Here is a 60,948-nt window from a genome sequence, read left to right as displayed (position 1 = left end):
TCTCTGTTTGTTCGCTCACTCACCCCATATATCACACGACCGTCGCTCCCTGAGCAGCGCGCCGAAGCACCGCCCAAAACCCACCACCAACACCATCACTCAACGGCCTTGTAGTTCAGGCCGTGAACCTAACAGCCGAGACCAGTTCCTCTCTCGGCTACAATCGTTTGACCAAGAAGACAGATCAAACAGGCGCACCATTCACCCATCCAACGCTCACCAAAACATCAACGCACGGTAAACCGTGCTGGCACGCCCGCGCACAACCGCACCGCACCCAAAAGCAGGAAACCCCGTGTTAACGCACGTCCCCTCGGCCCGGAACTCCAGGCCGTGAGATTTGCGTGACAGACAGGATTGCTGTTGAAGATGCACATGCCATGGAAATTTCTATGGCTTTCTGAGCAGAAGCGTTGAGGTAGCTCCCTTGTAATCTTGAATCCACAATGCTTTCAATTTCCATGCTCTTGAATTTAGGACACATCCTCCATTGACATATGTGAATAGGTACATCTTCTTCATCTCTTGCTATTGCTGCTCTACCGGTTATTAGCTCTAGCAACACAATCCCAAAAGCTGTATACATCACTCTTTTTGTTAAGCTGTCCAATGCTACAATATCTGGACGTAACGTCAACACAAAATCTAATTAGATTGAGCATCGAAACTCAAACCTAATTGGCAATGACTGAAGAGACCTTTACCTTGCACATGATTAGTATGCAAAGCTTGCATTCCCTAATTTGGGAACAATAGTACTCTCAATGCGCAAATCTTCTGGATTAAAAAAAGTAATTAAGTAATTAAGACTTACTGAGGATCAAGGTATCCAAATGTTCCCTTGGCAGCTGTTGAGACATGAGTGGCGCTTTCTGTTATAAAAAAAATATACAAAGTACAGTTTTCCTTTTCCGTAAAGCCAAACACAAAAAAATATTATATTATAAATAACATATAAATAAATAGGAAAGCTTTTAAGGTACAATGAAATTTAAGAAAACAAAATAATTGGTAAGTAAAAGCAAAATAAATAATAAGTAAGAAGGTGAGTTTGGTACGGTGAAGCACGTCAAAGACGCTGTCCTAAAGCCTTTGTAGCCTCCCTATGTGCAAGTACTGACGGTCTACAAGACTCCAAGATACGACTCCTTGTACACAAACTCAAGATCCGCTATGAGCACGTTCATAGACGGATATGGGTATCCAAGTCATAGAACCATTGCCAAAATAATAATATAAAGTAGAGAATATATATAAAAGTAGAAAAGGAGAGAATTAGTTTATGGTGGTGATTGTGGTATGTGATATTCTGATGGTGTACTGTGTGTATATAAAATGTGAAGGAGGAGTGGCCTTTTATAGGCATCCAAAAACATGTAACCTTCACCAACCATAAAAGTTCACCAACCAAAAACTTAAGGCATTCACCAACCAGAAATAAAATCTGAATATTAAATATTTATAACCCCCCACAATAAATAAAATAAAACAGCCATAATAATTAAATAAATAAAACGGTTAAATTTTTAAAACCTTTTAAAATTCCAACACTTTCAGTTGAGAGAACTTTAGAAAGACCAAAGTCAGCTATCTTGGTTTGCAACTTTTCATTTAACAAGATATTGGATGTCTTTAAATCTCTATGCACAATGGGTGGCTTGCAATCATTGTGCAGATATTGTAAGATCCCACATCGACCAATGGAGAGGGGGTTGATGTGCCTTATATGTATATGCCCGCATCCATCTAGCACAAGGCCTTTTGGGAGCTCACTGGCTTCGGAGTCATAGGAATTCCGAAGTTAAGCGAGTTGGGGGCTAGAGCAATCCCAAGATGGGTGACCCACTGGGAAGTTGCTCGTGAGCTCCCAAAAACAAAACCGTGAGGGCAGAGAGGGGGGGCCCAAAGCAGACAATATCGTGCTACGGCGGAGCCGATCCCGGGATGTGACAATTTGGTATCAGAGCCACTCTGCTGTGTGGTGCAAGTGTGCCAACGAGGACGTCGGGCCCCTAAGGGGGGTGGATTGTAAGATCCCACATCGACCAATGGAGAGGAGGTTGATGTGCCTTATATGTACATGCCCGCATCCATCTAGCACGAGGCCTTTTGGGAGCTCATTGGCTTCGGAGTCAGAGGAACTCCGAAGTTGAGCGAGTTGGGGGCTAGAGCAATCCCAGGATGGATGACCCACTGGGAAGTTGCTCGTGAGCTCCCAAAAACAAAATCGTGAGGGCAGAGAGGGGGGCCCAAAGCGGACAATATCATGCTACGGCAAAGCCAATCCCGGGATGTGACACATATTCTAGTCCTGCAGAAGTATATATATGTATATGCCAATATATCAGCCAGAATAGTATTATGGACTATATAAATTTTTTTTTATGCAAGCGATATTCTAATTTAATCTAATCTAAACTACGGGGAGGGGGATTCGAAATTGGGTGCATAGTGGAGAGCACACCCACTCTAGCCAATTTGGCTAAGCCCATATCTTCTATGGACTATATACTATTTTTCAAAGAAAACATTTATATTAGTGTTTAATTACCTTGTGCTGCATCTACTGCAATTTCAAGTCTTTCCTTCCAAGTCAAAACGTCTTGAGTTACATCTGCATAGAAAAGTTTTCCATCGTCATATAAAGTTGTTCAGATTTCGTTAAAAATAATGAAGGAGAATTAGGTGTTACTAGCTAATAAATGCTTTTGCAAATTTCCATTCGCCACGTACTCATAAACGAGAGCCATAGTCTCCCCTTCATTACAGTACCCAACCAGAGAAACCAAATTTCTATGATGAGCTCTCATCAACAGTTCAACCTGCCATTTGTTTATGGCTACTATTTTTAGCAAAACTAATACTGATTTCGTTTAGTATCTTTTTAACGTCCGGTACGAAATCTTAATAGAACCCATATACTATTTACTATATTTATTGGCCCCTTATTGACCACTTCTCTAATAGAGGTGGACTCGACTACTATTTATGGAACCCACATGTATTAGAGAAGTGGTCAGCAACGTAATACAAATAGCATTACTTTAAATATATACCTCATTTTTAAATTCTTTTGAGCCTTGCCCTGACGATGAATTGAGCAACTTCACAGCAACTTTAGTCTCATTTTTAAGAGTGCCAAGGTAGACTTTTCCAAATCCGCCTCTTCCAATTATTGATGCAAAATCGTTAGTAATCTTCACGATCTCCGAGTATGCAAAGCGTTGACCCTCGCACTCCAACGGCCTATTTGGTTTGAAATTTGTCATCATCTCTACACACAGAAAGAATCGTCACCATGTCATATGAGACACAGACTATTACACGTTGATGAAGCAAGTTTTTTGTCCTATTTACCAGACCTTCAAGCCTAGAGATTATTTATCTCGACAAATGGATCAAAAAGAAAACCTAACTACTCATAGACTCGGACATAAGAGTTAACGGTTTTAAAAATATATATATATAATCAATGGTTTTGCGGGTGATGTGAGAGCACAGGAGCTACGGGCTCAATATGTGGATAGCTTATTTTGAAGCAGGGGTAAATGCTCTTAACTATTCAAGTGTCTTAATCCAAAATCAATTGACAATGGATAGTGAGCAAAACTATGCGAGGAAATAGTAGCCATAAACATTAGCAAAACTATAATGAGGAGTTTAGAGTGAGGAGCTTATTTGAGGGGTTCAATTTGACCATCAACAAATGTAAGGAAATCAATGGACTTAAACATTTTAATTGGTTTGATGGTGGGATTGAACCCCTCAAATAACCTTCTCACTCTAAACTCCTCATTGTAGAAGCTCCCTTTAAACTATTAGCCAATGCTTTGATTAATTTTCCGGGAGTCACTCTCAATAAGAAATACTTGGCAGTTTCTTACCATGTTGTCGTTTCCTTCTAAAGCCCATCTTGAAGACTCTAAAGCCCATCCCGAAGACGGCTAATACAATTGACGAGAGGGTTAAAAATTGAAGCAAGTATAGTGCTACGCGACTACTGATGTTCCCCTTCTTCTGTAAGTCGCAAGAAATTTGTTGGGAATCAGATAGATTTGGATTTTCTCACAAACTGGTGGATGGCAATTGTAGTAAGATTTTGATAGATATAACTTTATGGGAGCTGATTTTCTCACTCCTCTTTTGTCCACTTATACTCCCTTTTTTGTTATAGTAAAAACTATTAAATAACGAAAGGGAGTGTAAGTGAATAAAAGGGGAGTGAGAAAATCATCACCCTATTTTATTGTTTATTTGCTAATTAAATTAAGAAGCACACCTTAATGATCGCAACCCATCCTTTATTCTTTGAATGAGTCCGACAGGAACAGAACCTGTGAGCAATATGATGAACGGCAAAGGAGATGTCGGGTCTAGTGAAAGTGAGATATTGAAGGGAGCCCCCAAGCTGCCTATACTCAGTTGCATCATAAAGTAACTCACCAGCAAGAAAGGATAGCTGACGAGATGCACAAACTGGAGTACTACAAGGCTTACAATCAGTCATGGAATGCCGTTTGAGAAGATCAATAGTATATTTGGTTTGTGAGAAAATGAGGCCAGAGGTGGTAGAGGTGGCTTCAAGCCCCAAGAAATAAGAGAGTGGACCTATATCAGTAAGTTCAAACTCTTGACCAAGTGTACGAACAAATGAGGAGATGAGAGAGGGATGATTCCCTGTGAGAACAATATCATCAACATACAATAAGAGAAGCATAATGTCAGAAGAGCAGCGAAAGATAAATAAAGAGGGATCAACCCGACTCTGAACAAACCCAAACTGGAGTAAGAAACCACTAAGTCGGTAAAACCAAGCACGAGGAGCCTACTTAAGACCATAAATGGCTTTATGAAGCCAGCATACATGAGTAGGGTGCGCTGGATCAACAAACCCATGAGGCTGAGACATAAAAACAATAGTGTCCAAATAACGATGAAGAAATGCATTCTTCACATCCAGTTGACGAAGAGGCCAACCAAAGGAAACTGCCAGAGCAAGAACGGTCCGAACTGTTGTGGGCTTCACCACAGGACTAAAGGTCTCATCAAAATCAATACCAGGTTGTTGATGGAACCCCTTAGCAACAAGGCGAGCCTTGTACCTCTCAATAGACCCATCTGACTTCCGTTTAAGCTTAAAAACCCACTTACATCCAACCACATGCTGCTGAGAAGAGGAACAAGAACCCATGTCTGATTCTTGAGAAGAGCATTAAATTCCGTAACCATGGCCTCACGCCATTCAGGAAAACGAACAGCCTGTGAGAAACAAGTGGGTTCTTCATGAGTAAGAGAAGCATAGGCCAACAAAGCACGGGGAATAGGATATCGAATGGTGCCGTCAGTGCGAACTCGAGGGCAAAGAGTACCAGCCTGGTGGCAAGTAAGCATAGGATGACGCACAACAACAGGTGAACCAGAATCAGAAGTATACCCATCAACAGTGGGCTCAGGAGTTGTAGGAGAAGATGGTGCAGAATGAGACTGCGGATCAGGAGGTGGACGTGAGCGGCGCTGGTACGTCCGAATAGGGGCCACGCGTGGGGAAGATGTAACTCTATAGCCGGTGGCAAGGTCTGATGTGGCAAAGGAGCAGGAGGGGGCACAACAGGTGAAACGGGGACTGCAATCCATTCACTAGGATGAGGCAAACATTTCTGTGCAGCAAAGGGAAATGAATGCTCATCAAAGCAAACATGGCGAGATATGTAGAGACGACCAATAGTGCGATCAAGGCATTTGTACCCTTTATGCTGCAAGCTGTAACCTAGATAAACACACTCAACAGTTCTTGGTAAAAGTTTGTTAGTCATATATGCGTCTAAATGCGGATAACATGCACAACCAAAAACTTGCAACTCATAATATGAAGGAGTTTTTCCATAAAGACGAGAATAAGGGGGGAAGACCAGTGAAGAACAGGTGAAGGAAGACGATTGATGAGAAAAACAGCAGAGGAGACGACATCAACCCAATGACAAGTAGGAACCTGACTCGAGAAAAGAAGAGTTCGAGACATGTCAGCAATGTGACGGTGCTTGCGTTCAGCAAGGCCATTCTGTTGAGGAGTATGGGGGCAAGAAAAGCGATGATGAATTCCATAAGAGGAGCAGAGTGCTCGAAATGCCTCGTTATCATATTCTTTGCCACCATCACTCTGAAACTGTTTTAAGGAAGCAGAGAATTGAGTCGTAATGTATGACAAAAAATTCTTGAAATGGGAAAGAACCTCAGACTTATGTTTCACAAAATATAGCCAAGTAAACCGAGTAAAATCATCAGTAAACAACACATAATATTTATAGCCTTTAACAGAAGAAATAGGAGATTACCAAATATCATAATGCACAAGAGAAAACGGAGAATCGGTACGTACTTCATTAGAATTGTTGAATTGAAGTTGTGTGGATTTACCCAAAGCACAACCTTTACAAAAGGATTTTTGGAATTTAAATTGGGAACCTAACAAGTGATTTTTGCCTAAAAAGGACATTGTTTTAGTAGAAGGATGACCTAAGCGACTGTGCCATATAGAGGATGACTTAAGAGAAGCAGATAAACACGTAATACGAGACGGAAGAGATGGAAGCTTGTAGAGACCGTTCTTACATAGGCCCTGAAAGAGGAGAGAACCATTAGAGCGATCAAAAATATAGAAGTGTTAAGAATCAAAGGCACACAAAACATTATTATCACGACAGAGTTGTGCAAAAGACAGAAGATTTTTACGCATGGAAGGAATCGCATAAACATTGTTTAATTGGAAATAGTTGGAGCCAATGGAGAGTGACATGTTACCCGTATATGAAATAGGCATCTGATCTCCATTGCCAAGGTGAACTGTATCATGACCATTGTATGGGAGGCGTTGTTGGAGAAGGCTTGGATTCCCAATCATGTGAGTGCTGGCACCTATGTCAGGATACCAAGAAGGGTCATGCAGAGAAGGAGTGGTATAAGTGGGAGCAGGTGAAGGGGTGGTCTGCGGCTGTCCTGCAATCTGTAATCCAGCGAATGCAGTGTGCAAGGAGTTGGGTACATGTGGACGGGCAAACTGAGAGAGCATAGGACATGTCGGAGCAAAATGACTTGAGCCATGGTAGAGCTGACAAGAGGCAGTAGGTGTTGTACCCAAAACACTAGGAGCCGAGGAACGAGAACTAGAGTTGTTTCGACGACCATTATTCCTGTGGTTCCAATTACTGTGCCTGTTATTGTTTCGTGAACCAGAATTTGAGAAGGAAGGCCGGGAGGCACCCTGGGAGGCAAGCAAGGCAACTGGCTGAGAGGAAATGGTAGGTCGACGGCGGGACTCTTGAGTCAGAAGATGAGATCGTAGAGCACTGAAATCAGGAAGAGTACCTAGGCTCTCAAGAGCTGTCACCAACATCTCGTACTCATCACCAAGGCCTCGGAGAACGGCATTAACCAAGTCTGTATTAGAGACTGGTTCTCCTATGGAAGCTAGTTGGTCAGAAATCGATTTGGCCTCCTAAAGATAATCTGAGACAGATCTAGTCCCACGAGAAATCCCATTAAGACGACGCCGAAGATGAGAGGAGTTGGCAGTTGACTTCTGAGTGAAGTATTTGGAGATAAGAGACCACATGGAGGCAGAGGTTTTGCAGCCAACTATAGAAGCAAGAATGGGTTCTGACAAAGTAGCAGATAGTGTACTGACAAGAGTCTTGTCTGTGCGAACCCAATGATTATAATCGGTTGAAGAGGTGGCTGGACATAGATGAGTGCCATCAACATATTTGAATAAATCTTGTCCAATAAGGAAGGCTTCAACCTGATGATACCACAAAAGATAGTTATCATCATTAAGCTTCACCGTCACAAGATGGGTGATATTGGGGAGAGAATATGTGGCCATGGCAGCAACGGTTGAAGAGGCAGTAGCGGAAGAACTCATCTTAGAGACAGAGGAAGGGGGGGTGCTGTGATTGTGGTGGTTGGAATCTGATGCGAAAAATCTGGAATGGTTGGGCAGCAATGGAGCGAGGCCGTTTAGGTGCTGTGCGACAAGCTTGAGAAGAAGAAAGAAGAATGGCGCTGATCCCAGAGAAGAGAAGAGAGAAAATAGAGACCCAAAACCCTAGGTAAGAATTTGTTCTGATACCATGTAAGTTTGTGAAATCTGAATTATTATTCTTCTCACTGTTGGAGGAAAATATATATACATCCAGCTAACATTATAATAGGAAATATATATAAAGGAATTCCTAGTCTATAGGGATTGACAATTAATATAGTTGACTAGAGAGATATAAACAGTATATACATCAATTAGCTATAAATCAGGGATGCTGTCTAACAAGCCCCATTAACAACAACTTACAGGATGCTTAAGTTTGGCAGTGTAGACAAAAAATCTGGAATTGATCCAGTTAGGTTGTTGTTTGATAAATCCCTGTAATCACGAGCAAAATAAGCTCATTGAATTAGTAATAATTAATCGATTTATACTAAAGAATAGTTAAGGCATACTTACAAAGTCTCTATCATGGTGAGATTTGATATGAAATAAGCTATCTCCCCTGTTAATGCACTGGAGGACAAGTTCCTACACGATTGATTGCATGCATATTTTCTCACTTAAATCCACTAAATGAAATTGCCAATGGGGTCTAGCCTAGTAGAAAAATGGCCTTTACTTGCATACCAGAGGTCTCAAGTTCAAACCCTCATGACATCTTAGTTGTGTGTGTGAGAAACCCCTCTCCCTTGTAGTTTAGACTATCACTGTACTATAAAAAAAATTCACTAAATGAAATTAATCAAAAGATACTTACAAGGATATTATTCTATGTTGCTGATTCGTTTTGTGCAGCCTGCAGTTTAGACCTTCCCATGAGTAAAGTTGAGGGCTACATGGATCGCCTTGCCAGTTGCTTTTGATTTTATGAGTCGCCTTGATGTTTGTGATAGCATCCACTAATATTTTGAGAAGCAATCACAAAACACGTTCTTGTAAGTACACTGGAAATTGTGGCACCAAATCAACATTGAAGATCTAAGCAAGGGAGTTACCATCTTCTTGGTTTGTCTCTGCTTCTAAGAAATTTTTAACCATATAAATCTCGAAAGCATTGAGGATGGGTGGGAGGGTAGAGTTCTTAGCCCTGGTGATTGAAATATTATACTGTCCAAAAGTATTCAAACCGCTAGCGCTGAAAATAGTATATGTGTTGTGAAAATTGGCTCGCATAAAGGATACAAGCTTCGGAGACAGAACAGGAAGCGACCGGTTGCCCGTTTCAAGCGACCGATCGCAGGAGACTCTACCTAAAAGCGACCGGTCGCACGAAGCAAGCGACCGGTCATTTTCAAGCAGATTCGAAGTCTGGAGCGAAAACTTCTGGCGACCAGTCGCTTGCGACTCTGCCAGAATGCCACCGGTCGCTTGCTATCAGCGACCGGTCGCCCAGCACGTGCTGTTTCGGATTCCTCGAGTTTTGAACTCTATTTTCAAGGGCTATCGCCTCCCACCTACTTGCAAGCACTCTAGGGGTCACTTCTAAGTCAGAAGAACATTGGCAATCAGTTGGGAGGTTTGAGGTAGCATTGAAGGACATTGGAAGACTTGTTTCAAGGTGTAGCTACCCTATGGTTCTATATAGGGTGGCTGTACAAGTAGCCATCAATACATAGCTTGTGGCTGGCCTAACCTGTGGTCCATGTCAGGTATTCAAGGGCAGAACGTGGGAGACAAAGCAAGGGTCTTCTCTCAAGTCTAGAGGCTTATGTATTAAAGGAAAAAGGGAGCAAGTCTGAAATAATGGGAAGAGAGTTAGAGAGTGTTGGAAGAAAAGTAGCTGGAAACTAGTGAGTCAAGAAGAGGAGAGAATTCTCAAGTGTATCAAGGTGTGAGCAAGGGTGTGAGAGAAACAGATTGTGAGGGTAGTGTTCTAAGGGGGTTTCTGTGTAAACCAAAGTTGTAACCTATCTTCATTAGTGAAATTTCTCAAGGGGATCACCAAAGAGAATGTAGGCAAATTGCTGAACCTCTATAAACACTTGTGTCTTTTGTGCTTGATTATTTTCTGTGTGTTTGTGTAAGATTCATCCATCATTGAGTCTTGTCCAAAGTCCATCAACAACAAGGTCTAAAGGGGAGTGAGTTGGTTCTAATTCACAACAATATGTGTGTGCAAGTACGGAGGAGCAAATGCCCCATAAATGAGTTTTCCGTTCAAGATAATCTGTTGCAGTCTAGATTGGTTGTGATCGGCCCTTTCAAGTTCTGCAAAGTGCAGGTAACTACAATATTCTTCATTTATATTTGGCGGCAAAATAATTCTCAAGGAATGATCACTTGGATTTTTTGGTGTGGCAGCGGTACTCATAACAACCGACGGTAGTTGATAATGGTTGTCAGATTCAGAGCCGATGGTAGATGAGGTATTTAATTGTGTCCAATAATTATCGAAGTCATGATAGGAAGTCCAGAAGCGATCATAAATATCGAATGGATACCTAATTGTAGTAATTCATACAGCCAATTTTCCATCAGAATATAATTCAAGGATAAATTGCAAACACACAACACATAGCTAGCTAGGAGATGACTCACCTGTATGCTCTACTATTAGCTCCTTGGCCCGTGTCGTACCGGGAGACAAGTGCCAATGATGACTCCCTTACCGTTTGATAAGATTCATTACTTAAAGGCCTGAGTTCTAGCGCAGATATAAATGGAACCCCAGAGTCTGTGTTCACCAAACAAACATGTATATAGTTTCGAGGTGGGACATGTATGAGCTCTTTGTGCGTGCCTGCACCAGAGGCACTTCGAAAGCTAACTGTATCCCACAAATCAGGTCCAAGGTGTAGTTCAAATTCTGGTATCTTGTCTTGGCCATCATAATTCCCATAAACAAAACTCGCTGGGATCAAATATTTGTTGCCTCGTGTAACATTTATTTTGTAGCAATTCCTGACTCCTTCGGGGAAGCACCTAACATACCAGTATGGCTGTAGATAGTCGTCTCTGTCACCAAGCGATATGGATTTACTTTCACCGGTGTCTATGAAGGTTGCATCGGAAATGTAGTTAAGGCCAGTTTTCTTTTCAGTATAACTTGAATCTGTCTGGAGGCCACAATCTATGCTAATAAATCCTGAGATATATAAGCACATATATGTATAAGAGAGAGGTCATAGCTTATAGCTATATACCATGTTACCAAAATTAACAAGCTTATAGCTTATAGCTGCAGATATTTATACCTGATTGATCATCTTGGGAATGAACTAGCAGCACCAGATTAAGTGCGAAACCACCAAGCAGTGCAAAGAGGAGTTGCTCGAATGTGCATGACATTACTACAAGGGAGAAGCTAAGACAAATTAAGTAAATTATTTGTGTTTAATGGATAACCTTTTATATTTTATACACATTTAATATATATATTATATGAGGGTAACCGTCCATGTCAGAAGGACCGTATCATCTTCTATATGGTGATGACCAATTTGCTGAGAAAATTGTGTGGAAATTTGGGCTTCGAGAATACTAACTAGGCATGTTTTGGATGGGCGCATGCTTAAAAATAAGACAACGTGTTCTCTTATTATCTTGTGCAAATCGTAATCCAAAGACTTGTTAATTCTTCAAGTACAGCCAACCCAAAAAATAAGTTTAAGTTGTTATCAAAGTCTCTATTAAATTAACTGATGTTTATCAAGAATATTGAATTTAGAGTAGATGCAGCCAAAAGCTTGACTTGGAAAAGTCTTTGATGATCATATGTGTATCTCCCCACTTGTGCAATAGAAATTCCAATTAGAGGTCCACACACCCGCACATAACATATCTTTAACTCTCCCTGATGACTAGTCATCTGATACTGCTAGCTGATGACTAGTCATCTGATACTACTAGCTGATGACTAGTCATCTGATACTGCTAGCTCATGTGAGACTCACGCTTGGCCAGCTGTAGTTTTTTGTCCTAATGATTTTTTGTCTCATTATAGCTTCAATTATTAGCTGCCATGTGGATTGTTTTCTGACCTAGCTTTTTTGGGAAAAAAGAGAGTCCTGGCTCTTGTAGCGGTCACTTTTGACATGGAGAGGTTTTTGAGAGTTTTGTTTTTGCTTTGCGTCTTCTTCTTTGATGAAAGTATCCATTTTTCATTATGAGGTTTTAAAATTAGTTTTTAAAATCTGCTTTGATCTTTAAAATCAACTTTACCCATTGAGAATTTTGCAGAGTATAACTTTTACTTTGCATTCTCTACTTGGTGAGATTTGGATTTTCATTATGAGATTTTGAAATTTGTTTTTTGAAATGTGTTGTGGTTTTGAAATCTGCATCTAAGGTTTAGTTTAAACACTTCATCATCCTAGCTAGATTAGATTCTCTGTTGATTTCTTCAAGAAGATGGTTTCTTGAAGAAATTGACCTTTTCATTCTAGAATCTAGTGTGCAGATATTCTAGTCTTGCAAAAGCATATATATGTATATGCCAATATATTAGCCATAATAGTATTATGGACTATATAATTTTTTTTTTTTTTAAACAAGCGATATTCTAATTTAATCTAATCTAAACGACGGGAGGGGGGTTTCAAATCGGGTGCAGAGTGGATTTAGGGTTTAGGAGTGCCAAGGAGCCTTGCCTTGACGATGAATTGAGCAACTTCACAGCAACTTTAGTCTCATTTTTAAGAGTGCCAAGGTAGACTTTTCCAAATCCGCCTCTTTCAATTATTGATGCAAAATCGTTAGTAATCTTCACGATCTCCGAGTATGCGAAGCGTTGACCCTCGCACTCCAACAGCCTATTTGGTTTGAAATTTGTCATCATCTCTACACACGAAAAGAATCATCACCATGTCATATGAGACACAGACTATTACACGTTTATGAAGCAAGTTTTTTTTTTTAACCAAAAATATTCTATATTTTCATCCTATTTACCAAACCTTCAAGCCTAGAGATCATTTATCTCGACAAATGGATCAAAAAGAAAACCTAATTACTCATAGGCTTGGACATAAGAATGAACGGTTTTTCTGTAATAAAAAAATAAATTAAAATCAATGGTTTTGCGGGTGATGTGGGAGCATAGGAGCTACGGGCTCAATACGTGGATAGCCTACTTTGAGGCAGGGGGAAAGAGAGAGGAGAGTTAAGAGTAGAAGACATTGAGAAAATGGTGGAGGAGTTATTTTGGTTTTAAAAGCCGTATCACTTTGCGCGACGAAATAATATATTGGTCGCGCAAAGTCTCGAAATTTTTTATAAAAAAAATTCCCATTTTTGGTGCGCGCCCAAATTTTTAGGGTTTTGCGCGACGAATTTTTGGTCGCTCAAAGTTTTGTGCGATGACAATATTCCGGCGTCCCATTTTTGGTACCCGCCCAAATTTTTAGAGTATATTTTGTGTGACGAACTACTATATATTGGTCGTGCAAAGTCGTACAAAATTTAAAAAAAAATTTGCATTTTTGGTACCCGCCCAAATTTTTCGGGTATACTTTGCGCGACGAACGACTATATATTGGTCCCGCAAAGTCCTAAATTATTATTATTTTTAAATTCCCATTTTTGGTACCTGCCAAATTTTTAGAGTATACTTTGCGCGACGAACTACTATATATCGGGCGCGCAAAGTCGTAAAAAAAATTAAAAAAAAAATTCGCATTTTTTGTACCTGCCCAAATTTTTAGAGTATACTTCGCACGACGAACTACTATATATTGGTCGCGCAAAGTCGTAAAAAAGATTTTTAAAAAAATTCGCATTTTGGTACCCGCCCAAATTTTTAGAGTATACTTTGCGCGACGAACAACTATATATTGGTCGCGCAAAGTCTTAAAAAAAAATTCCCATTTTTGGTACCCGCCCAAATTTTTAGAGTATACTTTGCGCGATGAATTATTATATTGATCGCGCAAAGTCTTAAAAAAAATTTAAAGCTACTAATAAATATATATACTATTCAATTTCTTAAGTGTTATACGTACAAAATAAAAAAATTTAAAGCTACTAATAAATATATATACTATTCAATTTCTTAAGTGTTATACGTAAAAAATAATCTTCACGATCTCCGAGTATGGGAAGCGTTGACCCTCGCACTCCAACAGCCTATTTGGTTTGAAATTTGTCATCATCTCTACACACGGAAAGAATCATCACCATGTCATATGAGACACAGACTATTACACGTTTATGAAGCAAGTTTTTTGTTTTTTACCAAAAATATTCTATATTTTCATCCTATTTACCAAACCTTCAAGCCTAGAGATCATTTATCTCGACAAATGGATCCAAAAGAAAACCTAATTACTCATAGGCTTGGACATAAGAATGAACGGTTTTTCTGTAATATAAAAATAAATTAAAATTAATGGTTTTGCGGGTGATGTGGGAGCATAGGAGCTACGGGCTCAATATGTGGATAGCCTACTTTGAGGCAGGGGTAAATGCTCTTAACTATTCAAGCATCTTAATCCAAAATTAATTGACAATGGGTGGAGAAAGTCAAGGTCATTTAAACTATCGGAAAGGCTATAATGAGAAGTTTAGAGTGAGGAGCTTATTTGAGGGGTTCAATCCGACCATCAACAAAATGTGAGGAAATCAATGAACTTAAGCATTTTAATAGGTTTGATCGTGGGATTGAACCCCTCAAATAATCTCCTTACTCTAAACTCCTCATTATATCCTTTATGGTGTGTTTGGATGAGGGAAATAAACCTGGGATTTTAACAAAACTCAGGATTTCTAAATTGACATGAACCAATTCCCGTGTTTGGATAAAAAAACATAGAAATTTAGAAATTCCGCGTGGGAAAAAACATGGAATTTGGAGATCATAAATCTCAACTTTAAATTCTATTTAAAAGTCGTCATTTCTAAAATCCCAAGAGAGATTGAGTTTTAAAAAAAGATAACTTTACAAATAAAAATTAAATTCCGTGTTTTAAATCCGTCACCCAAACAAGAAACTTTACAAATTCTAGAACATTAATTTCCGTTATTTTAAATTCCGTCATTTATGAAATCCTTTGTACTTTTAAATGTCCTCATCCAAACGCAGTGTTAAACTATTAGCCAACGCTTTGATTAATTTTCCGGAAGTCACACTCTCAATAAGAAATGTAGTTAATGCCAGTGTACGTTTCAGAATAATTTGAATCTGCCTGGAGGCCATAATCTATGCTAATGAATCCTGAGATATATAAACACACATATGTAAGAAATACAGGTATATATATCTTAGATATATACTATGCTACCAAAATTAACGATTTATTTTTTCTTGCTGCTGATATATTTACCTGATTGATCATTTTGGGAATGAACAAGCAGCATCAGATTAAGAGCGAAACCAACAAGCAGAAAGAGGAGTTGCTTGGACGTCCACGACATGACTACAAGGGAAGCAAAGACACAAACTTAAGTAAGTATTTTGTGTTGAATGGATATCATTTTATATATAAAAATAACATAATTCAAGCCTACGAATTTTGTCTCATGTCTCAAAGTCCATTTTTCAAGTGGTGTAAAAACTTTAGTTAATTTGTGCATGAACACTTGTTTGTAATTTCTTTTGGTTATTGGTAGAATTTTCTGTTCTGTGCATAAGTTACCAACTAGCGTGGAAGCTACAGCCAAGTCAAGTCATGGTTGGTCCGCAATTATGATGATGAGTATCATTCAAATTGGGTTGCTAAGCTAGCATTGATTATACACTGCGAGTCACAATTTGATGAGCTCTCTCTATTTATGTTTTGGGAGATAATTACTTGGAACAGTTCTCTCTCATGATATTGATGGTCCATATGTGCCATGATTTATGGACGGTCAGGATCTACAACAAAGTCTGCTACATAAAGTCTACCAACTTCGTACATAAAATTCAAAGTTTGCTACATAAAGTCTTTTTGGTATCAACTTCGTACATAAAATTCAATTTCCTTTCATTTTCATATCCACCGTTAATTTGCTGTAAAAAAATCTGTTAGGCAATAAAGGGACCTTCAAATTATTTTAAAATAATAAATATATTTATAAAACATGACAAATGGATCAAAAAGAAAACCTAATTACTCATAGGCGTGGACATAAGAATGAACGGTTTTTCTGTAATAAAAAAATAAATTAAAATCAATGGTTTTGCGGGTGATGTGGGAGCATAGGAGCTACGGGCTCAATATGTGGATAGCCTACTTTGAGGCAGGGGGAAAGAGAGAGGAGAGTTAAGAGTAGAAGACATTGAGAAAATGGTGGAGGAGTTATTTTGGTTTTAAAAGCCGTATCACTTTGCGCGACGAAATAATATATTGGTAGCGCAAAGTCTCGAAAAAAAAATTTAAAAAAAATTCCTATTTTTGGTGCGCGCCCAAATTTTTAGGGTTTTGCACGACGAATTTTTGGTCGCTCAAAGTTTTGCGCGATGACAATATTCCCGTGTCCCATTTTTAGTACCCGCCCAAATTTTTAGAGTATACTTTGTGCGATGAACTACTTTATATTGGTCGTGCAAAGTCGTAAAAAAAATTTTAAAAAAAATTCTCATTTTTGGTACCCGCCCAAATTTTTCGGGTATACTTTGCGCGACGAACGACTATATATTGGTCCCGCAAAGTCCTAAATTATTATTATTTTTAAATTCCCATTTTTGGTACCTGCCAAATTTTTAGAGTATACTTTGCGCGACGAACTACTATATATTGGTCGCGCAAAGTCGTAAAAAAAATTAAAAAAAAAATTCGCATTTTTTGTACCCGCCCAAATTTTTAGAGTATACTTTGCACGACGAACTACTATATATTGGTCGCGCAAAGTCGTAAAATTTTTTTAAAAAAAAATTCGCATTTTTGGTACCCGCCCAAATTTTTAAAGTATACTTTGCGCGACGAACTACTATATATTGGTCGCGCAAAGTCTTTAAAAAAAATTTAAAAAAAATTCCCATTTTTTGTACCCGCCCAAATTTTTAGAGTATACTTTGCGCGACGAATTATTATATTGATCGCGCAAAGTCTTAAAAAAAATTTAAAGCTACTAATAAATATATATACTATTCAATTTCTTAAGTGTTATACGTACAAAATAAACAAATTTAAAGCTACTCAACGATCCAACCGTCAAAATTGTTTGTTTATACTTCGAGATCATATACGCCAAAATTCGGAAAAAATAAACATTAAGAGATCAAGTAATGGGACAAAATATTTCAACGGTTATAAAAGAAAAATCAAGATTTAACGGCTATTTCAACTCTGATTTTGATGATTTTTTACAGCTACACTCCTTGACCCTATATGAATACAATGACTGCATTCGATCGTCAATTTAAAATTTTTATACTAGTGGATACCACAAAATCTTATGTTATATTTAATGAAAGTATTAATAAACTCTTAATTGTTAGTGAATATATTGTTTTGATGGCATACACATTCTACAAAACTAGTTTCAACGATCCAACCGTCAACCTTGTTTGTTTACACTTCGAGATCATATACGCCAAAAATTGGAAAAAATTAATATTCAGAGATCAAGTAACGGGACAAAACATTTTGACGGTTGTAAATGAAAAATCAAGATTTAACGGTTATTTCAACTCTGATTTTGATGAGTTTTTACAGCTACACTCCTTGACCCTATATGAATACAATGACTGCATTCGATCATCAATTTAAAATATTTACACTAGTGGATACCACAAAATCTTATGTTATATTTAATAAAAGTATAAATAAACTCTTAATTGTTAGTGAATATATTGTTTTGATGGCATACGCATTCTACGAAACTAGTTTCAACGATCCAACCGTAAAACTTGTTTGTTTACACTTCGAGATCATATACGCCAAAAATTGGAAAAAATAAACATTCAGAGATTAAGTAATAGGACAAAACTTTTCGACGGTTATAAACGAAAAATCACGATTTAACAGTTATTTCAACTCTGATTTTGATGATTTTTTGCAGCTACACTCCTTGACCCTATATGAATACAATGAACCAATTCGATCGTCAATTTAAAATATTTACACTAGTGGATACCACAAAATCTTATGTTATATTTAACAAAAGTATAAATAAACTCTTAATTGTTAGTGAATATATTGTTTTGATGGCATATGTATTCTATGAAACTAGTTTCAACGATCCAACCGTCAAACTTGTTTGTTTATACTTCGAGATCACGTAATGGGACAAAACTTTTCGATGGTTATAAACAAAAATCACGATTTAACGGTTATTTTAACTCCGATTTTGATGATTTTTTACAGTTACACTCCTTGAACCTTTATGAATACAATGACTCAATTTGATCTTCAATTTAAAATCTTTACACTAGTGGATACCACAAATCTTATGTTGTATTTAATGAAAGTATAAATAAACTCTTAATTGTTAGTGAATATATTGTTTTGATGGCATATGCATTCTACGAAACTAGTTTCACCGATCCAACCGTCAAACTTGTTTGTTTATACTTCGAGCTCATATACGCCAAAAATCGGAAAAAATAAACATTCAGAGATCAAGTAATAGGACAAAATATTTTGACGGTTATAAACGAAAAATCACGATTTAACGGTTATTTCAATTTCGATTTTGATGATTTTTTACAGCTACACTCCTTGACCCTATATGAATACAATGAACCAATCTGATCGTCAATTTAAAATATATATTTTCTAATAAAAACCCAATCCGAACTACAATATTATATTTTTCTAACAAAATAATTTTTTTATTTTATTTATTTTTGTAAAGACTTTGCGAGACAAAGTTTAGTATTTCGTCGCGCAAAGTCATGCAAAGATTTTCATAAAAAAAAATTATTTTATTTATTTTTGTAAAGACTTTGCGAGACGAAACACACTTCGTTGCGCAAGACTTTTTGCACCGAATATTTTGTGTTTCGTCGCTCAAAGTCATGCAAAGATTTTTAAAAATAATTTTTTATTTTTTTTATTTTTGTAAAGACTTTACGAGACGAAACACACTTCGTCGCGCGAGACTTTGTGCACCGAATTTTATTGTTTCGTCGCGCAAAGTCATGCAAAGATTTTTATAAAAAAAATTATTTTATTTATTTTTGTAAAGACTTTGCGAGACGAAACACACTTCATCGTGCAAGACTTTGTGCCCTGAATATTTGTGTTTCGTCGCGCAAAGTCATGCAAATATTTTTAAAAATAATTTTTTATTTTCTTTATTTTTGTAAAGACTTTACGAGACTAACCACACTTCGTCGCGCAAGACTTTGTGCACCGAATTTTATTGTTTCATTGCGCAAAGTCATTCAAATATTTTTTAAAATAATTTTTTATTTTCTTTATTTTTGTAAAGACTTTACGAGACGAACGATACTTCGTCGCGCAAGACTTTGTGCACGAATTTTAGTGTTTCATTGCGCAAAGTTACTTTGAGCGACGATGCTTTGTCGTCGCGTAAAGGTTTGTTGCGCAAAGTGACTTTGTGCGACGATTTGTGTTTCGTTGCGCAAAATTTAGTCGCATAAGACTTTGTGCGACGAAGTTTAATTTTCGTTGCGCAAAGTCACTTTGAGTGTCGAATTGTGTTTCGTCGTGCAAAATTTAGTCGCGCAAGGGTTTTTTTTTACTAGTATAAGCTAGCATTGATTATACACTGCGAGTCACAATTTGATGAGCTCTCTCTATTTATGTTTTGAGAGATAATTAATTGGAACAGTTCTCTCATGATATTGATGGTCCATATGTGCCATGATTTATGGACGGTCAGGATCTACAATAAAGTCTGCTACATAAAGTCTACCAACTTCGTACATAAAATTCAAAGTTTGCTACATAAAGTCTTTTTGGTATCAACTTCGTACATAAAATTCAATTTCCTTTCATTTTCATATCCACCGTTAATTTGCTGTCAAAAAATCTGTTAACTCATGATGTGGCAATAAAGGGGCCTTCAAATTATTTTAAAATAATAAATGCATTTATAAAACATGACAAATATTTTATAAAAAAATTTAAAATTGAAAAATAAAACTCTCCACCTTCTCTCTCATCCCCTCTCTGTCAACTACCAAAAATACAATTAATTTTTTTAATTAATAAAAAAGTCTCTTCTTCTATCTCCGTACACGATCACCTCCCATCCCCACGTCCTCACAGCCATCACCGCCCCCCATCCTCCCTCATCATGACGAAACCCCCTCTCCCTCATCCTAGCCCTTACGCCCAAGGTTGATCGAATAGCCCTCCCTGATAAAGGATTAGAATCAGCCCTTATGCCCAAAATGATCGGACAAAGTTCAGATACAAATTGTTGGAATTTATGTGCTCAACTCTGACACCATTGTTAGGATTTTTAAGCGCTCTGATACAACTATTGGATTGGATTGAGTGTAGGGGTTTAGGATGAGAAATTCCTACGAAAATTCTTTTTCTTTGTTGGGCAAGAGCGGGAAAATTCATTGAACTTGACAACTTGTGAGAAATTGAAGGGGTTTAGAAAAAAAAATGTCCAAGCTTTATACTAGTATACTTTTATTATTTTATACTAGAAATTGGGCATAGCATTTTCCACCTCTGAAAATGTCAAAAATAAGTAAGCACCGATATTTTTATAATTATTATGAAGACAAAATTGAGAAAACAGAGTTCTATTTTCTGCTTAAATATTGAGCATTGACTTTGACTTGGTCGTCGTGGACGTACCTGTCCATGTCAATTATGCCATGTTCTACCTGTGAGTATGACCAATCTGGCTTGCCTTGTGGAAAATTTGGGCTTGATGTGGAATGCTTGTAAAATAATTGATTATTAGACATTAATAATTGATTATTGACTAGTTAATGAAAGTATTTTTCTTTTTATTTTTACCTAAAGAAAATGTGTTATTATTATTATTATTATTATTATTTGTCATTTTATTTTTGGCTAGGGAGGGAGAGAGAGTCATAAGACTTTGACCCATTGATCAATTAATTGTTAATATATAGCCCATAATTAGTATTAACGAGAATTCACGTCTTTAATAAGCACCGATCAATAGTATTCGCTTCACATTTCTCATATTCTAAAACTATAATGCTTCATTTTATTTTCTTTTTAAATAATTGAATTAGCGATAACCATGAAGGAACTTTCAGATTTATATAAAATGAGGTTCAGGTTGATGTCGTTGAATAATCGTGAAATGAGAAATTCCTACGAAAATTCATTTATCTTATTTTATTGGGGAACAAAAATCTGCTGAGTCTTTAGCCCAGAGCGGGAGAATTCATTGAAATTGACATAAGGGAAATTGCATGGGCTCAATTGACTTGGTTCGTCTCGTTCATGTAGGTGCAGCAACTCTTGCGCGTATGTCATGTTGATGACATGTTCTACGCATAATTAACAATTATGACCAAGTTACTTTGACTTTTGTGGAAAATTTGGCCTGCATTTGAAGGACAGTGGGTCTGCGGAAGGCTTGTAAAATACGGTGGAAGACTTGGACATGAATATGACCATACAATAGCAGAGTTGCTATGATTTTAATTAAAATGGCAGAGTAACTATACAGATTACGATATTTCTTGACATTCAAAAAGAGGGTTGAGTGGAATTTGCCCCAAAAAAAAAAAAAAAAAAAGGGTTGAGTGGTATGACGAGATTCTCATTCAAAAAGTAGTCACGTGACTAAACGTGATTTTTTTAACATCAGTTTTGATGGAAATTAACAAAAAGGACTATTTTGATGGGTAGATGATAACCTGAAGGACTATTAGTGTCACAAAAAAACCTGAAAGACGATTCGTGATAATTTTATAAACCTCAAGGACTATTTGTGATAAAAAAAAAACCTTTTATATATACAAGTAGTTAACATTGCTCTAGTGGATCATGTTGTTATAAGGGATGTGGCTTAACTTAATTCTAAGTCAAGCCTACACTTTTATCTCATTTCCAGTTAGCGGTCGGCACCTCAAAAAGTCATCATACAAGTGGGTTTTTTTGTATATTTTTTTTATTTTGGGGTCATCATCCAAGTGGTGTTAAACTTTTAGTTAATTTGTTCATGAATAATTTAAACTTTTAATTAATGTTATTAGTAGGATTTCCTGTTCTGTTACCAACTAGCGTGGAAGCTACTGCCAAGTAAGGCTTCGTTAATAGAAAATTACATTAGAGATGACCAATTTGCTAAGACATTAATTGGGTGGAAATTTCTGGTTGATTTGGGATTGGGAGACCGTGTGGGGTCTAGGAAAGACTTGTAAAACATTAACCCATTCACCACTTCTACGGAAGCTACAGCCAAGTCAAGTCGTGGTTGGTCCACAATTAGATACAAAAAGATGCATGATGAGCAAGGATTCAATTGGGTTGTGATCAGAAAGATATATATATACCAGTACTGTCCCTCAAAAAATTTAGTTGCAATGAGGATTCTGTTTTGTTATCCCGATTAATAAATAATTATTAATATTGTTCATGGAATCTTTATACTTTATCTTCTTTGAAAGCAAGAACAAGTTGTGTTGAGGGGATTTACGGCTCCCTCATACCAGGTCCTCATTATGGTGGCCAAGTAAGGCATCATTAATAGAAAGTTACATTAGAGATGACCAATTTGCAAAGACATTAATTGTGTGGAAATTTCGGGTTGATTTGAGAGATCGTGTGGGGTCTAGGAAAGACTTGTAAAACATTAACCCATTCACCACTTCTACGGAAGCTACAGCCAAGTCAAGTCGTCGTTAGTCCACAATTATATACAAAAAATGCATGATTCAATTGGGTTGTGATCAGAAAGATATACGAGTACATTGAAACTTTTTTTTTCCCACCATATCAATAATTAATAGGGTACCGGCAATTTTCTGAAAAACAATTAGGGCTCCCTCATACCAGGTCCTCATTATGGTGGTCAATTTGAAACATTTCACTTTTGCAGTATGTAAACACCATCTGATTTTTAAGAGATGGTAGCCATAGCAACATAGGTGTCACATCTCGGGATCGGCTCCATCGTAGCACGATATTGTCCACTTTGGGCTCCCTCTCTGCCCTCACGGTTTTATTTCTGGAAACTCACGAGCAACTTCCCAATGGGTCACCCATCCTGGGATTGCTCTAACCCCAACTCGTTTAACTTCGGAGTTTTCATAACTCCGAAGTCAGTGAGCTCCCAAAAGGCCTCGTGCTATATGAAGACGGGCATGTACATATAAGGTACATCACTCCCTCTCCGTTAGTCGATGTGGGATGTTATAATAGGAGTCTGGGAAGAGGGTTTGTGATAGTAGAGATGCGGGAGGGTGGAAGGGGTGATATGGTACATCATTTGATTTTTTAAGATACTATAACTATGCTGATGTCGATTAATTAATATCATTAAATTAATTAAATGATCAAAATTTTAGTGAATGCACACAAAAATGCACCAATGCTAAATGCAGATGCTCGAGATCTCGAAAAAGAGCACTCCAAGTCCAAATCCAACAATACTATTATTTTTATTAATCATGATTTTAATTATCTTTTTAAACTGAAAATATATAACAATTTCACCTTAGTTTCAGTTCAAGTGGGCTTGAAAGGTTATAAGATAGTAGACAGAATAGAGAGCCACTTTCAGTCTGCAAATGTAGCGAGTCAAAAAGTGATTTTGTAAAATAGAGACGATGATTTTCATTTTTCCCCATTTACAGGCTTTGACCCATTGATCACTGGTCAATGTTGGCCTAGAATCAGAGAAATGTTACATGTGCATGATTTAATTGAGTAGAAAACATACGTTGGTTTAGGGGAGAACAACAGGCATACAAGGATGACGTGAGTAAGAAATCCTAATTTTCAAATTGTGATAATTGTGGCATGTGTTACTCTAATGTGAGACTTATACATCATGACTTGTATCACGCCAACTACACTAACAATCCAATGCAATTCTAGGCATTGAAAAATTAATTTGTTAAAAGTTTTTTCATTTTGTCTTTTCCGGTTGAGGAAATACTAGCAACTTTCTCTCTAACCTTCTCCTTTGGACCTTCTCCCCTCTTTGCTTGACATGTGTCATTCTCTCTACACTTAAAACAATGCCATGAATATATTATACAAGCTAACTTTTGCTTTCCAAGTTTATCCTTATTACATGTATTCAATTTATCCAAAAAAAACTATCAACTTTCTTACCATCTTATTATTTATTTTTTTTAAAAGAAAATATCTGTTTTTTTTTATAAAAAAAAGAGGAAATGTCCCCTTTTTTTTTTAACGTCAAGTTTAGACTTTTTAAAAAAAAAAAATCTAAACCCTTTGTGTTTTATAAATAAAATAAAAAAGGGGACATTTCCTCTTTTAAGAAAAAAAGCACATATTTTCTTTAAAAAAAGATTAATAACCTATGCACACTCTCACACACTTAGCTGCACAATTTATCGAGCATAAAAACAGAAGAGGTTTTTTTTTAAGCTCTCGGTTAGCTTCTATTTCATTTCTTGGAGACTTTTATTATTCTCCCTCTCATCTCAAGTCTTCTTGCACAGCTCGTACACTTTTCTTTATACACATCAAACCTTTTCACATTAGTATACGCCTCTCTCACCAACTTTAATTTAATAAAGCAAATATATTTTATATAGGGAAATTTGCATAAATACCATCTGAACTTTTAGGCATGTGCGCCATTACCACCTGAACTTTTAATTTTAATTTTTAACCACCTGAACTTTGTTAAGTGTTGTAATCCACCACCTAAGTCTAACTTCGTTAAAGTTTCCATTAAATATAAGGGAATTTTCGACAATTCAATAGAACCAAAAATAGAATTTAAAACAAAATAAATAAATAAATAAAAGTTAACCTAATTATACCACGCCTTCCCCTACCCTTACCCCTACCCTTTTCCAAAACCACTTCTCCCCAAATCCCCCACCCTCTACATACACCCCTAACTTCTCTTTGTCTTTGTCTTTTGCCGTCTCTTGGAGTGGGTTGTTGAAATTGAAGGGGCATGCCAATGGATCATAACTTCATATATATACTGGGGAGGCAACAAATTGTGACAGCAACAACCTCATGCGAATCCAAACAAAGTTGTAGGTATGCATAAGGAAGATTTGCAATTCCTATTTTATAGAATATAGTTATAAAATGACTTATATGTATATAAAGGGTGTTTTGGAGGGGAGTGGCGTTGGAAAATGGGAGGATGGGGTGGGGGTGAGCGGCGTTGGAAAAGGGAAGGGTGGGGGAAGTGGCGTAGATTAACTTTCTTTTTACTTTATTTTTTAATGGAAAAGGCCCTCATATTTAATGGAAACTTTAACGGAGTTAGACTTAGGTGGTGAATTAAAACACTTAACAAAGTTTAGATGGTTAAAAATAAAAAATAAAATTTCATGTGGTAATGGTCCACATGCCTAAAAGTTTAGGTGGTATTTATGCAAATTTCCCTTTTCTATATCAATCTCCTACAATTAGTTATTACATCTATAAATATAAAGCAAAAGGCAGAGAATGGTAAAACATTCAAAATACCAGAAAATGAAATTGGTTAATGCAAACATTAAAAATTGAAATTATTAATTCAATGAGGATAATATGGTAAATTCACACTTTTTCATATTAAAAAAAATTAAAATTAAAAGAAAAGTCATATAATAGATCCTATTTTTATGGAACACAACCACCCATTATCTTTTTTAATTTTTGTTGGCACCAAAACTGAACAGATAGAGATGAGTGCAACTTACAAGTGATATGTGACAGGACCCGCCCCGAATTCCTCGAAACCCGAGACGAATCCTGTGGAAATTTCGACATCACCCCAATGTCAGGCCCACTCACTGAAACTATATCCTCTTTTCCCAAAAAGAGATAAGGGCACGAGACTTTCCACCGAAAATTTGGCAGAGTCTCCCTTGTAAATTGAACATTCCCCAAATTTCAACCTGCACAAAATTCACATTTTAATATCCCAACAGGCAGCACGCACAATACAATCTCATGCAATTCACATAAACGGCCTCCGGCCTTCAAATGGTTCGAAACAAAACCAATAAAGTTCTTAAGTCGAACAAAGCATAAACCAAACAATTAATGATCTCAATAAATCGGATTCAGATCCAATAACCCCATCAAAATCCAATCGCATACACAGAATTAATCAAACCTTTTACACCCAATAAAATTCGCGGTTACACCTTGGTGAGACCCCAGGCTGCCTACGTACCCTCGGACAAGGGATCAAGCCACACGTAGTTCTCATCTCAACAGTCACTTCCAGTAATATACAAATATTTAAAACAGCACCAACGATACATTTCAGATTATCACAACTCCAATTCCAACAAAACATAAAATGAACACATTATCAAATTCTTCCCTTTAAATCAGTTCAATCCTGCAACCATACCCTATCCAAGGCGTATGTTGCCGTACAACACTTCCCAATCCTGGGCTCAAGTATTCATACATGTACAAACTCACAAATCTCAAACTAGAATCAAAACCACATATACATATATGTAATATATTAACACCCACCTCTCACCATCATCATGTACCAGGGAAACAATCCAACCGGGGATTGTTGACTAGCTCACAAGTATCCGGCCTCAAACGCCCATGTGGCTAGGGACGAGCCGTCCAACTGGGGGACTAACTCTCAGCCAGCACGTACGGACGAAGAATCAAGACCCGTAAGCCTGAAAACAGTCCTACGCGCGCAGACTACCCAATTAAGGGTCTACAGCGACACCCCGTTAAGGTATGCCCCGGGTTCCGTCATATCCAAACCATATCCACTATGTCCATGTATCAGTATCCAAGGGGAGGTACATATGATGATGCACATCATGTACTGGGGAAACAATCCAACAGGGGATTGTTGACTAGCTCACAATTATCAGCCCTCAAACGGACTATGTGGCTAGGGAAGAGCCGTCCAACTGGGGGAATAACTCTCAGCCAGCACGTACGGACGAAGAATCAAGACCCGTACGCCTGAAAACAGCCCTACGCGCGCAGACTACCCAATTAAGGGTCTATAGCGACACCCCCGTTAAGGTATGCCCCGGGTTCCGTCATATCCAGACCATATCCACAAGTTTTCCGGCATCCCACAATTCTAGGATCCGTGACCAATAAAGCCCACACGCCCGAAACCCGGCACGTGTGAATAGTGTATCCAAACCATAACCATAAATCCATTTCCATGTATCCCAGTATCCATATCCACTGTTTCCAAATATCATCATCCAAGGGGGGAGGTATGTATGATGGTGGAGTTCGTAATCCTTATATAAATATTATAAAAATAATATTTCATTCCTTAATTCAATTTTCCCAAGGCATCGTATTAAGAAGACATCCGAAGGGCCTGGACAAACTCCGACAGGTCTGGTCAAAATAAATCATCTGAAAGGCTTGGACAAACTCCGACGGGCCTCGGCAAAATAAATCAATCTCCGAAGGGCCTGGACAAACTCCGACGGGCCTGGGCAAAATAAATCAATCTCCGAAGGGCCTGGACAAACTCCGACGGGCCTGGGCAAAATAAATCTCAAACATAAAACCCAAAACCGGGAAGGTACCTAATGTAGTGTTAATAGCATTCAAATTAACATTCTAGGTACCCCACACAAAATCAACAAGGATAGTACTTTCTCAAATATTACACACAGATTAACAATCTACTTATAAATATAAATATAAATCTCATAACAAACTATTAAAACAATGTGCATAAACTTTCCATCACAAAATCCTAAAAATAATCTCTTAGACCCACATACTCAAAATAAATCAAATGACGGTCAAGACCAGTTCGAAATGGTCGTTCTAGTACTCTTCGAAGAGTGGGACTACCCCGAAAGACTCACGGTCAATCAAGGGTCAAACTACCCAAACTTGGTCAACCGGGCCCACGGGGCCCACGACCTTCATTTTACGATCCGAAAGTTCCTATGTATTCCACAAGATCTAGGATACACGTCCTGCAAGTTTGGTCCGGATTGGACGGTTAGATCACTCGCGGTTGCACGATCGGACAGTTATCGTAAAACACAAACTTTAACTATTTAAATCAGAACATCCGGGGCTCCGATTCCCGATCCGTGAAATCCTACACGATCCTAGGAATACCTAGATCAACATATATTAAATTGGAAACGATCCGACGGTTCTAACATATCGAACCCGGAAATCACACAATATGTAAAATCCGTTCGGGGTTCAAACGTTATCCAAATTGAGATCCGCGAATTCCTACGCGCTCGTGACCACTAGGAGATCATGTTGGGACATAATGCCCCTCTGCTACAGTTCCCACGCGCTGGCAGCGCGTGGGTGTCCAAAGCGATATCGCATCACCGGAAAATCTTAGAATCACGGCTCCAAACTCCTACCCTAGGTAAAACCCCTAATTTGGAGTCACTTTTGTTCTTGGACATACCCCAAAAAGTGACCGGACGTGGCTGAAAACAGAGGCCGAAACTGGCAGATTTTTCAATTCGAAAATCAACTTGCCTACACTAAAAATTGAAGCAATCCTACCCAACCAGAAGCTAGATCAGGAAAAATAGGTGGAAATCCATACCTTACACGTCCAATTTGGTGGAGAAATGAGGGAGAACGAGCAGCTGGAAGTTCAGTCAAGAACCAGCGCGTTTTTTGCAGTTTTCCGGCGAGATTCCGGCGTTTCCAGGGGCTGAGACCGGTCAGGAAGTGAAGAGGGAGTGGCGGAGGTTCAGTTGGGTCCGATCTCATGGCCAACCGTGGCCTGTGACGGTGGCAGTAGCTCTTGGAAGCCACCGGCTGAACTGAAAAAATGGAGGGGGAGGGGCTGGGTCGCACAGGCCACAGAGAGAGAGAAATTCTGAGATTTTATTAAAATTCCTTTCAATTTATTTACGATTTTGCCACAAGGGGTATTTTAACCATATCTTTTTCGTTACAACTCCGAATCGAGCTCACCGCGTGTCTACGGACTCGTCTCAGTACGACCTACACAAAAATACTAGCCACTGCCCCAAAATCCTTCCGGATTAAAAATGACCATTTTGCCCCCACCCCGAGGGCAAAATTGAAAATTCATATTTAAATAAATTAAATAATTTGGTGGCTAAATAATTTAGGGTTGGGGTGTTACAATATGGACGATCGAGAGATCGATTGAGTGTTGGATGCAAATTCTTCTTGTCCTCGGATGCTGATCCTGAATGGAAGGAAGACGAGACTCGTGAGGTCTATGGAACCTGTGTGGAACCAGCCTAAGACCCTCCGATGCTAAAGTAAGTTTGTTTTCTAAGAGCTTTTTGCTGTTGACAATATATTAGTATAAAGGTCAAGCTGAAAAGTCTTACCCCTGTATTGTAATGAAGGGGTCTATTTATAGAGGGGATTTTGTGTGCTCTTAGCACTTAATTTCGATGTGGGACTCGTGGGAGGGCCCTACGAGGTTGACACGAGTCCTTAGATATTTCGGGCGGGTGCTTCGAGGTTGATTCTGCAGAATCGATAGGGAATACCGATTGTAGACTGTGCTGGGCCTGTAGAGATCTTTTGCTGCTTTGAGACAATACCATCGGTAGCCGATGCTGATTGTTCGGAGCCTTGGGCCCTTGGGGAGTTTAAGTGATCCACGTGTCAATTGATGAGTGGAGGATCAGATATGGTACAAACAGTAGTCCCCCAAGTTACCGATTGAGAAGCTTCTCGGTTGGGGACTTGAATCTGTCTTCGGCATTCTGATCCGGACTCGATGGTTTCATTGTTGCCGATGGTGGCATGTAGTCCCCCAAGTGCCCGAGCGAGTGAGCTTGGAAAAGAGACGGCATGATGCACTGAAGCAGAAGAAGGGGGAGTCCCCCAGACCAAAGAAGAAGAAGGCGTCAGGAGCTTCTTGAGGGGCTTCGGCGGATGAGCAGACGGTGGCTGATCGCCGCCGGGAGAAGAGGGCGGCCGAAGCTGAGGCCGTTCGGGAGGTCCACCTCCAAGTGACAGGCAAGAGGATGATCGAGGGTGCTCTCGATACAACGCCGTTGTCGAAACGGCCAAGGGGTCCGAATGAGGGGACGTCAGTGCCGATCCCTGATGATGAAGTGGAGGGGGAGGGGCCGGTTAACATCGCTTGTCCTCGGAAGGCGGTGTCGTTCATCAACTGTATGATTGATGGCGCCCAGATGGAGCTGTCTGAGATAGAGCAACTGTCGACGAAGACGTTGCGTGAGCAAACTGGTCGGGCCTTCCGGCTTTCCGTTTTAACTTCCAAGTGTCCTTGGTTTCGGTATTTGCTGAACTTGGTGTTTCTGTAGGCGGATATGGAGATGTGGCTTTGCGCAAAGCGGGCCGTCAATGCTGCCGAACGGTACCAGAAGAAATTTGAGGAGGGCCGTTCGAAGATTGCCGATGCTGGGAAGATGCTTCAGGAGGCTGATCGGCGTGCCGAGGAGAACACTGCTAAGATTGCAGAATTGGCATCCAAGCTTGCGGCGACCGAATTGGAGGTGGTGGCTGCTCATGAGGCCAAAGCGGCTGTGCAGGTGGCGATGGATGCGGCCGAACGGTCACGTGCCAAGGAGGTGGAAGAGGCGAAGGCGAAAGCCGTTGCCGACTACCGATCGTCGAAGGAGTTCACGCTTCTGGTGGACAAGGAAGTCATGGAACAATGTGACGACTTTGTCTGGCCACGTTTGGCCATCGGTACCACGCAATCGGTAAGTTCTCGGTCAGCAGATGGTGACGATCTCGTAGGGGCCTTCCCATGAAGGGCCAAGGGTGCCCTCGTTGGAGTCCTTGGTGGCAAGAGAGACTTTGCGTAAAACCCAGTCCCCTACTTTGAACGACCGGCGTCTGACGCACGAGTCGTAGTAGCGGGAGGTTCTCTGTTTGTAGGCAGCATTCTGAAGCTGAGCCAGGGAACGGTGTTCGTCAATGAGGTCCAGGTTGAGTGCAAGAAGAGTTTCATTTTTCTCTGGCGTGTAAGATGCCGTTCGGCACGTGGGTACGTTGATTTCGACTGGGACAACAGCTTTGATACCGAAAGCAAGGGAAAACGGTGTTTCGCCAGTCGGTCGTCGGTAGGAGGTGTTGATGGCCCATAACGCTTCTGGGAGCAAATCGGGCCAGGCTCCCTTGGCTGCCCCAAGCTTCTTCTTCAGTGTCTTCTTGATGATCTTGTTAATGGCCTCGACCTGGCCGTTTGATTGTGGGTGCGCCGGAGATGCGAAGAACAAGTTGATGTTGAATCGGTGGCATAGGTGCCGGAACTGAGAGGAGTCGAATTGTTTACCGTTGTCGGTGATGATTGCGTTCGGGAGGCCGAAACGACAAATGATATTCTTCCATACGAAATGCTCAACCCTGGCTGCGGTGATGGTTGCCAAGGCTTCGGCTTCGGTCCACTTCGTGAAGTAGTCGACAGCGACGATGGCGAATTTAAGCTGTCCCTTTCCTTGGGGCATGGGGCCCATGAGGTCTAAACCCCATTGAGCGGTTCGGCAGGCAGTTTTGGGACGGAGCCGAAACGCTGGCAATGATCACACCTTTGGACAAGTGCTGTGGCATCGGCATGGAGAGTCGGCCAATAGTACCCTTGGCAAATGGTTTTGAAGGCCAGAGATCGGGCGCGAGAATGGTCCCCGCAAGCTCCTTCGTGGATTTCTCGTATAACGTAATTACCTTGCTGTGGAGTCATGCACCGAAGCAACGGTAAAGAGTGACCACGCCGATAGAGAATCTGGTTCAAAATTAAGTATTGTGCCGACCGGCGGCGGAGAGTTTTGGCCTCGATTTTGTCGCTTGGTAGCGTTCCGCTTGTGAGGTAAGTATGGATTGGATCCATCCAGCTTGGATCCTACCGAACAGCGTGTACCTTAGCGTTAGAGGTGCTACGCCGAGCGAGAATTTCGATCGGCACATGGCGACCAATATTGTCGTCGATTGCCGATGCAAGGCGCGATAGAGCATCGGCGTGGCTGTTCTTGGATCTAGGGATCTGCTGAACTTGATACGCAGCAAAGTGGTGAAGCAATCGGCGAGTGTGTGTCAAGTAGGCAGCCATCAAAGTATTCTTAGCTTCGAATTCAGTCAGTATCTGATTGACGACAAGTTGTGAGTCGCTGCATATCTTTAGTTGTTGAGCTCCCATCTCCCTAGCGAGCCGAAGGCCTGCTAGAAGAGCTTCGTATTCTGCTTCGTTGTTGGAAGCCTGGAATTGGAAACGGATGGCATATTCGATGGTTGTCTGATCAGGGGCTTTTAGTACTAAGCCGGCTCCGCTGCCTTGTCGGTTGGACGAGCCGTCTACATAGAGAGTCCATATGGGAATCGATGGAAGAAAAGTCCCTTCGGTCGGGTGGGCAACTGGTAATGCCGAAGCCGAACTGGGGGTGACATCCCTCGGATCTGCGTCCTCGGACGTAGTCAATTCGGAGATGAAATCATCTACGGCCTGGCCCTTCTCGGCAGGGCGAGGGTGATAGTGGATGTCGAATTCGCTGAGTTCAATGGCCCATTTGACTAGCCGACCGGACGTCTCGGGTCGTTGCAGTATTTGGCGCAGAGGCTGATTGGTGAGAACGGTAATACTGTGAGCCTGGAAATATGGCCGAAGATTTCGAGCTGAGAGGACGAGAGCATATGCGAGCTTTTCCAGTTCGGGGTACCGAAGCTCGGCGTCCTGCAAAGCATGGCTAGTATAGAAAATTGGAAGCTCTATGCCGTTCGGCTTGCGAATGAGCACAGAACTGAGTGCCGTTGCCGAAACAGAGAGGTATAGAATGAGTTCCTCGCCAGGAAGGGGGGTGGATAATAAGGGCGCTCTGCTCATGTAGGCCTTGAGGTCCTGGAAAGCTCGGTCGCATTCGGCAGTCCAAACAATCTGCCGTTTGCTTCCCTTGAGGGCCTTAAAGAAAGGGGCACACCGATCGGTAGCCTTGGATATGAATCGGGCCAGAGCGGCGACACGCCAAGTGAGACTCTGAATATCCTTCTATGTCTTTGGTATCTGCATGCCGAGCAAAGCCTTGATTTTTTCGGGGTTGGCCTCAATGCCTCTTTGGCTGATCATGAAGCCAAGAAATTTGCCCGAAGAGACGCCGAAAGCACATTTGCTTGGGTTGAGACGCATGTTGTACTTCTTTAAGACGTTGAACATGAGGGAGAGGTTGTGGAGATGAGAATCGGCTGTTTTGCTTTTGACCAGCATGTCGTCCACATAAACCTCCATTGAGGTGCCGATGAGTTCAGAGAAGATTTTGTTGACCAAGCGCTGGTATGTTGCCCCAGCGTTCTTCAGTCCGAACGGCATGACATTGTAACAGTAAAGTCCTTTGTCAGTGATGAATGCCGTATGTTCGCTGTCGGTAGGGCTCATGAATATCTGGTTGTAGCCTGAATATGCGTCCATGAAGCTAAGAAGTTCATGGCCTGCTGTGGCGTCCACCATCTGATCGATCCTTGGCAAAGGAAAACTGTCCTTTGAGCAAGCCCTGTTTAAGTCGGTATAGTCCTGACACATTCTCCAGGCGCCGCTCGATTTTTTGACCAGGACCGAATTTGCCAGCCAAATCGGGTAAGTGATCTCTCGGATGAAGCCGATGGTTCGTAATTTCTCCACCTCGATTCTCATTGCTTCGTACCGTTCGGCATCGTAAGCCCGCCGTTTCTGTCTGATGGGTTTGAAAGTGGGACAAATGCTAAGCTTGTGACTGATGAAAGTGGGGCGATGCCGGGCATGTCATCGTATGACCAGGCGAAGACTTCTGTGTTGGCGCGTAAAAAGGCAATGAAATCGGCCCGCATTGCTGAGCTCAAGGTGGTGCCGATTCGGACCTGTCGGTCGAGCTTTGCCTCGGAGAGGATGACCGATTCCAAATCTTCAACAGGTTGCGCTTGTGGGGTGACGGCCTCATTTCGGGGATCATCCGGTGTGTCCGTCCCCCTGCCGTTCGGTATAGTTACATTAGTAGAAACTGAGTATGCCTCACGAAGAGTAGCTCTCGTCGATTCCTTCGTCGCCGAAACGTAACATGTCCGTGCACTCAACTGATCCCCTCGCACCTGGCCTACGCCAGCGTGGGTGGGGAACTTGAGGAGGAGCATGTGTGGTGACAGAATGGCTATCATCTTGGTGAGCGCCGTCCTGCCGATGATGGCGTTATATGCTGTTGGGCAATCGACCACCAGAAAGTGGGTATAAATGACCGTTCGTCTGGGAATGGTGCCGACTGCAAACGAAAGCAGGACACTGCCGATCAGTTCGATCACATCACCCGAGAAGCTTAGGAGGGGGGGTGATATCTTTGTTCATAAGCTGAGGATCTATGCCAAGGGCATTAAAAGCGTCGACGAATAGTACATTGACAGAACTGCCGGTGTCTATGAGGATTAGGCCCACATCGAAATCCGAAATATTGGCTCGTATGATCATGGGATCGGAGTGGGGGAAAATGATGCCTCGTTCCTTTTCCTTAGAAAAGGTGATAGGTTCCCAACCGTTTCGTTGGATCTTGTCGTTGCGTCCTCCCGCCACGCTAAGGATTTGGGGGTGCCGAACGGCACGAACGTAGTTCTTGACGGATCGGTTGCTGGTTTCGGCGATGGGTGCTCCTCCACTGATCATATTGATCTGCCGATTCGAGGGTTGATCCGAAGCCATTTTGGTGTTTAGGTACTGATCCAGCTTCCCTTCGTTGATGAGGCGTTCGACAATTTTTCGAAGGGCGATGCACGATTCTGTATCGTGGCCATTGTATTGGTGGTATCGGCAGAAGACTCCTGTGTCCTTCTCATTCTGCCGAGGAAGCTTTCGGTTGTTCAGCTTCGGTATTATCTCACCTTCTGTCATGAGGACATGCTCGTAAGTGGTGTTGAGTAAGGTGAAAATTTCCTCTGGCCGATTCCCTTTCGGATCTCCGAAGTTGCTTCGCCTACCGGAGTCCTTCCCCTTTTTATTGCTGTCCTGCCGATCCCAGAAGTGGTCTTTCCGTTTGTTTCGTGCCTCGTAAGGAGCAAAGGCTGGGGGTTCCGTTCGGTAGGGGGCCTGACTGACGGTCCGATTCGCTGGAAATTGGTCATAGTTCTGCGTCGAAGGCCGATCGGCGGTTGTTGCTTTGATTGGTTGGGCCGAAGCCGAACCTTTGGAATTGAAATGTTCGACCTTGGCGTGGATAGCTGCTTGCTTCATTTGCTCGGCGTAGGTGGTCCAGTTGCTGCTGTGGACCAGATAGCGAAACTGAGACGACCGAAGGCCGCTCTTGAAGGCACCGAAGGCTGCCCTATCGTCAGTCTCTGGACATCGGGAATACTCGTGGCTGAACCTAGCCGCATATTCCCTCAGGGGCTCGTCGTCTTGCTGCCGATCGGTATACAGGTCATCGGCAGAATTCAAGCGATCGGTCAGAATCATGAAATGGTTGAGGAAGGTTTGCTTCAACTGATCGAAAGAGTCAACCGTACCTGGTTCCAATCGGTAGAACCAATTCAGAGCAGCTCCGGTCAGGGTGGAGGGGAATAGTAAGCATTGGCCTTCGTCCGTTAGCCCTTTGCAACCCAAGGTTGACTGGAAGGTATGAATGTGAGTAACTGGATCTTCCACCCCTGAGTAGAATGATATTCGGAGTGCTTGGACCTCCTTTTCATGTCTAAACGTTCGGATGCGACTGGTGAACGGTCCTGGTTGTACCTTCCCCCACGTTGGCGTCCGAGCCTGGTTCTGTTCCTCCTCAATGCGGTTCATCTTCTGAAGGAGGAGACGGATGGTAGGATCGGTGGAGGGAAGATCGTCACCGAAGGGTTCCCTTACCTCCTTCCCTGTGCCCCGGCCAGCGTGGTGGCCTTGAACATCCTGGCCTGCCGTTCGGTTCGGGCTTCTCTCATTGCCTCCGGTATGCTGATCGTCTTCCCGATTTGTTCGATGGCACTCCTTTGAACGTCCTGCCGATTGGCGGGAGATTGTGGTCCCTGGTGAAGTTGGAACATAGTCTGATTCGTCCGTTTCTTCCAGACCGATCGCGCCGTACCTTCGGCGTACGGGGGATTTTGGTCCAAGCGCCTCCAGGCGTCGATCGTTGAGTTTTGCCTGGATAGGGATGAGCGAAGGCTGTCGCTCTTTGCGCCGATCGTTGATCCTATCAAGGCAATCGGAGTAGACTTGATATTCCGGACGACGCTCTCCTGGGGAGGGCACAAATAGTCTTCAGGAGGTAGATGGCCTGCCTGCGGCTTGCTGTTTCCCTCTATCCTGGGCATTGGGCTTCCGCACGCTTTTAAACGATTTCTCCTGCCGAAGCTGCATGGTTCGTTCCAGACCGTCCTGCAACTGGGTGGAGTGCGTTTGCTGATCATACAGTTGCCTCTGGGTGTCATCCAATTTAGAGGCGAGAATATTGTTGTGCTCCTGCATTCTTGCCATCTCCTGCTGTAAAGTCTCCATGCGAGCCTCCAGAGTGTTCGGCTGGGCAGGCGTTGCTATCCGTGGCATCTGAAGCAATGGAGCTAGACTTGGCTCACCACCAATGCCGAGGATGGGGCCATCGGTAGGAAGGGCCGATGATAGATTCATTTTTTGGTCTCAGAGCTTTTGAGATATGGGTTAATCGATAAGCGATTCCCACAGACGGTGCCAATCTGTTGGCACCAAAACTGAATAGATAGAGATGAGTGCAACTTACAAGTGATATGGACGATCGAGAGATCGATTGAGTGTTGGATGCAGATTCTTCCTGTCCTCGGATGCTGATCCTGAATGGAAGGAAGATGAGACTCGTGAGGTCTATGGAACCGGTGTGGAACCAGCCTAAGACCCTCCGATGCTAAAGTAAGTTTGTTTTCTAAGAGCTCTTTGCTGTTGACAATATATTAGTATAAAGGTCAAGCTGAAAAGTCTTACCCCTGTATTGTAATGAAAGGGCCTATTTATAGAGGGGATTTTATATGCTCTTAGCACTTAATTTCGATGTGGGACTCGTGGGAGGGCCCTACGAGGTTGACACGAGTCCTTAGATATTTCTGGCGGGTGCTTCGAGGTTGATTCTGCAGAATCGGTAGGGAATACCGATTGTAGACTGTGCTGGGCCTGTAGCGATCTTTGCTGCTTTGAGACAATACCATCGGTAGCCGATGCTGATTGTTCGGAGCCTTGGGCCCTTGGGGAGTTTAAGTGATACACGTGTCAATTGATGAGTGGAGGATCAGATATGGTACAAACAATTTTAAAATAAATTTTGAAATTTTAAAAAAAAGTCTCACGTAGGGGCGGAAGTGTGTACAAAGAGGCTAGTTTATATTAATATTAAGGGTTTTTAATCAAATAGTTCTCAAACTTATATTGGAGTTGTATTTTGGTCCCTCAACTAAATTATTCGTTCAAATGGTCCACCAACTATTTATTATTCGTCAAATTGGTCCTATCGTAACATTTTCTGTCAAATTAAATCATGTGAGCAATACATGCTACATTCTTAGAGGTAAATAGGACTTTTAATAGCTAAACAATAAAAATAATATAAGCTTTTTAGACAGATAAAAAAAATATATACATGCACAAGCATCCTCCTCGGATCCCCTCCCCTTCGTCTCCCCCTTTCCCTCTCCTCTCTCTCCCTCTTCTACCCATTCCGGATCCCAAGCCTCTGCATTAACATCGGTGTATTTACACACATTTAAAGATGCAAACCATTAGATTAATCTAATAATTTTAATAAGTCCACATTAGCAAACTTGTATTAAACTAAAAACTAATTAATTGCACCACTATTTTCCCTAACCCTCCCCTCTTTCTTCCTCCCTCCCTCCCTCCTTCTCTCCCTCTCTCTCTCTCCCTCCCCCACTCTCTAACCCTCTCTCTCCCTCCCCTCTTTCCCACCTACAGAGGCGCAAGGAGGTGCAGCTACACCTCCCCTTGCCGAAAAAAGCTATGGAGTCGCCGGATGTTGCCCCTTTACAGCTGCCCACCAACTGTTTGAGCAAATGACTGAGTGACCTTCCTTTTCTCTTCTTTGCTGTGCACGCTGCGCGCATCTCTCTATTTTTCAAAATAATCCTGGCCAAAACGATGCGTTTTGGACCAGGCCAAATATTTGAAAATAAAAATGAAGAAGAAACCTTACCTTCCATGCAGAGGAGTCTTAAAAGAAGACTTTAATTTGATTTTAATTACCAAAAAAAAGAAGCATGGAAGAAGCCTGGCTTGGGCGTGGCGTTGAAGGGGAGTAGGCTCTTGCTAATGCAGCAGACCCATCCCTCTCCACCAAGTTGCAAGTTCGACTTCGAATGTATTTTTTTTCTGTTGTTTTTTCTTCTGGGTTTTTTCCTCTTGTTTTTTTTATAAAAAAAATATGTCTTTCATTATTGTTATTATTTTCTGATTTATTTGTTTAATTGATAATTTAATTTGCATTTTGATTAGATTAATTAATATTAATTTTAGTTAGATTAATTGATAATTTGTATGAATTTTGGTATATTAATTATGAAAATAGGCAAGGATTTTATTCATATTAATTCATATAGACTTAGTAATTAGTCATAGTATTGGTTGTCTATTTTTATTTTTTAGTTTTTAGCCTTTTAAATATTGCACCTCCCTTGAAAAATCCCTGGATCCGCCACTGCTACCAGCCATGGTTGCCACCAATGTCTCCCTCCCCCCTCCCTCCTTCTCTCCCTCTCTCTCTCTCTCTCCCTCCCCACTCCTCCCTCCCTCGATTTGCAAAACAGAGAGAAGGAATTATGTACATGGTACTGTACAATCATGGAGAGAGAGGAAGAGATGGGTTTTTCGTTTATCATTTTGCAGGTGTAATTTTGATGTTGAGACAACAGTATTAAAGATAAGAATTTGATATTATCAGTTTCTAGGCTTTATTGAGAGCCACTTATCCAAATAGGTAGGTAGGTAGGGAGGGAGGGAGAGAGAGAAGGAGGGAGAATGATGTGGTAGCCATGACTGTGTGGGGTAGGGTGTGGTTGCGGCTTGCTGGGAAATAATAAGGTGCGACTAATTATTTTTTAGTTTAATACAAGTTTGCTAACATGGGCTTATTAAAATCATTAGATTAATTTAATGGTTTGCATTCTTTTAAATGCATCTAAATGCACCAATGCTAAATGTAGAGGCTCAAGATGATGATCCTAATTAAGCAGCCTCTTTCCCTCTCTTCTCTCTTTATTCTCTCCTCTTTCCCTCTCTCCCTCTAGTAGTGATGATGATGATCCTAATTAAGCAGCCTAGTTCCAAAAAAAAAAAAAAAAAAAAACCAAATCTGAAAATTGATGTGAGCAGAGAGAAGGGGGAGAAGAAAGAGAGGAGAAGGGGTGAGAAGAGAAGAGAGAATGGTGGAGAGGCCGAAATTGACATGGTTGATGATGACCGATTGCATCCATGGATTTTGATGATGGGGTTTATTGAATATTTTAGTATAAAATTGACTATTTTAACTCTCAAATTAACGGTAATATTGACGGAGTTAGACGGTAGGACCAACGCACCGAATAACAAAGAGTTGATGGACCAATTGAACGAATAATTTAGTTGAGGGACCAAAATAAAACTCGGGTATAAGTTTGAGGACTACTTTAGTTTAAAAAAATCTTAATATTAATATACAACAAATAGCACATTAAGTTTAACAAGAGGATCATTAACTTGAATGCCAGTGGCATATACATTACTATTTGAAGAAGAGCTACATGAGATTTGAAGTACATGCGCTAGTCTTATTGATTACCCATACAAAAAGAATTGATCTGATGGGGGGGGAAGCATTTGGTAGAGTTCTGTCTTGATCCACCCTATGCTCCTGCATCATGATCTAAAAAGAAAAAGGAGGAAACTAACACATCCCAGCTGTCCCATATTATTTGATCTAGCCAAGTACGTAATATATAGTTTTATACTATAACTTCCTAACCGAGGGATTTAGTATAACCATCGAACTATCAGACCTTATCTCAATGGAATTTGTTAACTCAGTTTCATGGCTCTGCCTTGTTCCAGCAATCTCTGTTGCCAAACTCTCCTTTAGTTCCACCACCACCGGACTCATGGTTGGCCTTTTTATAGCATTTGGAGATACACATGCCATTGCCATTGCATCTTCAACAACCTCTCAATCACTTTTCTAAGTTCTACTTGATAAACAGTAAGAGTGGATTGGAACTTAATTAACTAATGACATAATTTGTTTGAATTCGTTAAAATGATTAACAAGGTAGGTTCTCTTAAATTATAAAAAAAATAGTATAGATACAAGAAAAAGCTCTACAAATTAGTGCAAGGAATTTGAAATTTCGTGTAACATTCCAAGACTGCTAGTATTAGTTTGGGACTCAATGTGGGAAGTCATTGTAACTGAGTTGCTTGAACTTGCATCATCGCTCTCCACAATCTCTGTTATTTCAAAAGGCATCTCAATTTCCAAGCATTCTTTCAAATCATTATGCACAACAGTTATATCTCTCATCAACAATACCACATGTTTGAGTTGAAATTAGTCCCACATTGGAACACTAGAGTTCCTTGGAGGTTTTTATAAGACATACACTTGCTAATAGACTAGTTTGGATTGGCCACTCAAGTGGCCCAATTGAGTGGCCTGTGGGTAAGGCCTTTGGGTCAATGGTTAAATAATATACATTTAAATAATCAAAAGGTTAGCCTTGGGCCTTGGGGCTCTTGGGCTCTGTGATTTAAATTAAACCCGATTAGTTAATTAATTAACTAATTATTTTTAAAATTCAAATATCATATAATGTTTTTGTCTTATTGAGTTTGTCTAGTAAATTCGCATAGATAAACACACAAATTTCGCTTGAAATGAAAGCCCTAGTGCTAGGCCTTTGATTTAGAAAAAGTTGTATCAAACGCCATATATTTAATTTCAATATTCTATTTGTTGTTTCAAAGGTAATTGCTAATTAGAGTAATTAAAAAAGGCTAACATATTACTTAATTACATATACTAAATTAAAGAAGTAGGCCAAAAAAACAAAAGTAAAGAAGTTATTTTATATTTTTAATATTTAAAAAATTGAAAAAAAATACACATAAGCACCTCTCCCGACGAAATTTTGTCGGCAGAGATCTATGCCGACAAAGATTTGTCGGATTAGACTTTTCCTGACGAAAAAAACCTTTGCCGACGAAATTTTGTCGGGAGAGGTCATTTGAAAAAAAATATATATAAAATTAGGATGTTTAGGTTAATTAATTTTGTTATATTTTATTTTCAGTAATTAAATAATATATTTGCCTCATTTAATTAGTTAACTTAGTAATTATATTTGAATAATTGTTTATTTAGTGAATAATTAGTATTGCATTTTTTGATTAACTTCATGAATTGTATTACTTAATAAATAGTAATTCAAATTTTCTTTTTTCTTTTCTCCTTTAATAATCACTAAGTAAAACATAAGTACTAATCAAAGTAATTAAAAAAGAGAGCTACTTAAGGGGTATAGGCGGGCGGCTGGACTTTTAAAATATTGTATTCTTCGGAGTATAGCCGCGCGGCTATACTATGAAGATATTCTATATATATTATTTTTATTGAATAATATGTGAGAATTAGGTGTGTTATGGTTAAATAATATACATTTAAATAATCAAAAGGTTAGCCTTGGGCCTTGGGGCTCTTGGGCTCTGTGATTTAAATTAAACCCGATTAGTTAATTAATTAACTAATTATTTTTAAAATTCAAATATCATATAATGTTTTTGTCTTATTGAGTTTGTCTAGTAAATTCGCATAGATAAACACACAAATTTCGCTTGAAATGAAAGCCCTAGTGCTAGGCCTTTGATTTAGAAAAAGTTGTATCAAACGCCATATATTTAATTTCAATATTCTATTTGTTGTTTCAAAGGTAATTGCTAATTAGAGTAATTAAAAAAGGCTAACATATTACTTAATTACATATACTAAATTAAAGAAGTAGGCCAAAAAAACAAAAGTAAAGAAGTTATTTTATATTTTTAATATTTAAAAAATTGAAAAAAAATACACATAAGCACCTCTCCCGACGAAATTTTGTCGGCAGAGATCTATGCCGACAAAGATTTGTCGGATTAGACTTTTCCTGACGAAAAAAACCTTTGCCGACGAAATTTTGTCGGGAGAGGTCATTTGAAAAAAAATATATATAAAATTAGGATGTTTAGGTTAATTAATTTTGTTATATTTTATTTTCAGTAATTAAATAATATATTTGCCTCATTTAATTAGTTAACTTAGTAATTATATTTGAATAATTGTTTATTTAGTGAATAATTAGTATTGCATTTTTTGATTAACTTCATGAATTGTATTACTTAATAAATAGTAATTCAAATTTTCTTTTTTCTTTTCTCCTTTAATAATCACTAAGTAAAACATAAGTACTAATCAAAGTAATTAAAAAAGAGAGCTACTTAAGGGGTATAGGCGGGCGGCTGGACTTTTAAAATATTGTATTCTTCGGAGTATAGCCGCGCGGCTATACTATGAAGATATTCTATATATATTATTTTTATTGAATAATATGTGAGAATTAGGTGTGTTATGGTTAAATAATATACATTTAAATAATCAAAAGGTTAGCCTTGGGCCTTGGGGCTCTTGGGCTCTGTGATTTAAATTAAACCCGATTAGTTAATTAATTAACTAATTATTTTTAAAATTCAAATATCATATAATGTTTTTGTCTTATTGAGTTTGTCTAGTAAATTCGCATAGATAAACACACAAATTTCGCTTGAAATGAAAGCCCTAGTGCTAGGCCTTTGATTTAGAAAAAGTTGTATCAAACGCCATATATTTAATTTCAATATTCTATTTGTTGTTTCAAAGGTAATTGCTAATTAGAGTAATTAAAAAAGGCTAACATATTACTTAATTACATATACTAAATTAAAGAAGTAGGCCAAAAAAACAAAAGTAAAGAAGTTATTTTATATTTTTAATATTTAAAAAATTGAAAAAAAATACACATAAGCACCTCTCCCGACGAAATTTTGTCGGCAGAGATCTATGCCGACAAAGATTTGTCGGATTAGACTTTTCCTGACGAAAAAAACCTTTGCCGACGAAATTTTGTCGGGAGAGGTCATTTGAAAAAAAATATATATAAAATTAGGATGTTTAGGTTAATTAATTTTGTTATATTTTATTTTCAGTAATTAAATAATATATTTGCCTCATTTAATTAGTTAACTTAGTAATTATATTTGAATAATTGTTTATTTAGTGAATAATTAGTATTGCATTTTTTGATTAACTTCATGAATTGTATTACTTAATAAATAGTAATTCAAATTTTCTTTTTTCTTTTCTCCTTTAATAATCACTAAGTAAAACATAAGTACTAATCAAAGTAATTAAAAAAGAGAGCTACTTAAGGGGTATAGGCGGGCGGCTGGACTTTTAAAATATTGTATTCTTCGGAGTATAGCCGCGCGGCTATACTATGAAGATATTCTATATATATTATTTTTATTGAATAATATGTGAGAATTAGGTGTGTTATGGTTAAATAATATACATTTAAATAATCAAAAGGTTAGCCTTGGGCCTTGGGGCTCTTGGGCTCTGTGATTTAAATTAAACCCGATTAGTTAATTAATTAACTAATTATTTTTAAAATTCAAATATCATATAATGTTTTTGTCTTATTGAGTTTGTCTAGTAAATTCGCATAGATAAACACACAAATTTCGCTTGAAATGAAAGCCCTAGTGCTAGGCCTTTGATTTAGAAAAAGTTGTATCAAACGCCATATATTTAATTTCAATATTCTATTTGTTGTTTCAAAGGTAATTGCTAATTAGAGTAATTAAAAAAGGCTAACATATTACTTAATTACATATACTAAATTAAAGAAGTAGGCCAAAAAAACAAAAGTAAAGAAGTTATTTTATATTTTTAATATTTAAAAAATTGAAAAAAAATACACATAAGCACCTCTCCCGACGAAATTTTGTCGGCAGAGATCTATGCCGACAAAGATTTGTCGGATTAGACTTTTCCTGACGAAAAAAACCTTTGCCGACGAAATTTTGTCGGGAGAGGTCATTTGAAAAAAAATATATATAAAATTAGGATGTTTAGGTTAATTAATTTTGTTATATTTTATTTTCAGTAATTAAATAATATATTTGCCTCATTTAATTAGTTAACTTAGTAATTATATTTGAATAATTGTTTATTTAGTGAATAATTAGTATTGCATTTTTTGATTAACTTCATGAATTGTATTACTTAATAAATAGTAATTCAAATTTTCTTTTTTCTTTTCTCCTTTAATAATCACTAAGTAAAACATAAGTACTAATCAAAGTAATTAAAAAAGAGAGCTACTTAAGGGGTATAGGCGGGCGGCTGGACTTTTAAAATATTGTATTCTTCGGAGTATAGCCGCGCGGCTATACTATGAAGATATTCTATATATATTATTTTTATTGAATAATATGTGAGAATTAGGTGTGTTATGGTTAAATAATATACATTTAAATAATCAAAAGGTTAGCCTTGGGCCTTGGGGCTCTTGGGCTCTGTGATTTAAATTAAACCCGATTAGTTAATTAATTAACTAATTATTTTTAAAATTCAAATATCATATAATGTTTTTGTCTTATTGAGTTTGTCTAGTAAATTCGCATAGATAAACACACAAATTTCGCTTGAAATGAAAGCCCTAGTGCTAGGCCTTTGATTTAGAAAAAGTTGTATCAAACGCCATATATTTAATTTCAATATTCTATTTGTTGTTTCAAAGGTAATTGCTAATTAGAGTAATTAAAAAAGGCTAACATATTACTTAATTACATATACTAAATTAAAGAAGTAGGCCAAAAAAACAAAAGTAAAGAAGTTATTTTATATTTTTAATATTTAAAAAATTGAAAAAAAATACACATAAGCACCTCTCCCGACGAAATTTTGTCGGCAGAGATCTATGCCGACAAAGATTTGTCGGATTAGACTTTTCCTGACGAAAAAAACCTTTGCCGACGAAATTTTGTCGGGAGAGGTCATTTGAAAAAAAATATATATAAAATTAGGATGTTTAGGTTAATTAATTTTGTTATATTTTATTTTCAGTAATTAAATAATATATTTGCCTCATTTAATTAGTTAACTTAGTAATTATATTTGAATAATTGTTTATTTAGTGAATAATTAGTATTGCATTTTTTGATTAACTTCATGAATTGTATTACTTAATAAATAGTAATTCAAATTTTCTTTTTTCTTTTCTCCTTTAATAATCACTAAGTAAAACATAAGTACTAATCAAAGTAATTAAAAAAGAGAGCTACTTAAGGGGTATAGGCGGGCGGCTGGACTTTTAAAATATTGTATTCTTCGGAGTATAGCCGCGCGGCTATACTATGAAGATATTCTATATATATTATTTTTATTGAATAATATGTGAGAATTAGGTGTGTTATGGTTAAATAATATACATTTAAATAATCAAAAGGTTAGCCTTGGGCCTTGGGGCTCTTGGGCTCTGTGATTTAAATTAAACCCGATTAGTTAATTAATTAACTAATTATTTTTAAAATTCAAATATCATATAATGTTTTTGTCTTATTGAGTTTGTCTAGTAAATTCGCATAGATAAACACACAAATTTCGCTTGAAATGAAAGCCCTAGTGCTAGGCCTTTGATTTAGAAAAAGTTGTATCAAACGCCATATATTTAATTTCAATATTCTATTTGTTGTTTCAAAGGTAATTGCTAATTAGAGTAATTAAAAAAGGCTAACATATTACTTAATTACATATACTAAATTAAAGAAGTAGGCCAAAAAAACAAAAGTAAAGAAGTTATTTTATATTTTTAATATTTAAAAAATTGAAAAAAAATACACATAAGCACCTCTCCCGACGAAATTTTGTCGGCAGAGATCTATGCCGACAAAGATTTGTCGGATTAGACTTTTCCTGACGAAAAAAACCTTTGCCGACGAAATTTTGTCGGGAGAGGTCATTTGAAAAAAAATATATATAAAATTAGGATGTTTAGGTTAATTAATTTTGTTATATTTTATTTTCAGTAATTAAATAATATATTTGCCTCATTTAATTAGTTAACTTAGTAATTATATTTGAATAATTGTTTATTTAGTGAATAATTAGTATTGCATTTTTTGATTAACTTCATGAATTGTATTACTTAATAAATAGTAATTCAAATTTTCTTTTTTCTTTTCTCCTTTAATAATCACTAAGTAAAACATAAGTACTAATCAAAGTAATTAAAAAAGAGAGCTACTTAAGGGGTATAGGCGGGCGGCTGGACTTTTAAAATATTGTATTCTTCGGAGTATAGCCGCGCGGCTATACTATGAAGATATTCTATATATATTATTTTTATTGAATAATATGTGAGAATTAGGTGTGTTATGGTTAAATAATATACATTTAAATAATCAAAAGGTTAGCCTTGGGCCTTGGGGCTCTTGGGCTCTGTGATTTAAATTAAACCCGATTAGTTAATTAATTAACTAATTATTTTTAAAATTCAAATATCATATAATGTTTTTGTCTTATTGAGTTTGTCTAGTAAATTCGCATAGATAAACACACAAATTTCGCTTGAAATGAAAGCCCTAGTGCTAGGCCTTTGATTTAGAAAAAGTTGTATCAAACGCCATATATTTAATTTCAATATTCTATTTGTTGTTTCAAAGGTAATTGCTAATTAGAGTAATTAAAAAAGGCTAACATATTACTTAATTACATATACTAAATTAAAGAAGTAGGCCAAAAAAACAAAAGTAAAGAAGTTATTTTATATTTTTAATATTTAAAAAATTGAAAAAAAATACACATAAGCACCTCTCCCGACGAAATTTTGTCGGCAGAGATCTATGCCGACAAAGATTTGTCGGATTAGACTTTTCCTGACGAAAAAAACCTTTGCCGACGAAATTTTGTCGGGAGAGGTCATTTGAAAAAAAATATATATAAAATTAGGATGTTTAGGTTAATTAATTTTGTTATATTTTATTTTCAGTAATTAAATAATATATTTGCCTCATTTAATTAGTTAACTTAGTAATTATATTTGAATAATTGTTTATTTAGTGAATAATTAGTATTGCATTTTTTGATTAACTTCATGAATTGTATTACTTAATAAATAGTAATTCAAATTTTCTTTTTTCTTTTCTCCTTTAATAATCACTAAGTAAAACATAAGTACTAATCAAAGTAATTAAAAAAGAGAGCTACTTAAGGGGTATAGGCGGGCGGCTGGACTTTTAAAATATTGTATTCTTCGGAGTATAGCCGCGCGGCTATACTATGAAGATATTCTATATATATTATTTTTATTGAATAATATGTGAGAATTAGGTGTGTTATGGTTAAATAATATACATTTAAATAATCAAAAGGTTAGCCTTGGGCCTTGGGGCTCTTGGGCTCTGTGATTTAAATTAAACCCGATTAGTTAATTAATTAACTAATTATTTTTAAAATTCAAATATCATATAATGTTTTTGTCTTATTGAGTTTGTCTAGTAAATTCGCATAGATAAACACACAAATTTCGCTTGAAATGAAAGCCCTAGTGCTAGGCCTTTGATTTAGAAAAAGTTGTATCAAACGCCATATATTTAATTTCAATATTCTATTTGTTGTTTCAAAGGTAATTGCTAATTAGAGTAATTAAAAAAGGCTAACATATTACTTAATTACATATACTAAATTAAAGAAGTAGGCCAAAAAAACAAAAGTAAAGAAGTTATTTTATATTTTTAATATTTAAAAAATTGAAAAAAAATACACATAAGCACCTCTCCCGACGAAATTTTGTCGGCAGAGATCTATGCCGACAAAGATTTGTCGGATTAGACTTTTCCTGACGAAAAAAACCTTTGCCGACGAAATTTTGTCGGGAGAGGTCATTTGAAAAAAAATATATATAAAATTAGGATGTTTAGGTTAATTAATTTTGTTATATTTTATTTTCAGTAATTAAATAATATATTTGCCTCATTTAATTAGTTAACTTAGTAATTATATTTGAATAATTGTTTATTTAGTGAATAATTAGTATTGCATTTTTTGATTAACTTCATGAATTGTATTACTTAATAAATAGTAATTCAAATTTTCTTTTTTCTTTTCTCCTTTAATAATCACTAAGTAAAACATAAGTACTAATCAAAGTAATTAAAAAAGAGAGCTACTTAAGGGGTATAGGCGGGCGGCTGGACTTTTAAAATATTGTATTCTTCGGAGTATAGCCGCGCGGCTATACTATGAAGATATTCTATATATATTATTTTTATTGAATAATATGTGAGAATTAGGTGTGTTATGGTTAAATAATATACATTTAAATAATCAAAAGGTTAGCCTTGGGCCTTGGGGCTCTTGGGCTCTGTGATTTAAATTAAACCCGATTAGTTAATTAATTAACTAATTATTTTTAAAATTCAAATATCATATAATGTTTTTGTCTTATTGAGTTTGTCTAGTAAATTCGCATAGATAAACACACAAATTTCGCTTGAAATGAAAGCCCTAGTGCTAGGCCTTTGATTTAGAAAAAGTTGTATCAAACGCCATATATTTAATTTCAATATTCTATTTGTTGTTTCAAAGGTAATTGCTAATTAGAGTAATTAAAAAAGGCTAACATATTACTTAATTACATATACTAAATTAAAGAAGTAGGCCAAAAAAACAAAAGTAAAGAAGTTATTTTATATTTTTAATATTTAAAAAATTGAAAAAAAATACACATAAGCACCTCTCCCGACGAAATTTTGTCGGCAGAGATCTATGCCGACAAAGATTTGTCGGATTAGACTTTTCCTGACGAAAAAAACCTTTGCCGACGAAATTTTGTCGGGAGAGGTCATTTGAAAAAAAATATATATAAAATTAGGATGTTTAGGTTAATTAATTTTGTTATATTTTATTTTCAGTAATTAAATAATATATTTGCCTCATTTAATTAGTTAACTTAGTAATTATATTTGAATAATTGTTTATTTAGTGAATAATTAGTATTGCATTTTTTGATTAACTTCATGAATTGTATTACTTAATAAATAGTAATTCAAATTTTCTTTTTTCTTTTCTCCTTTAATAATCACTAAGTAAAACATAAGTACTAATCAAAGTAATTAAAAAAGAGAGCTACTTAAGGGGTATAGGCGGGCGGCTGGACTTTTAAAATATTGTATTCTTCGGAGTATAGCCGCGCGGCTATACTATGAAGATATTCTATATATATTATTTTTATTGAATAATATGTGAGAATTAGGTGTGTTATGGTTAAATAATATACATTTAAATAATCAAAAGGTTAGCCTTGGGCCTTGGGGCTCTTGGGCTCTGTGATTTAAATTAAACCCGATTAGTTAATTAATTAACTAATTATTTTTAAAATTCAAATATCATATAATGTTTTTGTCTTATTGAGTTTGTCTAGTAAATTCGCATAGATAAACACACAAATTTCGCTTGAAATGAAAGCCCTAGTGCTAGGCCTTTGATTTAGAAAAAGTTGTATCAAACGCCATATATTTAATTTCAATATTCTATTTGTTGTTTCAAAGGTAATTGCTAATTAGAGTAATTAAAAAAGGCTAACATATTACTTAATTACATATACTAAATTAAAGAAGTAGGCCAAAAAAACAAAAGTAAAGAAGTTATTTTATATTTTTAATATTTAAAAAATTGAAAAAAAATACACATAAGCACCTCTCCCGACGAAATTTTGTCGGCAGAGATCTATGCCGACAAAGATTTGTCGGATTAGACTTTTCCTGACGAAAAAAACCTTTGCCGACGAAATTTTGTCGGGAGAGGTCATTTGAAAAAAAATATATATAAAATTAGGATGTTTAGGTTAATTAATTTTGTTATATTTTATTTTCAGTAATTAAATAATATATTTGCCTCATTTAATTAGTTAACTTAGTAATTATATTTGAATAATTGTTTATTTAGTGAATAATTAGTATTGCATTTTTTGATTAACTTCATGAATTGTATTACTTAATAAATAGTAATTCAAATTTTCTTTTTTCTTTTCTCCTTTAATAATCACTAAGTAAAACATAAGTACTAATCAAAGTAATTAAAAAAGAGAGCTACTTAAGGGGTATAGGCGGGCGGCTGGACTTTTAAAATATTGTATTCTTCGGAGTATAGCCGCGCGGCTATACTATGAAGATATTCTATATATATTATTTTTATTGAATAATATGTGAGAATTAGGTGTGTTATGGTTAAATAATATACATTTAAATAATCAAAAGGTTAGCCTTGGGCCTTGGGGCTCTTGGGCTCTGTGATTTAAATTAAACCCGATTAGTTAATTAATTAACTAATTATTTTTAAAATTCAAATATCATATAATGTTTTTGTCTTATTGAGTTTGTCTAGTAAATTCGCATAGATAAACACACAAATTTCGCTTGAAATGAAAGCCCTAGTGCTAGGCCTTTGATTTAGAAAAAGTTGTATCAAACGCCATATATTTAATTTCAATATTCTATTTGTTGTTTCAAAGGTAATTGCTAATTAGAGTAATTAAAAAAGGCTAACATATTACTTAATTACATATACTAAATTAAAGAAGTAGGCCAAAAAAACAAAAGTAAAGAAGTTATTTTATATTTTTAATATTTAAAAAATTGAAAAAAAATACACATAAGCACCTCTCCCGACGAAATTTTGTCGGCAGAGATCTATGCCGACAAAGATTTGTCGGATTAGACTTTTCCTGACGAAAAAAACCTTTGCCGACGAAATTTTGTCGGGAGAGGTCATTTGAAAAAAAATATATATAAAATTAGGATGTTTAGGTTAATTAATTTTGTTATATTTTATTTTCAGTAATTAAATAATATATTTGCCTCATTTAATTAGTTAACTTAGTAATTATATTTGAATAATTGTTTATTTAGTGAATAATTAGTATTGCATTTTTTGATTAACTTCATGAATTGTATTACTTAATAAATAGTAATTCAAATTTTCTTTTTTCTTTTCTCCTTTAATAATCACTAAGTAAAACATAAGTACTAATCAAAGTAATTAAAAAAGAGAGCTACTTAAGGGGTATAGGCGGGCGGCTGGACTTTTAAAATATTGTATTCTTCGGAGTATAGCCGCGCGGCTATACTATGAAGATATTCTATATATATTATTTTTATTGAATAATATGTGAGAATTAGGTGTGTTATGGTTAAATAATATACATTTAAATAATCAAAAGGTTAGCCTTGGGCCTTGGGGCTCTTGGGCTCTGTGATTTAAATTAAACCCGATTAGTTAATTAATTAACTAATTATTTTTAAAATTCAAATATCATATAATGTTTTTGTCTTATTGAGTTTGTCTAGTAAATTCGCATAGATAAACACACAAATTTCGCTTGAAATGAAAGCCCTAGTGCTAGGCCTTTGATTTAGAAAAAGTTGTATCAAACGCCATATATTTAATTTCAATATTCTATTTGTTGTTTCAAAGGTAATTGCTAATTAGAGTAATTAAAAAAGGCTAACATATTACTTAATTACATATACTAAATTAAAGAAGTAGGCCAAAAAAACAAAAGTAAAGAAGTTATTTTATATTTTTAATATTTAAAAAATTGAAAAAAAATACACATAAGCACCTCTCCCGACGAAATTTTGTCGGCAGAGATCTATGCCGACAAAGATTTGTCGGATTAGACTTTTCCTGACGAAAAAAACCTTTGCCGACGAAATTTTGTCGGGAGAGGTCATTTGAAAAAAAATATATATAAAATTAGGATGTTTAGGTTAATTAATTTTGTTATATTTTATTTTCAGTAATTAAATAATATATTTGCCTCATTTAATTAGTTAACTTAGTAATTATATTTGAATAATTGTTTATTTAGTGAATAATTAGTATTGCATTTTTTGATTAACTTCATGAATTGTATTACTTAATAAATAGTAATTCAAATTTTCTTTTTTCTTTTCTCCTTTAATAATCACTAAGTAAAACATAAGTACTAATCAAAGTAATTAAAAAAGAGAGCTACTTAAGGGGTATAGGCGGGCGGCTGGACTTTTAAAATATTGTATTCTTCGGAGTATAGCCGCGCGGCTATACTATGAAGATATTCTATATATATTATTTTTATTGAATAATATGTGAGAATTAGGTGTGTTATGGTTAAATAATATACATTTAAATAATCAAAAGGTTAGCCTTGGGCCTTGGGGCTCTTGGGCTCTGTGATTTAAATTAAACCCGATTAGTTAATTAATTAACTAATTATTTTTAAAATTCAAATATCATATAATGTTTTTGTCTTATTGAGTTTGTCTAGTAAATTCGCATAGATAAACACACAAATTTCGCTTGAAATGAAAGCCCTAGTGCTAGGCCTTTGATTTAGAAAAAGTTGTATCAAACGCCATATATTTAATTTCAATATTCTATTTGTTGTTTCAAAGGTAATTGCTAATTAGAGTAATTAAAAAAGGCTAACATATTACTTAATTACATATACTAAATTAAAGAAGTAGGCCAAAAAAACAAAAGTAAAGAAGTTATTTTATATTTTTAATATTTAAAAAATTGAAAAAAAATACACATAAGCACCTCTCCCGACGAAATTTTGTCGGCAGAGATCTATGCCGACAAAGATTTGTCGGATTAGACTTTTCCTGACGAAAAAAACCTTTGCCGACGAAATTTTGTCGGGAGAGGTCATTTGAAAAAAAATATATATAAAATTAGGATGTTTAGGTTAATTAATTTTGTTATATTTTATTTTCAGTAATTAAATAATATATTTGCCTCATTTAATTAGTTAACTTAGTAATTATATTTGAATAATTGTTTATTTAGTGAATAATTAGTATTGCATTTTTTGATTAACTTCATGAATTGTATTACTTAATAAATAGTAATTCAAATTTTCTTTTTTCTTTTCTCCTTTAATAATCACTAAGTAAAACATAAGTACTAATCAAAGTAATTAAAAAAGAGAGCTACTTAAGGGGTATAGGCGGGCGGCTGGACTTTTAAAATATTGTATTCTTCGGAGTATAGCCGCGCGGCTATACTATGAAGATATTCTATATATATTATTTTTATTGAATAATATGTGAGAATTAGGTGTGTTATGGTTAAATAATATACATTTAAATAATCAAAAGGTTAGCCTTGGGCCTTGGGGCTCTTGGGCTCTGTGATTTAAATTAAACCCGATTAGTTAATTAATTAACTAATTATTTTTAAAATTCAAATATCATATAATGTTTTTGTCTTATTGAGTTTGTCTAGTAAATTCGCATAGATAAACACACAAATTTCGCTTGAAATGAAAGCCCTAGTGCTAGGCCTTTGATTTAGAAAAAGTTGTATCAAACGCCATATATTTAATTTCAATATTCTATTTGTTGTTTCAAAGGTAATTGCTAATTAGAGTAATTAAAAAAGGCTAACATATTACTTAATTACATATACTAAATTAAAGAAGTAGGCCAAAAAAACAAAAGTAAAGAAGTTATTTTATATTTTTAATATTTAAAAAATTGAAAAAAAATACACATAAGCACCTCTCCCGACGAAATTTTGTCGGCAGAGATCTATGCCGACAAAGATTTGTCGGATTAGACTTTTCCTGACGAAAAAAACCTTTGCCGACGAAATTTTGTCGGGAGAGGTCATTTGAAAAAAAATATATATAAAATTAGGATGTTTAGGTTAATTAATTTTGTTATATTTTATTTTCAGTAATTAAATAATATATTTGCCTCATTTAATTAGTTAACTTAGTAATTATATTTGAATAATTGTTTATTTAGTGAATAATTAGTATTGCATTTTTTGATTAACTTCATGAATTGTATTACTTAATAAATAGTAATTCAAATTTTCTTTTTTCTTTTCTCCTTTAATAATCACTAAGTAAAACATAAGTACTAATCAAAGTAATTAAAAAAGAGAGCTACTTAAGGGGTATAGGCGGGCGGCTGGACTTTTAAAATATTGTATTCTTCGGAGTATAGCCGCGCGGCTATACTATGAAGATATTCTATATATATTATTTTTATTGAATAATATGTGAGAATTAGGTGTGTTATGGTTAAATAATATACATTTAAATAATCAAAAGGTTAGCCTTGGGCCTTGGGGCTCTTGGGCTCTGTGATTTAAATTAAACCCGATTAGTTAATTAATTAACTAATTATTTTTAAAATTCAAATATCATATAATGTTTTTGTCTTATTGAGTTTGTCTAGTAAATTCGCATAGATAAACACACAAATTTCGCTTGAAATGAAAGCCCTAGTGCTAGGCCTTTGATTTAGAAAAAGTTGTATCAAACGCCATATATTTAATTTCAATATTCTATTTGTTGTTTCAAAGGTAATTGCTAATTAGAGTAATTAAAAAAGGCTAACATATTACTTAATTACATATACTAAATTAAAGAAGTAGGCCAAAAAAACAAAAGTAAAGAAGTTATTTTATATTTTTAATATTTAAAAAATTGAAAAAAAATACACATAAGCACCTCTCCCGACGAAATTTTGTCGGCAGAGATCTATGCCGACAAAGATTTGTCGGATTAGACTTTTCCTGACGAAAAAAACCTTTGCCGACGAAATTTTGTCGGGAGAGGTCATTTGAAAAAAAATATATATAAAATTAGGATGTTTAGGTTAATTAATTTTGTTATATTTTATTTTCAGTAATTAAATAATATATTTGCCTCATTTAATTAGTTAACTTAGTAATTATATTTGAATAATTGTTTATTTAGTGAATAATTAGTATTGCATTTTTTGATTAACTTCATGAATTGTATTACTTAATAAATAGTAATTCAAATTTTCTTTTTTCTTTTCTCCTTTAATAATCACTAAGTAAAACATAAGTACTAATCAAAGTAATTAAAAAAGAGAGCTACTTAAGGGGTATAGGCGGGCGGCTGGACTTTTAAAATATTGTATTCTTCGGAGTATAGCCGCGCGGCTATACTATGAAGATATTCTATATATATTATTTTTATTGAATAATATGTGAGAATTAGGTGTGTTATGGTTAAATAATATACATTTAAATAATCAAAAGGTTAGCCTTGGGCCTTGGGGCTCTTGGGCTCTGTGATTTAAATTAAACCCGATTAGTTAATTAATTAACTAATTATTTTTAAAATTCAAATATCATATAATGTTTTTGTCTTATTGAGTTTGTCTAGTAAATTCGCATAGATAAACACACAAATTTCGCTTGAAATGAAAGCCCTAGTGCTAGGCCTTTGATTTAGAAAAAGTTGTATCAAACGCCATATATTTAATTTCAATATTCTATTTGTTGTTTCAAAGGTAATTGCTAATTAGAGTAATTAAAAAAGGCTAACATATTACTTAATTACATATACTAAATTAAAGAAGTAGGCCAAAAAAACAAAAGTAAAGAAGTTATTTTATATTTTTAATATTTAAAAAATTGAAAAAAAATACACATAAGCACCTCTCCCGACGAAATTTTGTCGGCAGAGATCTATGCCGACAAAGATTTGTCGGATTAGACTTTTCCTGACGAAAAAAACCTTTGCCGACGAAATTTTGTCGGGAGAGGTCATTTGAAAAAAAATATATATAAAATTAGGATGTTTAGGTTAATTAATTTTGTTATATTTTATTTTCAGTAATTAAATAATATATTTGCCTCATTTAATTAGTTAACTTAGTAATTATATTTGAATAATTGTTTATTTAGTGAATAATTAGTATTGCATTTTTTGATTAACTTCATGAATTGTATTACTTAATAAATAGTAATTCAAATTTTCTTTTTTCTTTTCTCCTTTAATAATCACTAAGTAAAACATAAGTACTAATCAAAGTAATTAAAAAAGAGAGCTACTTAAGGGGTATAGGCGGGCGGCTGGACTTTTAAAATATTGTATTCTTCGGAGTATAGCCGCGCGGCTATACTATGAAGATATTCTATATATATTATTTTTATTGAATAATATGTGAGAATTAGGTGTGTTATGGTTAAATAATATACATTTAAATAATCAAAAGGTTAGCCTTGGGCCTTGGGGCTCTTGGGCTCTGTGATTTAAATTAAACCCGATTAGTTAATTAATTAACTAATTATTTTTAAAATTCAAATATCATATAATGTTTTTGTCTTATTGAGTTTGTCTAGTAAATTCGCATAGATAAACACACAAATTTCGCTTGAAATGAAAGCCCTAGTGCTAGGCCTTTGATTTAGAAAAAGTTGTATCAAACGCCATATATTTAATTTCAATATTCTATTTGTTGTTTCAAAGGTAATTGCTAATTAGAGTAATTAAAAAAGGCTAACATATTACTTAATTACATATACTAAATTAAAGAAGTAGGCCAAAAAAACAAAAGTAAAGAAGTTATTTTATATTTTTAATATTTAAAAAATTGAAAAAAAATACACATAAGCACCTCTCCCGACGAAATTTTGTCGGCAGAGATCTATGCCGACAAAGATTTGTCGGATTAGACTTTTCCTGACGAAAAAAACCTTTGCCGACGAAATTTTGTCGGGAGAGGTCATTTGAAAAAAAATATATATAAAATTAGGATGTTTAGGTTAATTAATTTTGTTATATTTTATTTTCAGTAATTAAATAATATATTTGCCTCATTTAATTAGTTAACTTAGTAATTATATTTGAATAATTGTTTATTTAGTGAATAATTAGTATTGCATTTTTTGATTAACTTCATGAATTGTATTACTTAATAAATAGTAATTCAAATTTTCTTTTTTTCTTTTCTCCTTTAATAATCACTAAGTAAAACATAAGTACTAATCAAAGTAATTAAAAAAGAGAGCTACTTAAGGGGTATAGGCGGGCGGCTGGACTTTTAAAATATTGTATTCTTCGGAGTATAGCCGCGCGGCTATACTATGAAGATATTCTATATATATTATTTTTATTGAATAATATGTGAGAATTAGGTGTGTTATGGTTAAATAATATACATTTAAATAATCAAAAGGTTAGCCTTGGGCCTTGGGGCTCTTGGGCTCTGTGATTTAAATTAAACCCGATTAGTTAATTAATTAACTAATTATTTTTAAAATTCAAATATCATATAATGTTTTTGTCTTATTGAGTTTGTCTAGTAAATTCGCATAGATAAAACACACAATTTCGCTTGAAATGAAAGCCCTAGTGCTAGGCCTTTGATTTAGAAAAAGTTGTATCAAACGCCATATATTTAATTTCAATATTCTATTTGTTGTTTCAAAGGTAATTGCTAATTAGAGTAATTAAAAAAGGCTAACATATTACTTAATTACATATACTAAATTAAAGAAGTAGGCCAAAAAAACAAAAGTAAAGAAGTTATTTTATATTTTTAATATTTAAAAAATTGAAAAAAAATACACATAAGCACCTCTCCCGACGAAATTTTGTCGGCAGAGATCTATGCCGACAAAGATTTGTCGGATTAGACTTTTCCTGACGAAAAAAACCTTTGCCGACGAAATTTTGTCGGGAGAGGTCATTTGAAAAAAAATATATATAAAAATTAGGATGTTTAGGTTAATTAATTTTGTTATATTTTATTTTCAGTAATTAAATAATATATTTGCCTCATTTAATTAGTTAACTTAGTAATTATATTTGAATAATTGTTTATTTAGTGAATAATTAGTATTGCATTTTTTGATTAACTTCATGAATTGTATTACTTAATAAATAGTAATTCAAATTTTCTTTTTTCTTTTCTCCTTTAATAATCACTAAGTAAAACATAAGTACTAATCAAAGTAATTAAAAAGAGAGCTACTTAAGGGTATAGGCGGGCGGCTGGACTTTTAAATATTGTATTCTTCGGAGTATAGCCGCGCGGCTATACTATGAAGATATTCTATATATATTATTTTTATTGAATAATATGTGAGAATTAGGTGTGTTATGGTTAAATAATATACATTTAAATAATCAAAAGGTTAGCCTTGGGCCTTGGGGCTCTTGGGCTCTGTGATTTAAATTAAACCCGATTAGTTAATTAATTAACTAATTATTTTTAAAATTCAAATATCATATAATGTTTTTGTCTTATTGAGTTTGTCTAGTAAATTCGCATAGATAAACACACAAATTTCGCTTGAAATGAAAGCCCTAGTGCTAGGCCTTTGATTTAGAAAAAGTTGTATCAAACGCCATATATTTAATTTCAATATTCTATTTGTTGTTTCAAAGGTAATTGCTAATTAGAGTAATTAAAAAAGGCTAACATATTACTTAATTACATATACTAAATTAAAGAAGTAGGCCAAAAAAACAAAAGTAAAGAAGTTATTTTATATTTTTAATATTTAAAAAATTGAAAAAAAATACACATAAGCACCTCTCCCGACGAAATTTTGTCGGCAGAGATCTATGCCGACAAAGATTTGTCGGATTAGACTTTTCCTGACGAAAAAAACCTTTGCCGACGAAATTTTGTCGGGAGAGGTCATTTGAAAAAAAATATATATAAAATTAGGATGTTTAGGTTAATTAATTTTGTTATATTTTAATTTCAGTAATTAAATAATATATTTGCCTCATTTAATTAGTTAACTTAGTAATTATATTTGAATAATTGTTTATTTAGTGAATAATTAGTATTGCATTTTTTGATTAACTTCATGAATTGTATTACTTAATAAATAGTAATTCAAATTTTCTTTTTTCTTTTCTCCTTAATAATCACTAAGTAAAACATAAGTACTAATCAAAGTAATTAAAAAAGAGAGCTACTTAAGGGGTATAGGCGGGCGGCTGGACTTTTAAAATATTGTATTCTTCGGAGTATAGCCGCGCGGCTATACTATGAAGATATTCTATATATATTATTTTTATTGAATAATATGTGAGAATTAGGTGTGTTATGGTTAAATAATATACATTTAAATAATCAAAAGGTTAGCCTTGGGCCTTGGGCTCTTGGGCTCTGTGATTTAAATTAAACCCGATTAGTTAATTAATTAACTAATTATTTTTAAAATTCAAATATCATATAATGTTTTTGTCTTATTGAGTTTGTCTAGTAAATTCGCATAGATAAACACACAAATTTCGCTTGAAATGAAAGCCTAGTGCTAGGCCTTTGATTTAGAAAAAGTTGTATCAAACGCCATATATTTAATTTCAATATTCTATTTGTTGTTTCAAAGGTAATTGCTAAATTAGAGTAATTAAAAAAGGCTAACATATTACTTAATTACATATACTAAATTAAAGAAGTAGGCCAAAAAAACAAAAGTAAAGAAGTTATTTTATATTTTTAATATTTAAAAAAATTGAAAAAAAATACACATAAGCACCTCTCCCGACGAAATTTTGTCGGCAGAGATCTATGCCGACAAAGATTTGTCGGATTAGACTTTTCCTGACGAAAAAAACCTTTGCCGACGAAATTTTGTCGGGAGAGGTCATTTGAAAAAAAATATATATAAAATTAGGATGTTTAGGTTAATTAATTTTGTTATATTTTATTTTCAGTAATTAAATAATATATTTGCCTCATTTAATTAGTTAACTTAGTAATTATAATTTGAATAATTGTTTATTTAGTGAATAATTAGTATTGCATTTTTTGATTAACTTCATGAATTGTATTACTTAATAAATAGTAATTCAAATTTTCTTTTTTCTTTTCTCCTTTAATAATCACTAAGTAAAACATAAGTACTAATCAAAGTAATTAAAAAAGAGAGCTACTTAAGGGGTATAGGCGGGGCGGCTGGACTTTAAAATATTGTATTCTTCGGAGTATAGCCGCGCGGCTATACTATGAAGATATTCTATATATATTATTTTTATTGAATAATATGTGAGAATTAGGTGTGTTATGGTTAAATAATATACATTTAAATAATCAAAAGGTTAGCCTTGGGCCTTGGGGCTCTTGGGCTCTGTGATTTAAATTAAACCCGATTAGTTAATTAATTAACTAATTATTTTTAAAATTCAAATATCATATAATGTTTTTGTCTTATTGAGTTTGTCTAGTAAATTCGCATAGATAAACACACAAATTTCGCTTGAAAATGAAAGCCCTAGTGCTAGGCCTTTGATTTAGAAAAAGTTGTATCAAACGCCATATATTTAATTTCAATATTCTATTTGTTGTTTCAAAGGTAATTGCTAATTAGAGTAATTAAAAAAGGCTAACATATTACTTAATTACATATACTAAATTAAAGGAAGTAGGCCAAAAAAACAAAAGTAAAGAAGTTATTTTATATTTTTAATATTTAAAAAATTGAAAAAAATACACATAAGCACCTCTCCCGACGAAATTTTGTCGGCAGAGATCTATGCCGACAAAGATTTGTCGGATTAGACTTTTCCTGACGAAAAAAACCTTTGCCGACGAAATTTTGTCGGGAGAGGTCATTTGAAAAAAAATATATATAAAATTAGGATGTTTAGGGTTAATTAATTTTGTTATATTTTATTTTCAGTAATTAAATAATATATTTGCCTCATTTAATTAGTTAACTTAGTAATTATATTTGAATAATTGTTTATTTAGTGAATAATTAGTATTGCATTTTTTGATTAACTTCATGAATTGTATTACTTAATAAATAGTAATTCAAATTTTCTTTTTTCTTTTCTCCTTTAATAATCACTAAGTAAAACATAAGTACTAATCAAAGTAATTAAAAAAGAGAGCTACTTAAGGGGTATAGGCGGGGCGGCTGACTTTTAAAATATTGTATTCTTCGGAGTATAGCCGCGCGGCTATACTATGAAGATATTCTATATATATTATTTTTATTGAATAATATGTGAGAATTAGGTGTGTTATGGTTAAATAATATACATTTAAATAATCAAAAGGTTAGCCTTGGGCCTTGGGGCTCTTGGGCTCTGTGATTTAAATTAAACCCGATTAGTTAATTAATTAACTAATTATTTTAAAATTCAAATATCATATAATGTTTTTGTCTTATTGAGTTTGTCTAG

At 35.9% G+C, this 60,948-nt stretch overlaps 2 protein-coding genes and 1 long non-coding RNA gene across 3 annotated transcripts; all 3 read right to left on the bottom strand.

Moving 5' to 3' along the window:
- Positions 1-228: 228 nt before the first annotated feature.
- Positions 229-11,554, bottom strand: LOC110771607 (uncharacterized). The gene is given in 21 exon segments (XM_088250197.1): positions 229-574; positions 576-645; positions 811-872; positions 1,517-1,685; positions 2,551-2,614; positions 2,693-2,822; positions 3,057-3,274; positions 3,885-4,065; positions 4,280-4,780; positions 4,865-5,167; positions 5,227-5,623; positions 5,910-6,163; positions 6,686-7,492; positions 7,678-7,795; positions 8,345-8,416; positions 8,498-8,569; positions 8,799-8,940; positions 9,037-9,412; positions 10,137-10,482; positions 10,580-11,126; positions 11,236-11,554. Coding segments are annotated over 21 exon segments (5,199 nt in total). The 5' UTR covers positions 11,330-11,554; the 3' UTR covers positions 229-298.
- A 14,010-nt stretch (positions 11,555-25,564) lies between these two features.
- Positions 25,565-29,074, bottom strand: LOC148295477 (uncharacterized). Its single transcript, XR_015834442.1, has 2 exons — positions 28,562-29,074; positions 25,565-25,913 (listed from the first exon to the last, which is right to left on the bottom strand). It is a non-coding gene; the product is annotated as an uncharacterized LOC148295477 (long non-coding RNA).
- A 2,745-nt stretch (positions 29,075-31,819) lies between these two features.
- On the bottom strand, positions 31,820-33,340 carry LOC148295476 (uncharacterized). Its single transcript, XM_088250194.1, has 2 exons — positions 33,167-33,340; positions 31,820-32,644 (listed from the first exon to the last, which is right to left on the bottom strand). The coding sequence occupies exons 1-2, from the start codon at positions 33,338-33,340 to the stop codon at positions 31,820-31,822; spliced, it is 999 nt and encodes a 332-aa protein (XP_088106320.1).
- Between the last annotated feature and the right edge of the window lie 27,608 nt (positions 33,341-60,948).

This window comes from Prunus avium, chromosome 3 (genome assembly GCF_965620075.1).
Source record: "Prunus avium chromosome 3, drPruAviu1.hap1.1, whole genome shotgun sequence".
NCBI classification, from domain to species: Eukaryota; Viridiplantae; Streptophyta; class Magnoliopsida; order Rosales; family Rosaceae; genus Prunus; species Prunus avium.
This window is presented reverse-complemented; position numbering and strand designations above follow the sequence as displayed.

Coding starts and splice junctions, on each gene's coding strand:
- LOC148295476 (XM_088250194.1), bottom strand. CDS start 33,340: ATGAGCCCTACCGACAGCGAACATACGGCATTCATCACTGACAAAGGA. Junction 32,645..33,166: donor TTTATGTGGACGACATGCTG/GTCAAAAGCAAA, acceptor CATGCTTTGCAG/GACGCCGAGCTTCGGTACCC.